The sequence below is a fragment of the Parasteatoda tepidariorum genome, chromosome X2 (genome assembly GCF_043381705.1).
Source record: "Parasteatoda tepidariorum isolate YZ-2023 chromosome X2, CAS_Ptep_4.0, whole genome shotgun sequence".
NCBI classification, from domain to species: Eukaryota; Metazoa; Arthropoda; class Arachnida; order Araneae; family Theridiidae; genus Parasteatoda; species Parasteatoda tepidariorum.
In genome coordinates, this window is record NC_092215.1 from 54,605,568 (window position 1) to 54,670,470 (window position 64,903).

The following is a 64,903-nucleotide window of genomic DNA, read 5'->3' on the forward strand; positions in this document are numbered from 1 at the left end:
AAAATTGAGTTTTTTTTTTAACGCTAAAAAACCGAAATAACTTTCTTGCCAACGCAATACCAATAACTACACTGTGATTCTTGAAGTAATACACATATTTAAATTGAGCGTTATTTCTCTATTTATAAAGATATAAGAATAAAGGGATTTTTTATGCTATTACCATATGGATGTGTATTATTATGAAAGGATTTTGTTTTAATAATCTGGCTGAATTTCACTTATCAAAATGAGGCGATGAAATGACAAGTTAAGAATCTTTCGTATGACACCAGTTAAACAGATATTGTTGACTCTGTGTGAAGACTTTACAGGAATTCCCACTGTAGTCCAAACATTTCAATTGACAAGGGAATATCAATCATTTTAGACGAGGTCTTTTCTTCTGATTCATGGGATGAAGTCTCAGTTTTTGATTGGAGTCACGTTTTGTACTCAAAACCGTCCCATTCGACAAACAAAATTATTCTATTCAACTAACTTCTTCAATGAACGAAAATTCCCTTTGGCATAAAATAATGATGATATTGAATGGACTGCACTTTATGGGAACGTTTTGAACGCAATTTTAGAGCTTTAGTCTATGACAGAAAACATATTCTACTTGAATTCAAGTCATATTTTTATCTGAAGTTTAAATGTTCCAGGGTATATACCGTATTTCACCAAAAAATAATGTTAAGTAAATAAAACAAAAAATCATATTTATATTATATACCAAACTATTGTTTTTTCTTTTGCAATGAATCTTGGAAATTAGTAATAAAAAAGGAGATTTTGAGCAAAAGAACAACATAACATTTTTGCATATGGTGGCCACTAATTAATATGAGTGCTCCTATTCAAAAATTTCCGAAGGGAATATCCATATTTTATATTAATCTTTTTAGCGCTTCTTGCTCTTTTTTTATAGCAAGTATAAAATTAAAAAAGGACACTAATTAATAGATAGACAGTGTAGTAAGAAGTGTATTGAATCGGAAAAATAATGNTTTATATTATATACCAAACTATTGTTTTTTCTTTTGCAATGAATCATGGAAATTAGTAATAAAAAAGGAGATTTTGAGCAAAAGAACAACATAACATTTTTGCATATGGTGGCCACTAATTAATTTGAGTGCTCCTATTCAAAAATTTCCGAAGGGAATATCCATTTTATATTAATCTTTTTAGCGCTTCTTGCTCTTTTTTTATAGCAAGTATAAAATCAAAAAAGGACACTAATTAATAGATAGACAGTGTAGTAAAAAGTGTATTGAATCGGAAAAATAATGTTAAATAAGGAAAATTAAAAAAAATTAAAAAATCATATTTATATTATTTGCAAAACAATTCTTTTTTCGCTTTTTCAATGAATCATAGAAATTAGTAATAAAAAAGGGGTTTTAGGGCAAAAGATCTACATAATATTTTTGCATAATATTTTCAAGAAATAAAAAGCTTTCTAACAGGCATTAAAACTTTAATATAATTAAAAAAAATTGTAACAATCAGAATATAATATAATACTCAATTTTTATTGAAAATCAGAAGAAAATCATATTTATACTATTTACCAAATTATTTATTTATTTCTTTATTTTGCTTTTTCAATGAATCATAGAAATTAGTAATAAGAAAGAGGATTTGGGGCGAAAGAACTACATAACATTTTTGCATAAAATTTTCGAGAAAAAAAAAGTTTCCTAGCAGGCATGAAAATCTTAAAATAATTAAAAAATTGCAAACTATCAGAATATATTATAATACCTAATTTTTATTGAAAAAAACTCCAAAACTAAAATCAAGATGTAATATACAAAAGAAAAAGCTGTCTTATGTTTCTGAAAATATTCTCTACAATACTTTTTTCATACTACTTATAGAAATGCAAGAAATATTATATTTTAGTAATTACTTTCCATTTAATCTTCAATTTTAGTTCCAAAAATTGCTTTTTCATAAATGAATTCATGATTCTTTGATATTTATAATGTTGTGCATAGGTTTTTAAGACTTAAAGAAATTCGAAGTCAACAAGTACAGCAAGTCACCGAAGAACAATCAAAATAAACGGAAGGAATACACGGTTCCTGGTAGTAGTAGCTTTTTAAAGGTTAGAAAGAATACTTGAAAAATTAGTACGTTGGGACACGCCAATAATTTGCAGAAAGGCACCTTCACCATTAAAAATAAAATTATTAAAAATGTAGAAATTCATTATGTTTTGCCAACAATTTCGATATCAAAAATATTGGTGAAATCATATAAGTATGAGAAAAGAACATTTTTAAGTTTGTCAAAGGGTATACTGGTAAAAAGATGATTAAATTCATAAGACTCAATGTGTATGCATTAACAATAAAATTTTAACTGGTGTCTTGTTTTTAATAATCCAAGTAAAACCCGAATCATACATATGATTAAATAAAAGGTATAAGCATTTAGCAAACAAAATTTTTTATTTAATGCTATTTATCATTCGGATTTTACTTGGATTATTAAAAATATTAAACCTGTTACTAATGTTATAAAAGATCATTAACCTGTTATTAATGTTATAAAAGATTATTAACTTGTTATTAATGTTTTCTGTGATATTTAGCCACCAATTTGAAGAAATTGCTTCTGCACTGACTGCATACCCCCCTGAAGAAGTTGTCATGTTGCCTGTACATTCCATTTATTATTCTTTTCTGTTGTTTCTTGCGGTTTTTTTCCTTAGATCAGGAAATTTGTATGTCTGTACAATGCTCCAAAAAAAGAGAAAGAACAATGGACCAACCTAAATAACTTTTTATCTAAGAATCGGATTTTCACGTTCTAGGACTCAGTCTTAATGGTTCGAGAGGGTTACGAAATAGGCTAATTATTTAGCACAGACGATATTTTATGTTACGAAATTGGACACAAAAATGTACTTCATCTGGTTAGACTTGCCTTTTTTTTCTATGGAATCGGATTTCTGACTCCCAAAATATACGGGGTAGCCACAGTCTAGAAAATATGGTCCCCTTAGCTGTCAGAAGAATGATCTAAAGTTTTGACTCTTTAATGCTTATTTTACTTTTTGCGTATTTCGATATATCTCGATATATCTCGAGAACTTTTTAAGCTAATTGAAAAATTTTTCTATATTGTTTTATCAAATTTTGAAAGAGTTAAAAATTTGATACAAAGAAACAATGATACCCAACTAAATAAATTAAATTCTGTATGAAATCATTATGTTAATTGTATGCTATTATTAATGATTTTGCTGAACACTTCCTTGTTAATTTATATTTTCACCATGTGCAAATCCAATTCGGGCAAATCCATGGCTAAAAATCCGTGCAAAACGGTCAAATCATGTTTCTTTCTCTCTCTATCTTTTTTTAAAATAAATTTTAATTTTTTTAAATCATTAAAATTGTATAGTTAAATATCAATCATATTAATTATAAACTTCTTTAAATTATCGAGTATAATAGTATTACCTCGCGCACATCCATTTTCGGGTCAATCTTTGGTAATGGTCAATCCTTGAAAAATTAAGCGTGCTTCAGCACAGCAGTAAGAAGACGTCATAAAGCAAAATCCCTGTATTTACACTTTTAACTCCATTTGCGCTTCTGTTTTCATATTTTGTAATCTGGCAATCTTATAACGAAAATATTTTGAATTATTTTTGAAAGATTCTGGTACATGTTCATTTGAATTCGTTACTCTCTTTATAGATTTCGTCCTGCCTTTAGTTCTGTTTTTTCTCTACATTTCATTTTCTGTTTTTTGAGGTGATATATTTTTTACTTAATGTGTTCTATTTTGTTTCAGTTTTTTTGAGTCCTCCTCAAACTATTGTACTGATATACTTTGTTTTGGCTTTATTGATTGCCGACCGGCTTGTAAAGGGAACTGGCCTTGCACCACAAAAGTTCTGGGTAAGAATCCTGGGCTAGGCATGGATGTTCTTTCATTCTCTGTCCTTACTGTAGGAGCAACGTTTATCCACCTAATATGGTGCCCTGAAAGAGAGGTCAACAAATCTGCCCTTCAAATGTCTGTATGACGAAAAGGTCATTCTCCAAGTAGGCAATGGAAAAAAGAAATATTGATACAATATTAGAAATCACTCCTTTTTGCAGATATAATCGCGTGAGCTGATGAAAAGATTACATCTTTTCTTTTTTCGTTTTCCTGCTTCTTAATATAATTTTTTTGAAAATATTTTTTGAAAATATTTTATTTTAATAATTTTTCTCCTTTTGCTTTTCCATGTTTTCTCTATATTTTTAACTGTTTCCCTATATATTTTCCACGTTTTCTATATATTATTCGATATTTTTTGCCTGAAGCTTTCTTACTGTAATTGCTGAAATATTCAATAAGATTTTAAACAAACTTTTTAAAGTATTTTTTAATTATAAACAAAAATATCATTTTAAAATTTGAAACAAATTCGTTAAAAATTTCGCAAGATATGGGCATTAAAAGTCATCCGTTCATATTACGCATTCTTGGGAAACATTTAAAAAAAGTTTGTAATGTTTTTTTATTGAAAACTCTAAATGATAAGGGATTTTCCACAAATTTCATTATCATAAAACGAAACTTCATAACAAATGATAATATCCTAAAATGATGGTTCGGACAATAAAATGTCATGTTATTAGGATATAATTCATAATGTAAAGGGGTGCGGTCAGATATAATGCAGAGGTCATTTTTAATAAATCTTGCTTAATAGTACAAAATTAAATTTGTGGAAAAACTTTACCATTCAAAGTTTTATTTCAAAATTAACAAAAAATAGTTAGAAAATTCCTAGAAACTTTTGAAACTTTTAAAATATTCTAATAAGATTTTCTTCATTAGTTATCAGATACGATTCATAACAAATTTATGAAATTTTTTTAAAAATGTTTCTGAAAATGAAAATATTTCTTTAAATACTCATATCTTACGTAATTTTTAACGAATTTGTTTCAAATTTTAAAATGATATTTTTATTATTAATTAAAAATGACTCTAAAAAATTTGTTTAATTTTATTGAATATTTCTGCAGTTATAGTTAAAAATTAGTTTTTTTTTTAAAAATGACCTTATTTCCATGAACATATAAGCTAGGTTTACGAAATTATGTGCAGTTATTTCGTATGATAATAGACGTAATTGACATGTGTTACAAACTTATCGCTGTATTTTTTGGAATAGAGTATTCCGAAACATTCTTTTTCATTCATAATTTATTTCAGGTCCCTCAAACTTCTAAAAGTTTGAAATTTTATTGATATGCATGAGAAATATCATAATTTAAACACTTTCTTAAATAAATTCTCTTCGTATTTCTGGAGAAATATGAAAAAAATAGTTAGTATAGAAGCGTTTCCATTATTTTATTTTTTTCCTTCTGTACAAAAGCATATAATTTAGTTTTCTTTTCAACCATAAATTTTAGTTTTCAGATTTAAAAAAATGTGAAACAACCCTTACGTTACCCGGATTCTACCTGAAAACCTTTGTCTAAACCAGTCATGTACATGATAACCAACAGATTGGGATTTAAAATTTGCGTTCATGACAATTTAAATTAAGATTTTCATATCGATTTTGGGAGATCTAAATGTTATATTTCATATACTTTATATTTGTATAGAAAATATAATATTTTGGATATGATGTATACGAAATATACTTTTCAATATACTTTTTTGAACATGTAAAACTATAATTCACTATCTATCTATGCTTATAAAATCTAAAATGTCCTCTTTCAAAGAAAAAAAATGAGCCTGTAAATCTTTTTTAGATCTAAACATTATATTTCATATACTTTACATTTGTATATTAAACATAAGATTTTGTATATGATGTATACGAAATATACTTTTCAATATACTTTCATTTCTTGAAAGTGAAAAACTATTATTAACTATCTATTTATACTTTTAAAAACTAAAATGTCTGTATTCAAAAAAAGGAAGAGAAAAAAAGAGTCTCTTAATCTTATTTTAGGAGATCTAAATATTGCATTTTAATTTAACTTGAATGTTTTTGATTATATATATATATATATATATATATATATATAACAANATATATATATATATATATATATATATATATATATATATATATATATATATATATATATATTTGAAGAGAATATTATAAAATTTTAAAAAAAAAAAGTTATTACCTAGTTATTTACCTAGTTTATAAGGGAAGGAAAAGTATCAGAGCAGCAGAAGAAAGCCAAAAGCATTAACACGAAATAACAAACTAAATGACATAGCACTGCTGAAAAAGCGACCTTACAATCAAAAGGGAAATATAATTAAAAGAAATTAACGTAGAAGCACTGACATGCATTGTAGCATCGTCAGAAGGTAATTACCCTGCAGCCATTTTGCGGGAGTAGTTTCATCAATTGGCGGTATATTACCGCAAATTTTTGAAACACAATAAAACAAATCACGCAATAAATATCACGTAAAAAATCAGAAAATAAAATGAAAAAGAGAATGTAAAGAATATATATATGTTACTTCAGTGCAAAAAAATAGTTTTCATAATGGTGACTAAAAATGAAGCGGCATTTTGGTGGGCAACCCCTTTCTACAAGTAGTATTTTGTGTTGCCCCAGTGATGAAGAGGAGAGTCCGCAATTCCGCATCTTTTCAGGAAAAGGCGAGTGAACAATTACTGATAACACGTGCAGAGACGTTAAATACATGTGGGAAAAGCACGGCAGGAATTCCGGCGTGTCAAGAAGCAACTTAAACTTCCTGACGTGATCTCCAGATTTTCACTATCGGTTGTCACCTACCAAACATTCCTGGACTAACATTTTATTCTCGTTGTTCTTTCTTTATACCTTTTTCCCTCTTCATCATTGATTTTTTGTAAGTGAAAAAGCATTTTCACTTGTTTCGAGTGCATTTAGAAGGACTGTCTTTAGAAAGAAAAGGTTTATTGAAAATTTACTAAATTCTTGTCTGTCACAACGTATCGCCTCTTTCGGAATTGAATAAAAATAGAAAGATTTATTTGTAGTTTTTGAGAACTCTTTTATATCTGTGTTTTGAAACGAGAATATTTTTCTGATTTGGGAAAGGTTTCGTACGCTTTAAATTTATTACTTCGTGTGCCTTAGGGTGCGAGATATATTAGGGGACATCGTGAAAAACCTTTTTTTTTTCAAATTTGATAATAAATTTTCACTACATGTCCAAAAAATTACTTTTTTCAGTTGGAAAATATTTAGGTCTCTTTGAATGGGACTAAAGTTTCATTTTTTGGGAGACAAAAATGGAAATTTTAGAATCATGGAAAGAAACTACCCTGAAAAAAATTGGTAAAAAGCACCAAGGATAAAGCACTGGAAAGAAACACCTGGAAGAAAATGTCCCTGAAAAAACACCCGGAAAAAAGCACCAAGAAAGAGAAAACAGCTGAAAAAAGCACCTCAAAAAGGCCTCAGAAAAAAGCTCTCGTAGTACCACAAAATCGCACACGAAAAAAAATCATTACGACTTGATGTGAAGAATTTAAAAATTTACGACTGTTTAATAACATATGAATTTAACAACTGATTAATGGTCATGACATGACCTTACGATCGATACACGTGTTCTTTTCTTCTTTTTTTTTAAGATTTTTTATTTAAAGTAGGTAAAGAGGTAAGCGTGAACAAGTAATAAAATTAATAATTTAATACGCAAAATAATTTCTTTCGTCAAAAACATCTATTTGAACGTTAGATTAGTCTAATGTGATGAATAAATAAATAAAATCTGAATTTAAATATGATTGATTAGTTTTAACCAGAGTTAAATCTTCCGCATAAATTATGCTTGCAATATTTATAAAATCTATAAAATTAAAAATGATGAAGTCATCAATAAATCGGAAGCCATTTCTGACGGAAATTGCAGCTATATATATTTATATTATATAATTAAAGATCCAATGATCTGTTAGTAGGATTTAAAATTGAAGGACTTGGTTCAATATTAAGTCCAGATTCGTAGTTCGTTGGTGAGAACCAGAGGACACTCTCTGTGATTATTTATCACCTTTATCAGGAAAAAAAATTCCCACTTTATTAGTTTCAGATCAAAATATAGATAGAGTATATTATAGTGACATTAGTTTATGCCAAGTAATTAAGTTACTTTTAAAGAGATTTGTTCTCAAAATGAGTGTCTATATGTACGTATATTATTACCATTACATTAAATAGGCCATTAATGGATTAAGCGCTCTTATAAATGTCACAATGAAGGATCTTGACATGGCAATATAAATATTTTTAATTTTACACCTGGACAACTCCCTTTAGGAATCCTTAAAGAAAAGATTGAATGAATGCTAAGTTACACTTGAATGGTATTTTTGAAGCTTACATTTCGTGTCAAATCTTTATTTGTCTCAAGGGGAGAAGCAAATTCAGAAAATGGCAGAAGATAAATATGGCCATTGAAGTTGAATAGATTCACTTCACTTCCAACAAAAAAGGCGTCAAATTTATGAATCATTTTTATATTCTATTGAAGCTTAATAGCGATTTACTTAAAAGACGAATCCACCTTCAAACTCTTAAGGAACAATTTCTTGTCCTCAGATATATTTTTTCGTTTCTCCTCTTGTTCCATCTTGAAGTTTCCCATCCCCTTGTTGCACGAAGAAAAAGAATTTGTCGGCCACTACACATTTTAAAAGAAACTGTTTCCGCCTCTATGTTCGCGTCTATTGTAGTCCTCCTCCATTACCTTTCTTATTTCCAATTTATTTATAGATGTATCTAAATCACTTAAACTGAACCCAAAGAGCGAAGCATCTCCTGACAGGGAAAAAAATTTTATGTCGTCAATACATATTCGCGGTTATATTCCGGAATGGGTCATTTTTTAAGATCGAAAATATTATTCTAATTTTTTTAAGTATAAATAAACTAAAAAAATTATTAGAATGTAAATTAACAATTAAAGAATCATTGAATTTTTTTCTGTTATTTGACATTCTTAACTTCACGTTTTTGAACTTGAAACTTAAAGTCCTTTTCATTATGCTTTTAAAAAAATTTAAAATTTACGTTTTTGATTAAAAGAAAAAGAACTTGAGGGCTCATTTTGGAGAACTTAAATATTTTTTTTAATCAGACTAATACTGTTTAGACAGGCATGTAAAGTATGACTACAGTGAGAATTTTTTATCGACTTGAAGTTTTGAACATTGGTAAAAGGCTTCTCATAGTACATCATAATCACCTCTTGTATTTGTAAATTAGTAAACCTAGTTATAAATACGTACCCTCCAACTACTACGAAATTTCCATAGTATCAGAAAATATTTTTCCTACAAATGTAATAATTTAGTAAATTTGAAATCCACCACTACATTCAAATTACATATATGTGTGTGTGGTGTATATATATATATATACACATAAAGGGTAAGATAGATAAACGGTTATGTTATCAAGTCCTAGTTAAGTTCATAAAAATTGTTAAACATTTTTCACTGCGTCTGTAAAGTATTTCGTTCGAACCTCAAATGTTGGAGGAATGGTATGTAAATATTTTTTTCTTATGATATACTGAAAACTAAACTAAATAGGTAAATTCTGAGTAACAAATAAATAAACTGTAAAAGTAGATCAAACTGGCCAATTGATTTGTTTGCATTTTTCTGCAAGATAAGATTAAAACTGTCTACAAGGAAAATTTCAAATATGTAGCACAAGATTTCTCAAAGAAAGTAATCTGTTATCCTATTTGAAGCAATAAAGGAAAAAGAAAACAATGGAAATAAAAGATACGGCTACCAAAGCTAACATCTTCAGGGGGTACCAGCTACGTAAGCCTTAAAAACTAGAACCTTTTCTATTGAGAGAGCCAGACAAATGTAAAAAAAATTGCTCTCTCAGTACCCCGAAGGTATTGCAAAAGTCCAGGAAGAAATACAAAAATACATGAAATCAAATCAGAAGAAAAAGTTAAACAAAATCATGAGAATATAATACAAAAATAAGAGCACAAAAACTCATAGTAAACTAGTCAAACACCAAATTCATGAAGCAATCTCAATGCAACTCTAGCAAAAGAAAAATTTGAAATAAAAGAAAACAACGCCCCCTATTAAAATGCGCAGTAAGAAGAAAAAAAAAAGGATAGGAAAGGTAAAGATTGCGTAACAGATTAATATAATGCTTATCTGGGGCTGCTCTGCCAAGGCTTTAATTTCGCCCTTTTAAAAAAAAGAAATAATAAACTAAAATATCTCAATCATTTTCCTAATGAAAAATTTAACATTACTGAAATTGAAAGAAAATCATGATTTCTCAAATTTCTCAAAAAATTATTTGTTGCCTCCTGAAAACACTCAAAGCTACTACAAATTTTTTTAATTCAAAACAATTGAGAGAAAACTAAATTTTTGAAAATTATATTGCGCAAATTAATATTGAAATTACAGAAAAAATATCCTTAAATTTAAAAGCCTTTCGTTTATCGAAAACACCAAATTTAATTTTTTTATCAACAATATCAATTTTAAAATCTAAATATTCAACTTTTAAGCAACTCTCATTAGTTTTTTTCAAAACCAAATCTTTAGGATAAATACTAAAAATAGAATCATACTTATCACAACTAAATAAAATTAAATCATCAATATATCTAAAAGCTATAAAATCATTCAACTCAAGAAATTTAGCTTAAAAAAATGTAAAAAAGTATTAGCAAAAGCACCAAAAAAGGAATTACCTTGTGGAATATCAATAATTTGTCTGTAAAAATCCAGACCATTAAAAAGTACTTTCTCAAAAAGATTAAACCTACAAATATCCAACCAATAAGATTTATCAATATTTTCATTAAATATTTATCAAAAATGCCACTACAAATTTCTATAATCTGTGCATGTGGAATACTAATGAACAGATTTTCAAAATAAGAAGTATTAATACTAGAAATTGCACTATTTTTGATAAAATCCAAAACATCAACATTACTTTCAATAACAATATTTTTCTCTCTTTTAATTTTAAGTAAAATAATTTTAAGAAAATTAAAAAGCTTTTTACTAATATCAAAATTGTAACAATTAGTACCACACGCAATAAACCTAAATGTAACCAGACATTTATGAAATATAACAATAGAAATAAATATAGAAAAGTAATCCTATTTAATTTAAATTTTAATTTTTTACTAAATACAATAATCCTTTTTTCAATAACCAAATTTTTCTTTATTGCTTCAATTATTCTTTCATATGAAAATTCTGCTGCTTCGCGTGTTTCTTTCAAAGGAAGTTCTGTTATTATAAATGTAAATATTTTGTATTCTTCTTCTTATCCTATTTGAAATGTATTTTCGTAATTCTTTAGAACCTGAATTTATAGTTTTGGTGGCAGTGAAATGTTTTTAGAGGCCTCTGAGTTATTGTGGGCATAGGCATGTGTACAAAGGCGCCTGAAAGCCCCCAAGAATTCAAATAGAAAATTTATTGAAAAACATTAAAAACTAATTTAGAGAAAAATTTATAAAAGTTTCACTTCCTTTTTGTACCGGAAACTAGAAGCAATTTTTAAAACCATTTATTTTTAATTAAGGCTTCTTAATTAAGGGTTTAATTAAGGGATAAAACATTTAAAAATTTATAAAAAATTTGATAGAAAAAAATTTTTTTTTGAGTCTTTGTAATGTAAATTATACAAAAAAATTGTTAGGAAAATATGCTGTTTCCATAATTTAGACAATGATCTTACCTTTGATGACGATGGGACTATATTTTCCAGATTACGCCAGAGACGGAGTTATGGGAGTGATTCAAGGTATTTAAACATCCCATTGTAATTTTATGTTTTATTATTTAATATTGATGATTTTTCGTTTCTATTTAAAAAAAAATTTTAAATATTTTATAGGATGCAAAATTAAATTTCTATTGCATTTTTACTTTTTTTTTTCTTTAGAAAAAGAAAAATTATTGGCCTTTGTTACCATTCCCCCAAACAAAGTAATAACACGCATCAATTTTCTCCTTGATTTTATTGTTTTTACGACCCATTAGAGCACCCCTAACAACTTCATTTTACTCCTGGGAAAATGTTCTTTTAATTGCTTATATTTATTGCGCTTTTGTGTTCCTCTTTAACATTTTAGATATCCATAAAACCAATTATTTTTTCCGATTTACATTCATAAATTGCCTCAAACAAGGAATTTTTTCAAATTGACTGGATATATATTAACTTTATAGTGTTCATGAAACTCTGTTAAAAAAATTTTCGCTCACTCCAGAATTTTTCTCTGAGTCAATGATTATAAAGTCACATTCTTCTTTTAAAATTACTAGTTTATTATTACCTTCTTTTTTCTTAATTTTTCAATGCAACATTAATACATCGAATTCGAAATTTTAATTTAGTATAAAAGCTGTAATAAAAAAACTTATTTTCGTTTATTTGATTATTTGTAGTTTTAACTGAAATTATTAATTTTTTATTAACCGTTTTGCAATTTAGTTGGAATAGTTTTTATTTTAATTTTAAAATTTTATTAATTTATCTTTCCTTGATTAAAACACTTCAAACAAATTCATTTCTTTAAAGGTAACCGAATATTTGTATTAAATGAATCTATTTGAGTTTTAACTGAAGCTAATCTGATTCTTGTTGTATGCTTACGCAATATGTTACAACAACAAATTAATTAATTAAGTAAATCAGATTTGATTTTTAGTGCCCAATCTTTGTTCTAAGTTCATATTTACAAAGTTAGAATTTAAATTTTCTACATTCTATATCAAAAATTGAAACAATTTTATTATAATTCAAGAATATAAAGTTTATATCTCATTTAATCAAAAAATAAAACTTAACCAACTCTTCGTTAATAAATATCTGAGAATGCTTCATCATAAGAATTATTGTAATATATATAAGCAATTCAAACTACTTTTTTGACAGTGAAAAGTAATTTTATAATAGAAATATTTGTTTTAAACGCATTTGTATGGGCCATTCTGAGAGACATTCTTTTCTTTAAATCTGTTCTTTTGGATCTTAATTATATTTACCTTGTAATGAAATTTACTTATGATAATTATAAATTTTGAAGGTGATTCTTCATTGCATGCCCAAAAATTTTATTGATAAAGTCATTTACTTTAAATTATCAAAACAATGCATAAAAATACTTAAAAAAACTTTTAAAACCTTAAAAAACTTTTAAAAATGAATCGAATTATCTCAAAGTATTTTCTTTATTTTATTTCAGAGGAATTTATAGTAAGCTAAAATTCTTAATAAATTTATTCTCTTTCATGCGTAATAATGCTATACAAAAAAATATTTTTGACAAATATATGCCGTCAGCAATTTACATAAATAACGATTATTTATATTTGCAATATTATTCAATATGAGAAATTTACATAAACGTGTACTTTAAACAATTGAAAAAAGGATAAACGAATGAAAGTTTCCCTAATGGGAAATTTCCTTAAATAATATCAAATTAAGAAGAATTTTAAATCTGCAATAAAAATATACATTAGCAAAACAAATTTATTAGTCACATATTTCTAATATTGCAACAATTTGCTTTATATATATATATATATGTGTGTGTGGCTCAAAATTATAGTAACAAAAATAATAAAATACAGAATAGTAAAGTCTGTTGTCCTCCAATATGTAATTAACAAAAAATAGTCGTATCGTGGTTTTTGGAACTAAAGAGGCGTTAATTCCATTATTCTTTTGAATGATACTTACTACAAAATATTTATATTTAATTACTACTATTTTTAGACATTTGTCACATTGATGAGCAGCTAATCTCAACGGAGCATCTAAATTTAATAAACGGTTGTAATATTTTTTTCTAAGTGATAACACACTCCCGGTCCACATAAAAATGTCCGGCAGACCACACATAGAGATGAACGCAGAAAGAAAAAAAAACTACGGGATAAAAAAAACACCAGAAGAAAAAGCTCCCAAAAAAAGCACCAGAAGAAGAAACCAGAAAAAAAGAGTCCGTAAAAAACGCACCGGAAAAAAGCACCGCATTAGTTATTATACAAATTTAACGTCGAGTTAGCAAAATTAACGATTCGATTCGGGTCATTGAACCCGAATTTAATTTAATTAAATAATTATTCAAGAGCAATTCGATACACTTTTTTTAAAAAAATAACTAATTTTCAAAGTTCAATATGAAATTGAATGAATGGATCTTCATGCTATAATATAATACATAATAGTATTACTATAGATAACCTATAAATTAACAATAACAATTAACTTAGTCTTTCTGGGGCTTAATCTTTTGATAAGGTAAAAATATTAACAAAAATGATAAATTATTTCCATTTAATATAATTTTTTTTTAAAAATGTCTTGTTGAAAAAATATTATTTGTATATTATTATTACATCACAATTCAATAAGTGTAATGATTGAAATTTAGTACAATTTCAGAGCTCTTAAAGAGTCTTAATCATTTCGTTAAATAGCATGAAGTGGATTCTTTTCCATAAACTTTAAGCCAATCCATAGATGATATTAACTTATCAAAAATCATCTAATACTAAATTTTAGCTCAATGGTCTGCATTAAATAGGTAGTTAACTTCATATAATTAATTACAAGGTACTTTTTCATGGCGCTTTTTTTTCGTTCTCTTTTTTCCGGTGCTTTTTATTCCATAAACGGAAAAGAATTGCCAGGGTGGAACATAATTCATACGCTAATTTTATAGTAGAAAATAATAAGTAATATAATTAAGTCTATACTCTTTTTTCGAAGCCACGCAATTGCTTGCCAAAACTTTTCACTTTATTTACTATTTATTTAACTTCTGAAACAGGAATTTATTATTTCTTTTTAATGAATAGTTATTGTTCACACAATTAATCAACTGTATGAAGGGGTCAAAAGGGACTGAAACTGATGATTAAAATTAAGTTTTATGAAAAAGAGTTTTTAAAAGCCTTTTAATTAAGGAGAATTGAATTCTGTAAGGATAGCACCTGGAGGAATATGATTTATGTACAAACTTCAGAGTAGAAATTAAATGCAATAGAACTGATTTTATACCCTTTGTTCGAAGCTATGCAATTGCCAAAAGCTTTTCCCTCTATTTAACATATTAGCTTCTGAAATTTTTTATTTCTTTTCAATGAGTAGAAATTTCCCACACATTTAATCGACTCTATGAAGAGGTCAAAAGTGAAAGGGCTCGAAAATGATGCTTACTGCACATTGACTGTAATGCATCGTTTGATGCTTACGACAGAGGGGCCTTCTGGGGACACACCCCAACCCCCAGGTAAGATGCTTCTCACAAAGTTTGTGATTAAAAAATTGAGGAACTTGACATTTCTCCGAGGTGTTTTTCTCCTGTAAATTGTTTAGGTTGAAGTTCAAATTGTAAATCTTTAGACAATAGATTAAAAAAAAAAGAAGAAGAAAAAGTGTTCTGCAAAGATTTGACTATCAATCTGATAATCACGCTTATCTAGATTGATAACCACCAATTAGAGGGAAATAATTTTCGTCTATAATCATGAAATCATTAGTTGAGGGCTGCAATTTTCATATTTAACAAATGGAGATTGAAGAGATGAGGCTCATCTAGAAAAGTGATACATTTATAGTTAATTCTATGATGCGACATCCAAAATTAATTCGATTCTTTTCATTTCATAAAATTGCTAAACTATTAGTTGAAACCCTTCGACGCAGAATTTACATTAAATATATTGTTCATACTTTTTTTCCTTATTTGTATTAGTTTAGGTCAAAATAAGTGAAAAATATTTTAATAATTTATAGTTATAGAATACAGTGTGAAACACCGGTGTCTTCTTCTCCGTTAAAAGAAAAATCTGCCAAACACGTCTCTCTTCGAACAATAATTTTTCAGATTTACACTTACTTGCAGTTATTTAGATCTAAGAGAAACAGTTATTCATCATTAAAATGTCTTCAATTTAAAAAATGAGTTATTGATAAATTTTTGAATATGAAAGAAGACATTTTTTTGGAACTACTTTTTTTGGATATTACATTTTCGAAAAAAATATAATTCCGATAATCTAACTGATTTTTATAGTACTATAGCCGTTCCTGCCATCGAGCTAATCGTGGGAGATTTACGTGGTTTTCCTCTCCATGGAACGCAAATCCGGGTTAGTTCCATCAAAAAGTCTTCCGCGAAGGCGAGTTTGCACCAATGCTTGATTTAGGAGTTCCTTCGTCTTCTGGATTGGGTTCAGAATTACATGGCTACGGAGGTGAACATTTATTGTCGTAAACTCATAATCGTGTCGGCTGTTCAACGACGGTTATAAAATAAAATAGAATATTTCCACTGGTCCAAGGTACTGTGCACGAAACAAAGAAAGGAACCCCTTGCATAACTTTTAATTTAAAATTTTCTTAACTTTATTTAAATAACTTTTAATTTAAAATCGAATTTTCACGTACCAGGATTCAATCTTAATGATTCGAGGACCTGACCTCACATTAGAAAATTAATTGGCACAAACACAAAAATTACAAAATCAGACACAAAACACACTTTCTGTGAATAAACGTTTGTTCCAACAGATTCAGATTCTTAATCTTTTAAAATGTGAATCAATCTAGCAGTCACAATCTGGAAAATATGGTCTCAATAGTTTGGTCAGGAGAGTTGTTGAAGTTTGGAACCTTTATTGTTAATTTTTCCATTTGCGTATTTCGCCATATCTCGAGAACTTGTTAAACTGATAAAAAAAAATTTGCAAACAACTATGTGATTCGTTAATTCATAGTTAATTCTAGGCAAAAACTGATTTTAAATGATTATTTATTGCTTTTTATTACTTTATTTAATAATGGGAGAGACAATTTTAAACTGTAAGGTATACAATTTTTCACATCTTCTGAAAGAATGTAATTCTGTATAACAAAATAATTTGAACGAAATCGGTATATAGTTCTTGATAAACCCAATTGCAAAAAAGTGCATTGAATCTTTCAGGTTAGGATTTCGAACCATCAAGATTGAGCATGGTAAGTGAAAATCCTATCCATAAATCTAAAGTTATTATAGGTCTTTTTTATTTTGCGCTCTGTGCACTCTTTCCTAGATGTAATTTCGCATTACTTTAAATTAAAATTAAAAATTGAAGCACTTTTTTTTTTACCTAGAAATCATTAAATACTTTTATTATTCCCTTAGAATTATTTTTTCCTGTGGGTATTTTTTACCTAGTAGCCAACAGTTTCTAACTTTTCTCTTAAGCAAAAAGAATGATATTTAACTGAAATGAAATATTGCTCAAATAAGAGCAATTCAAAGCCACATATTTTTTTATAAAATCTAAAATGCAAATTTAGCTCCCCTTAAAAGTAAATATCATTACAAGTTTACCGCACACTTCAGTAGACAACTTTATCCTCCCCACTTTTCACACCCTTTTTATGATAAAGAGTAGCTTTTTAAATAAAATTGAGTAGGATGCAAGTATTCATGTATACCCTTTTTGTTAACTATACCATCTATCATGATTTATCTACATTCCTTTTTAAAAAGGGAATCCATCAGAGTCACGCATTGTAGAAATCCATCAATTAAAGCATAATTTAAGTAAAAAATTTATTCAATGCATTAAAAGAATATTTATAGTGCACCCAGAGAGTGAAAAAGGCTTTAAACAAGAAGTGACATATACAATATTGTCAAAAAGGGTGGGTTGAAGCCTATACGGGCGGAACTTTACAATAGCTGACAAAATAGGCCAGAGAACCCTTTCTTTCCAATTTGATGACCTGCATGAGGTTTGAATAGTTTCATGCTTAGTCTTATTGATAGACTTGATTCAGGTCAACCAGGGAAGGGGATTGCTGGTTTTATGGTCCTCTTATTAAAATTGTGGGCAAGTCTTGTAATGAAAGTATGAAAAGAATAAGGGGTCAAACTTTTGGAAGCAAAATATTGTTTTCTTGAAGTTGGGATTGGTTCCCTCTTGATCGTAAACTACAGAGCTTTTCAAATCAGGATTGGAGTTACCATAAATTTTTTACTGCGTATTTACTTTACGTATTATTTCCCCCCTTCGTACTAAGCCCTAGTAGTCTCAATCTTGCTTCATTTCTAAGACTTGAAATGATTTTTTTTAAGGTTTCGGACTACTTATTCAGTCTCTTTCTAATAAGTCTGTCAAGCTTTCTTTTAAATGTTAATACGCGATTAAGGTTTACGAGATACTGTTGAACTTGCTTATAACTAATCTTGATTTAATAAGATTCCAGGTATAACAGAGAAATATTTAATAAATATTTGATTTAATATTAAAAATTACGATAGTTTGTGATAGCTATACACTTTGACATCTTGCTCCGAAGTTTTATATTGGCTTTAACTATAAACCCTTTAGGAAGGAATTATTATGATTTATTTTAAATTTTATAAATCTCATTGGGATGCTGAACTTATCTGTTCTTGCATGGGCACATTTTGCGTTCATTTTTCACTTCGTATTTTTTCCTTTCCTACATGGTTTGAAATACTTAATTTATTGTTTTAAATTTACACGTCATCGATATTGCGATATTTTCTAATGTGTATCAATCTTTATTAGTTTTAATTTCACTTAACTGTAATTTTGTAGTGTTTGGTTCTCACGTGGCAACCGATGGAACCCTTTTCGGAAAACTCCTCCGGGGTTAGATCTGTCACTATTAATTTTAATATTATAATTATAATCGTCGTTGAACAGCGGACTGAATTTTATAGGTTTACGACTGCTAATGTTCAACTCCGTAGCCTTGTAATTTTGAATCCAATCCAGAAGACAAAGGAACTTCTGGATCTAGTATTGGGAGAAATTTGCATTCGTAGAGGACTTTTTGATGGAGCTAATCCGCATTTGCGTTACATGGAGAGGAAGACCACGAGAACCTCCCACCATTAGCCTGATGGAAAGGATACCACTGAGGATATTTCACCACTGAGGATATTTCACGTCAGTACTGTGGTCGGCTCAAGCCGGATGCGGAATTCGTATTGATTGGAATTCGAACCCGGTTCTCCGCATTGGATGGCGAACCCTCTATCCCCTGAACATTCGCGGCTCTAATCTTTATATTTGACTTGACTTGACTTGGTCTGGTTTTTGCTGAAGTACCTGCCCGCGGCAGCGGGCACCCGACTTCTTCATATTAATTTGGCTAAACGGCAACTGGGACTAATTAGCATACAGGGAATAAAAAGTTTGATTTTATATTAGGGTCTCTCGGCCAGTATCCTGGTACGAACCTTTGCCTCCTCTCTAGAGAGAGAGAGGGGGGGGGGCTTTCAAATTTTCGAATGCCGTTTTTTAGGGCTGGACGGCCATGTTAGTACTTAATATTAAAAAGCCTTTATACAAAAAACTATTATTACGAGCATAGCTGGGATTTAACAAAGAATAGCTCCTGATATTTCCCGGAATTTATTAAAACTGGTAGAAAAAGTATTCGACTGTTCGTAAAATTCCATTTATTTCCTTCGAAATTGTTTTTAAAACATTTTCTTCCAAAATTATATGTCGATAAACAATGTGAAGTTCCCTGTATGTCCGGCTATAAATTACAAAAAGGCAATCACCGATGGTATAAGTTGCTATACAAACGATTGACTTAATTTGATTGTAGCTTACATGTTCTTGTTCCAATGTATGAAAAAACATAGAATCTGACAATTCAAATCGAAAGGCATAAAGTTAGCCGATATAAGACAAACTTTTATGAAATTAGTAATAATGTATTTCATATCATGCGTGTTGTACAGTGCGCAAAAGAATGAAACACTCTAAATAATTTTTGATGTCGTTTTAAAAAAATGCTAATTAATTAATGCGGGAGACATTTTAAGTTAGGACATCAGATGCAAAAACGTACCTTTTCTGAATAAACATGTCTTACATTTAAAAAGTCGTGTATTTAAAATTTAATTTCTCAAGAACTATTCTACCGATTTCGTTCACATTTTGTATTTTACCCAATAAAATTACGTTCTTTAAAAAGGACATAAAAGTTTGTATAAATTAATTCAAAATTATTTCGCTTATTAATAAATTAAATAATAAAAAATAATGAATAATTATAAAAAAATATTACATGCGTTGAATTATTTTTTCATAAACGAATTTTAAAATTGTGTGCAAAATTTTTTCAATTTGCTTGAAAAGTTAATGAGATATGGCAAATTGCACAAAAAGTAAAATTAACAATAACATTTAAGGGGTTCAAACATTCGACAGCTTTCCTGAGCCAACTATTAGGGCCATATTTATCTGATTGCGGCTACCTCCTCATATTTTGAGGGTCACCAAACATAATGCGTAGAGAAAAAATGTTTTTCCTGAGAAAGTACGTTTTTGTGTCGAATTTTGTCTAATTATCGTCTGCACTAGCTAATTTTATTTTATAACCGTCGTTGAGCAGCTGGCCCAATGTTTTGGGTTTCAACTCCGTAGCCTTATAATTTTGAACCCAATCCAGAAGACAAGAGAACTCCTGGATCAAGTATTGGGAGAAATTGTTTTGATGGAATTAACCCACATTTGCGCTACTTTGAGAGGGAAACCATGAAAACCTCCCACGGTTAGTCTGACGGCAAGGGGCCATGATCCGACTACCACTAAGGATGTTTCACGTTAGCACTGTGGTCGGTGCAAGCCGAATGCAGAATTCATATCGACCAGCCACCTCTGGGATTTGAACCCCGTTCACCTCATTGGAAGACGAACGCTTCATCCCCTGAGAAATGAATTGAACCACGTAGTAGATGTAGTTAACGCCTGTAGCAACGGGTGCTTTTGCTGTGTTGGTAAGCATTACAGTTTTTTCCAGGCATGTACTAAAGATTTTTTTAAATTTTATTTTCTAGTTGCTTCGTAGGCTTTTCAATTAATTTGACTGGAAAATAGAATCCTAAAGTACTTACATTTGAAAACAGAACTAAGGAAGATTGAGGCCAAATTTTCATTCCTTTTAAGTTAATTGCTAACTTTTTAAGAAAATAATTTTTTTTTGTCAAGCCTACCGAATTAAAAAAAGAAAAAAATTAAAAAGCCGTTCCTCCGAAACGCAGATGTAGCTCCCAGGAATTCGGCCATAACCCTCGGTCTCTGGACGCTAATTGTCGAAAATATATTTCTCTGCTAATTTCGCCCTTAACAACATGAACAAACTTTTATGTTCTTAGTAAATAATGTACAAATGTGTGAAAGGTTCCAAAAATATAAGGTTTATAATTAGATTTATTTTAGCTAACGCCGTAGCTAACACAATCATGTCTTTCTAGCTTTAAATTAGACTTGAAGCTGAAATAATGCAAACTTTTGAAAAAATTCCTGTTTTATTTTTTAATTAATTTAAGATGAGACTTTTTTTTATAATGCAAAAAAAAAATGAAAAATATTAATTTTGAAAAAATAAGTGTATTTTCTTAGCTAAAATAAAATAAGATATCTGAAATACGATGCAAATTTTATTGCAAGTATTCCTGCAAAAAGTAAGAAGCATTTTAATAGTTATATAAACGAACAGTGAACTTCGAGTGGAATGATTGCAATCAAAATCAATCTAAATAATAAACTCGTTTCAACAATATATGACAGACACCTAAAAGGAAGGCTGTTGTAGAATACTCAAAGCTAGTAAAATAATGATGTCTTAAACTGGAGTTTGTTTGATAGTCTAATATATTTTTAATTACATAAATTTTGTACCCATTTGACCTTAATTGGTATTCCAATCTCTTTTATTTTCATAGTTCAAACTTTCTTATCTTGAATTTAAAGTTAAAAATTCATTTTCAGTAACAATAAAAACTTCAAAACTTACATCAAAATTTAAACTATTATAAATTTACATTATAAAAGCAATCTGGAATACCGAAGACATAACGACATTAATTATAAACGCATTAAGATCTTAAGATGTCGCCAGCATAATCTTTTTTTACCGACTATTATCTACATTGATTTTTATAAATCTGACTTACTATTAATAATCAGTTACCCTCTAAACTCTTGAGAATTGCATAATTTACATTATAATTACATTTACGTTATTAACATTATAATGTTTCGATTTTTTTTTCAATAGGCTGGATAAAAGGGGTAGTCACAAGCTTTATAACCGAGAGCCTATTGTTGATGAATTGTACCATTTCAACATACAGGTATCTGGAATCGATGAGAAAGCCTTTTCATTAATAAGCAGACATAATTTTAACCCTTACCTTCAGTTTAGGCTGTAAGGGCGGGCTTTTGTATAGATTCCAAGAGACCAAAATGTTGCATTTCATAATTTACATTATTTACATTTACGTTATTAATATTATAATGTTTCGATTTTTTTTTCAATTGGCTGGATAGAAGGGGTAGTCACAAGCTTTATAACCGAGAGCCTATTGTTGATGAATTGTACCATTTCAACATACAGGTATCTGGAATCGATAAGAAAGCCTTTTCATTAATAAGCAGACATAATTTTAACCCTTACCTTCAGTTTAGGCTGTAAGGGCGGGCTTTTGTATAGATTCCAAGAGACCAAATTGTTGCATTTCATATATATATATCTATATATATATATATAAGAACTTTACATTTTTGAACGTAATTAAAATTAGCTTTGCTGAGTTGTGTTTTTAAAAAAGTATTTGTGCCAAAACAATGAAATTTTTGCCTCATTCCTGAAAACGTTAATATTTTTCCATTTGACAGAAAAAAATTTTTTTTTTGTTTAATATGTGATCATTATGACAACTTTATATAGACAACAAATTTTGATTTTTGAAAATTGTTTTTGTGCTACTTCTCTTGGATGCTGTTCTTTGGATAAAAATATTTCTTCTATGTTGTCAGAATGCACTGAATAAGGAAAGCTCCCTATGAAGCCTGTGTTTTAAATTTCAATAGCCCTTTCACTTGAAACCTTAGCAAAATACAGTTCAGGGTCTTTTGTATAAGATTTTCCTTGACCGCATAACTCATTCCCTTTCCTTTGGAAAGTTTTGATCCTTCTCTTTCATCAAGTGTTAAATGACATTTGTAGATGAAATTGTGAGGGAACCATGAGAAAGGGTTGGCAGTACCTTGCAGGGAAGCCTCCTATAGAGGCGTGGCCTAGACTTGCGCATAACAGCTTTGTCCGTCGGATAGTTGTGTACTAGTGGGGCAGTGAGGGGTAACATCTTTATGGATTGACCTATGAAAGCGGTGATTCGTAGAGACCAACGAAAGCAACCCTGTCTTTCTTTGAGAGGGCAGGTCAAGGATAGGGTAGAGGGGTGGGAAAATTTGACCTTCCAGTGAAGAATGGCTCAAGATTTACTTATGATAGGTGTAAATTTTTTTCTCACCCTTTCAATGTTTTTCTTTCTTTGGTACGGGAAGTAATCAAACTATTAGTGATTTTAATAAGATCACATGATTCAAGTATGACCAAACACAATGGCTTCAGAGGCAAATCATCTTTATTTAATTTTCGCTTATTAAGTCTACTCTTCAGTAACTTTTGAAGCATATAAGATACAAGATTCAGTTAGAATGAGAAAATTATAGTTGGATTTATATTAAAATTACAATAGATTTTTTATGACTAAATACGATACAAATCAGTCGTTTTTCTTTCTAAAAAAGATGTTTAATATTAAACATTTTATCTATATCTTTTGTTAAAATTCGAGTGATTTTCCTCAATTTGAATTGTGCATAAGTGTTTACATACTTTTTAAATATTCTTCCTTATCAAAAATTTATTTTTCTCCACACTAACCCCATATCTCGGTCTAGTGTGAACAAGTCATAATACTAGTTAGTTAATCAATTGTTACATATTAAAAAAACTTGTTAAACCTATTTTCAGTTTAAAAATATTGTCTCGGAATAACAAGGATTAATAAATTTAATGATAAAGCTACATAAATACCATCAGATGATTTTTCTTGTATACATAAGGTGATAATAAACGATTAAATTAAATTAATTTAGAATGATTTTAACCACTGCAAGAAATTTAACTAATATATAAGACCTCATAATAGTTCGGTGAGGATTTTAAGCGAAGTTAAGCAAAATTTATTTACCTCAACCCCTTTAAACATTGTAGGAATATTAGTTTATATTTGATAACTGATGCAAAATGAAAATGTTGCTGACATTGACTTTTTATATTTATTTAGAAGGAAAAATTCATTTAATGAAGTGGAATTTGCTAAAAAAAAATTTAAAATTTGTTAAAAAATTAGAATTGTCGCTAAGTGATAGTATTTATCACAGAAACACATTATTATTTTTTATCATAGAAAGCTTAATCAGAATGTAACAGAAATTTACTTTTACTATTGCGTTTTTTCAAGAATCGGGAAAAATCTTGACACGTATTAAATTATTCTTTCAATTTCATTATATGTTAATTATAGAGAGGGATATCAAAAAATGATAGTTGAAATATGCTTATTAAGTCATAATATAATGCCTCCTATTGTCAAAAACGTTGAACAAAAAGAATCTAAAGATGTAAGTAAAATCCTTTTTTCCACCATAAAAACTTTGTTTTTTTAATTTGCTACACTTCTTATGTTTTGCCTACATTTGAAACACAATTATCCGCAAAATTTACAAAGAATTTCTCTCTTTGTTTTTATTAACCAGGGAGAAGGATTTCATCAGGGTTGATAAAAATTACGTTTTATTTAAAGAATTGTATATTAAACATTGGATTTTTAAAAAAAAATTCTTTTCGATCAAAGCTCTGATTAAATATATAAATAATACCTATTATTATTTAACAATAGTACTGCAACAAAAAATCTTGATTTCTTAATACCACTAATAATAAAAAGCTTAATATTACTATTTAATTATTGTAAACTAATAACTGAATAAATGAAGCAAGTTATTTTTTTTAATCAAACTCAAAGGTTAATGAATTATGGAGAATGAATTGTCAAGTGAAAAGTAAATTTATTTAGATCAGAAAACAGTTTCAAAAATAAATTATTCTTGGCAAAACAAGTCGTTATTTTTAATTTATAAGGAGATACACTTACAAAATATCTAACAAGTTTTTAAATTACTTGTATTTAAATAAATACGAATAAAACTAAATGGGTATAGTTTATTGATAGTAAAGGAGCGAGTTATTTTACATGCTACAATGAGGATTTTAAAATATTAAAATATAATGAAAATATGATGAATATAAAATGTGAAAAGAATAATTAAAAATTATAATTTAAAAGTTACATTAGTATCTACAATGAAGTTCNTAGAATTTTTTTCATATTATTCGCGGCAGCTTTTAGAGATTACCCTCCATGCACTTACTCACAAATGGGGAATAATTAAACTTATATTTATATGACCTAACAAAATAATTGTCATTAAATAAATAATTTAGTGACTTAACATAGTTAAAGTTAATTTATATGACTTAAAACTTGAATTTAAGTTTTTTTTTTTTTTTTTAAAAATTGCACTCCTGTTATAAAGGAACATTAACTGAAAGGAAATTAAACATATTTGGAAAAATTAATTAAAAAAAACTCACATGAAATAAAAAAACTACTAAAAAATATGCAAGGAATAAGAAAAATAAATCAAAAATGTAGCAAATGTGAAGAAAGAAATTATAATATTAATTATAGAAATTAATATGTTAATTTAAATACAATTTTTCCAGCTCCTTGAGATTCGAAATCGTCTATTAAAACAAAGAGATCCAAAAGACGATGGATCATTCTCAATAGAATGCCAAAGATGAAAGGCAGGCAAAAGTGATTGTTGATCTCAGATATGTTTTTATCAGTTTCAGTATTTAAAATGAACAGTAGCATTGATTACATGAACAGTAAGAAGAATTCTTTAAGCATTCAAAAAAATAAGAATAGCAAAGGTAAGGTTGCTTTTGTACAGTAAGGTTGTTTTACTTTAGCATTCCTTCTTAAAACTAGAAACCTTGATTCATTGACAGTCATTAAACAGCAGGAAAATTACCATGGCAATGTCTTCTTCACAATCAAAAGTGGAAAGGTCAATTATTACGCTTACACATGTCACAATGATTATCTATTAGAAAAATAAACTTTTCTTCTGGGAAAGAGATAGAACTAGGAGTGTAGTTTATAAAGATTTTTATTTTATAACCGTCGTTAAACAACTGGCACAATTTTTGGGTTCACGACTACTAATATCCAACTACGTAGCCTTGTAATTTAGAAACCAATCCAGAAAACAAGGGAGCTCTTGGATCAAATATTGGGAGAAATTTGCCTTCGTGGAGGACTATTGATGGATTTTACCCGCATTTGCATTACATGGAGAGGAAGACCATGGAGAGAAGACCTCCCACGGTTTACCTGACGGCAAGGGGACTCTAACCCAGGATCCATCTACCACTGAAGATGTTTCACGTTAGCACTGTGATTCGTGGAAGCCGGAGGCGGAATTCGTATCGACCAGCCATTGCTGGGATACGAACCCGGTTCATTGGAACCATTGGAAGGCAAACGCTCTATCCACTGAGTCATCGCGACTCCTTATAAAGATTTAAAGAAATTTACTGAATTTGGTAAGAAGTGAAAAGGGGAAAAATCGTAATACAACTATTAACCAGACCAGGAATTTGGCAGTCCTAAATTTTTAAGGCTCCCCCACCCCTAATCACGCCCATGCCCACACATGCCCCCTCTTTCCTATTAATATTAAGAGACTATTATTATTTAAACCGGAAAGGAAATTCTGAATTAAATTTTAAAAGCAAATATACATTATTTCTCATCATTCATTATCATCATACTCAAATAGTTATAAAATTTACTTTCCTCACCATAATTCTATTCTATTTGTATAAATTCTCATAAGATGGTTCTTTCTATCTAAGATAGTCTTTTCTTCATAATCAAAGAAATCTCTGAAAATTCTTGTTAACCTTTGGCTAGAAGCATACGAAAAAAAGCTTTGGTATAGAATTTATTTTCATCTTTAAATAAATTGGCCTGGATAAGAATTAAATTGTTATAAGAGAAAAATTCTATCATGTGTCATTATCTGCAACAATTATTAATTCTGCTTATTCTTAATGTATTTTTATTTTTTTATTTTATTATTGCACTATCTGAAATTATTCTGATTAACAATGTATTTTTTTATTTTTAAGTTAATTTAATATTTTTAAATAGTTTTCTGATTAAAATTAAGAACATTAATATTGCATACAAAATTAATTATTAAAATGGTTGGTTTATCCGACTGTTCCTTAAATAAGTAAATTGCATGCAGCCGTGATTTGCGGAATTGGATTTAGGTATGATGGGGCTGAAGAGTAACTCTGAGCCAAAAGCTTACCAAATTTATCTATATTTATTAGTATTAAACCGTTTTATGATATTGAATTCATATTAAATTTGTTTGACGGAAATATTGAACGAAAAAAAGCTTTTTGAAATTTTAAATTTTTTGAAAAATAATTCAATTAAACATTTAAGTCCAATGAAGTGTTTATGTCGGTAAAAACAACATGTTTGAAATAATAAACACTGAGTAGTCTAGTAAAAGCATCTAACATACAAATTTTAAAAATCAAAGGACGTAAATTAGAACTTTCAATCTTTGCTTAACTTGTTATATTTTTGTCAGCCAAACATAGCCAGTAAATGTTTTGTAGATGGTAACAGAAAATTAATTTGAAAAAAATCATGGCTTGAAGCAAAAGAAGATAAAGTTAAGATGTTAGATGAGGGGTATTGAAGGAAAGATATCATATTTTTTCCCGATCTTCCGAATTTTGCACTCAAAATACATTTTTAATGATCCTAAAGGAATATTGTAAAACATAATGCTGTAAAATATCTAATAATCTTTTTGAAAATTGCACAAACCAATTTTATCTTCATGAAATTTATATGTCCTTTGTGGGGCCTTAAAAAAATATGGGGGTATGGGGCAATTGCTTCAGTAGCCTCAAATTGTTCCTAATCCTGTCCTGAGAATAAGTGTTATAATCTATTACTCTACTTGCTACACTTGTAAAATCTACGCTACAATATACCGCAGCAAAACAAGTATTGCGATGGCTACTACAACCTACTTGCACTTTTTTCTAATATTTCTAATTTCTCCTTGTTTAAAATTTAATCAATTCCTGTTAATTAACAGAACAATTAGAACATAAGATTTTGATTGAGCAACAGTAAAGTATAAATTTTTAAGAAGCTTCAGAACCTGATCTACAATTGCAAATATTATTCGTAGTAAAATAAATAATAAAAATGTAGCAATGCGAATTAGTAATTCGTAGTTCCAAAAAGTACTATAACTGAAATTCGAAAAAAAAAAATTTTTTTTTATGACATTGTACAATATGAAATGATAAGCTAGCCATAAATATAATAAAAATAGCAAAATTATATATACGCAACTCCTTCATTTAATTTGATGCAATGCCCTAATAATTTTACTTCAAAAAAACCTTTTGTGGCAACTTACATAAAATATAAACTTAATGTCACATAAAAAAATTTAAAAAAATGATTCCTTTATTTTTTATGTATTAAGTTTTGACATTTTGTGTGAGCCAAATAGTGGAAGAAGTGAAGCATTGGCCATAATAGATCGTAAGGTATTGTAGTTTGTATAGTGCGTTATGATCCAAAACTCACTTAAAGCTTACAGTTTCTTGATATATAGGGTACTTTGATACAACACAGTACAAAATCTTAAATAACCGAGATACATAGCATAAACGGTGGCATATCGAATTTCACAATTCCCACTGACGAGACGAAGCTATAAAATTCTTGTCTCCACTCCCTACAGTTACTTTTTCTTCGTTCTCGATGAAATCCAACTAAATACGAAACTTATTTTCATTACGATGCCAAGTTATTTTTCGAACTTTTCTATGGTTATGAAAAGAATAGAATTATGGCAGTTAGCTCGACGTAAAAAAGATAAAAAAGACTGTATTGTAACAATTGCTTTTATCGCTTTCGAGTAGCAAAAGCCGTTAGTGGTTGCAGGTTTATTCGGAAAACCCCTGATCTTTAGCAGTTTTTCTTTGTGCCAAAAAGCGTGGAATATTGGCGACTAAGCAAATGTGGGGAAAAGAAGGTAAGGGAAGGATGTCCCCACCCTTAAATTCCCTTCCTCACAATGTCACGTGTTGCACAAAGACAGCACTTTTTAATGCGATGATGGAAATGAGATAAGGTATAAATGTACAAAATCTTTTCATTTGTAAGCAACGCACAGGAAGCAATAAACCAAGGGTCACCGTAGAAGAAGATGCGATGCGTTTTCTTTATTTTTTATACATAAATCCTTCCAAGGCTTAGAAATGTGGGCCCGTGCTGTGGTTATGCAATGGTACTAGAAGGAGGTGCACTATCTAGTAGTATGCAAAGAATAATGGAACCAAAAAAAAACAGCAAGTAAAAAAGTGCACCCAAAAAAGAATGGGTAACTTACAATGTTTGATGACAGGGGGTGGTATCATAGAGAACATCTTTCAAGAGATGACTAATTTGCATAACTAAAATAAGTACGTAAATAGAATCATTTTAGTTTCATGAGTACGGATAGAAGATCTTCACAATGCATGGATTGCATCGCTTAGGTGTGGTTTGAAAGCTTTTACAGGAGGTCTTAGTGTCCATTTTTGTTTGGTCATGAGAATTTCTACGCACATTTTTTCGAAAGGGTGCTTTTTCGAATTAGGTTACAATAACATGAAGAAGATAATTTAAATGCTTTTGATAAGAAAATAGGTTACACCAAAGGGAGGGCCATTTATTCATAACCTTTTGATATGAAGGAAGTTTACAAAAAAAGAATTGCGTCCGCGTCGATAATAAATTTAAAATGACTGTCTAAATTTATAGTGCATACACTTACTCTCCTATTTATGCACCTAAGATAAATAGAAAAAAATAGATTAAAGATAAATATTTCTAAATAGTAGTAAGTGGAGGTGATACATATTTAAGTATATCATGAAAAACTCTTTAGTGACATGAAAAATTTCAAGTCAATAAAAACATAGTTATTAATTTTTCCTAAACAAATTGAAAAATATTTAGGCCTCTCGCAATGGGTTTTATTGCTTTCCTTCGTTTCATTTTTTTTCTTCTTCTTTTTGATCAAAGGTTTTTTTTCCCCTTAGATCATGAATATAATAATTTTAATTTTCAAGTAAAAAATAAATTGATGTTATGAGAAAAATATGCATTAAAAGTAAAATTTAAGTCTTTCGAAATCTACATAAAAACATCTATCTAACTCGGTATCTGAATAATAATTTTACCTAAATAGATGGCAGAAAATCAAAAATGTGCGAACTTGTAATGAAAATTAAAGATTTCATGTAGATGCAGGATATCTACGTGAATTTTTTCCTTCCGATTGTTTCTTCAAATGTGTTTCTTTCTTTCTTTCTTTTTCTTTTTTAAGTGCACATTTACTTATTCCTTTTCCACTTTATTCAGCTTTACATTACGCTTTCAAATTACTGATAATCACTTAAATTACTGACTTTTTTTACTGAGTCGAATTAATTGTTTCACCTCAACTTGTTAAGAGTGTTGCACTGATAGTTAAAGAAGCTTGCTTTGTTNTGAAAAATGTTTTTGTATTTATCGAACATAAACAAAGAACGATAAAATAATTGTTCTACCTTGATGTTCTAAGGATCTCCATCTAGTGAAGCATGGCTCAGATGTCAGTATTTGTAAAATGTCAGGATAACTATCTGCTCCTGCACCCCAGAGCCCAAGGTCAAGAAAACTGAGATGGCCACAGTAGACCTTGGCCCTCTATGGGCTGTCACGCCACTGAGTTCAGTTTAGTGTGAATGAAATTGAAAGAAGATCATCCAAAGCTTGAAAGGGTATATAAATCAATAAAATAGCTAACGATTCAGAATTGGCTGATACTTTGAAAAAAAAATTAGCTTTTTCTTTTAAAAAGTGTTTCATATGGTTTTATTAGGAATTCAATTCAGAAAATTTGACAGCTCACTGCATCACAAAGGAGCAGAAAAATAACAAAGAAACAATTCAAAAATTTAGGTAAAGTGAACAAAAAAGAACAATAAACATTTGAATCAATAAACATTTCAACGATATAAAATTTTAAACATTAACATCTTTTAAAAAGTGTGGTGAAGGAATCTGAGAGTACTGCAAAAATGAGTTTAACAAAAACAAATATTTTTTATGTATATAAAAAAACAAATATTTTTTATGTATATTTAAAAAAAAATTCTTTCAGAAAACCTTCTTTTAATAAGTTTGAGTGGTATATATTTCTATCATTAAAAAATTCAATTCAAGATCTCGAATTTACTGATGAAATTTTATTAAGAATGATGCTAACTATAAAAAATAATCAGATTAACCGAGAAAGTTCCGACTTAAATTACTTCGGAAAATCAAGGACCAGTGTTATTTTATATTTCTTTTTTATTTCTTTGCACTACAGATTTCTATAATTTGCATTCAGAGAAATCCACACTTTTCAAAAAATATTCTGTTAAAATCTATTTTATGTTTCAATAATTTTTTAATTATCACTTTTAATTTTTTTAACAAAGTATGTATATACAGGACATATCGTTGACAAACGTAAAGTGCTGGTTTGTCATATCATCGAAGAACGAGATTTACTTACGAACTTATGTTGGAAAATGCAAAGTGGTCAACGTTTAAAAAATGTGTGATCATTGCAGGATAAAAAATAGTTACGTAGAACTGGCCAGTATGATTGACGTGCTGCGGAGGGAAATAGACGATCCGCGATCTACTTTGAACATTTACCAAACAGAGGTCAATCAAGTCGAGCTTTGTTAAGGCAATTGTTTCGCAGATTGCGTGAGGCAGGAGCTTTTCAGTCATATCATCAGTCGAGAACTCACTACATAATGTTTCAGAAGAAGCCGAGCTATGGGAATTTGAGAAGAAATCGGACACAAGCCTCCGAGTATTCGAACACGTTCTGGGTTTACATCGTTCCAGATGTATGCGCATTCTGCCCGAATACATGATACATCCTTACCACGTCCAAATAGAAAAGGCACTGTGCGATAACGATTATTCCAAACGCATAGTATTCCCACGCTGGTATTTTCAAAAACGGGTCACACAGCTGGATTTTCGATCGTGGATTTTGTTAACCAATGATACATATATCTCCTACACGGGACGGTGTTTTGGACCAACACAATAAACACGTGTGAGTGCATGAAAATCTAAGGCGTACACGTGCCCATGCAAGTTAGCAACGTTTCACCATAGACGCTTCCACCGGTATTATCGGTGACATGTTGATTAGCCCTTACCTACTACCTCAACGCAGCGACGTAAAGACCTACCATATTTTTTTTAGAATGAGATCCGGAGTCGACGTTCCTGCCGCAACACTTCGAAACTTGTTTTATTGGAATGAAAAGTCAGCTACACATTTTAGCAGCACTGTGATGGAATATCTCGATAGGACATATCCTGATCGTTGGGTAAGCAGAGGCGGATCACCTGTCCTGTGGTGACACATGAAGTCCATAGTGTACGAGACGTCTCTAACATTAGACATTGATCTCGTCGCCAGGATCGTGGAAGCGGCAGCATGTGTCCGTCACACACCTGACCATTTATAACGACTCCGTGAATCCATGCTTAAACGTTGTTCGTGTTAAAAAAATTATTTACTCTAATTTGGTTCAATTTTCTTCATAACCGGTCCATCCAAATGTTTAGGCCGATAAGCTTACTTAAACGCATTTAGAGTAGTGCCCATTTACTTAGTCCTTGAAATTATTTAGGACTCCAGATTTCCCCCAATATTATTAAAATAAATATGATTTTTCTTTCTAACTTTTTTGATTTTCATTCCTAAAATTCCTTTTTTTCAATCTTCTGTTGTTTTATTTGTATTATCGTTTCCAAGAGTGTCGCTATAATCTAAAAATGTTTAAATAAGTATTATTTTCGTATTCTTTAATTTCGACTTTCATGAAGATTTTTTGTCAAAGGCCTCAAGAAATATTGAGACCACTACCTTCTTCTCTAATTCATCTGCATGAGCAAATAAAATAAAAGATTTGTCAATTTCAATACTAAAAACAAATTTTGAAAAATGAAATTTTTATATATATTACGAAGTAAAAAAAAAAGAAAAAGGAATCGAATATTACGGGCTACTGTTGAATGCCCCTCCTGCTTCAACGCTAAGACAGCTGATGCAAGACATATAACAAATGGTTTTTCTTTTTTATATAAAAAAATAATACACTCCTTGTCTTTCGGAAGAGTTATTTTGTAAGTCTGAAACTCATGTTCTTTTAAATAAAGGACGTCTTTAGATTTCTTTAATATGTCGTCGATTCATGAGAAGTAGCTTTGCATACATTCTTCTAAGTTTATACATATATATATATGTATATATATATATATATATATATATGANAAGCCAAGTAGTGGTGGAAAAACTAAGAAACATTATTTTTGACAACAGAGTATTCGGAAAAGAGCCTTAAAAGAAAGACAAATGGACATGTGCTTCTTACAATTCTCATTCTGATCAATGAAGAAAATGATAGAAAGGTCTCTAACAAGACATACCGACTGAAAATAATAAAAGCGGAAACCAATTACAAAATCTTCTTTCCGTATAATAAATTAGTTAAGACTTCTATTGGTAAATTCATTTAGTGACATATTCTCGTGCGTTTTCGTATGAATTAAATTAATCATCTCTCATTGTATCTCGTTTGTACTCGAAAAAAAACAGTTTTGGCGATCTTTCCAACTAATTGTGGTTTCACCAAGTAGATCATCGATCAAGTCTGTTTAGTTCAACTCCCACCGGAACCTGATCACCTTTGATCTTAATGTTAAGTGGTTATGAAGCACCCCTCACACCTGTTACTGCCTAAGTACTGTGTGTTCTCACGGGACATTACAAGTGTTACGTCATTGTGGAGATTACTTTTGCAGATTGGTTCAACAGGTAAAAAGAAAAAAAATTCACTGATGCTCTTTTGCACTTTCGCAGGAATTTTTAATTGATGTTTTCACAGGGGAAAAAATCCTATCTGGAATTATAAGTCAGTATTTAAATGAGAGCATTTGTTCTAACTAATGATAATAATCGATGAAATTTTGGGCCTTTTTGATGTAAGATAATTTTTTCTGTTTATTTATTCATTATTGTTTTTATTTTGAAGGAAAGGTTTTCAGAAAACTTTATAGGTTTTGGCTTGTTGACATAATTGAGATAAAAGGTTGTATCTCGAAAAACCTTTTTTTAGTAATCAAATTTTCAAGTCTATAAGAAATTATCACTGTGCTTACATGCTTACCAAAAATTTTTTAGTAAAATTAAAAATAATTATTACTCCCTGATTTAACCAAAAATTTCATACTTTAGGTCAAAAATGTAAATTAAAATGTTTTTTTGATACATAAATATAAAATAAATTATAGTTTTTAATGAGAAGTTTGGAATTCAGAGTAACAGTGAAACAAATGATTTATGAATTATAACAAATAAAAGCCAAGCATTCCTGTAACCATCTAATGTGGGTTAGGGGAATATTGAAAATTAAGGCTTCATAATTTTGCGCTTATCGGCTCGATTGGAACAATAAGGGCAGCAATGTGCATATATTATTTTACTTTCGAGATTATCGGGTACCCATCGATCTGAAGCAGGGTGCCCTCCAAGCCTTCACTGGGGATCAAATTCCTTATTCTTCACAACAACAGTTCGTTGTCTCAACCACTGAGCCATCGCGACTCAGTATAAAATTTAGGTTTTTCGAAATCTTAAGGAATGCTTTAATTTGCATATTTTTAATATTCGGCCAAAACTATAGATTGGGTTATGTAGATTCTGGGGGATCAAAAATGTAATATTTTGTGCGTAGATTTTTTATCACTACATTTTATTTTTGAATTAAAATTTGAAAACTAAACATTTTTGAAAAACAATTCTGAAAACTAAAATTAGTATTATATTTATGCTTGTAAAATATAATTTAAATTTACGCCTTTGACTCAAATAATTTGAATTTTGGGAAATCCACATATAATTTAATTTCACTAAAAAAAAAATCACTTCATATGCCCCCTTCCCTTTTCTCAATTATCGAATCTAAATATCAACTATTAAAATATCCATAAAAGCATTCCTGGATGTTAAGAATCGTTTCCGCCCCTTCTATAAGAACTTAGTTCAAAAAAAAAAATAATTGAATAACGTATCTTTATAACAAAAAACAAAAAAATTTAAATGGAAAGAATAGAATAGAATATTTATCAAAAGAAGGGGAAAAAAATACGTACCACGCAAAAGTCCCTCTCCTTACCCTAATTAGCGAATCTAAGCATCGGCTGGTAAACTAGCCGGAAAAACTTTCCCGATGCAGAAAATTATTTCATCCCTTTCTGCAAAGTAAATAAATAAATAATATATCTTTCATTAGAAAAAAATAAATACCTCTTAAAAGTCCTTTACCCTTTTTATCTCAATTAGCAATTTTTAAAATAGTAAAAACATTCAAAATGTAGGATATCGTTTCAGTCCCTTCTGCAAAAAAAAATAAATAAATAAATAAATAAAATAAATAAATNAAAAAAAAATAAATAAATAAATAAATAAAATAAATAAATAAATAAATAAAAAAAAATTTAAAAAAAAATTCATATTAAATTAAAAAATATATCTTTTATAAAAAAATTTTTTTTTTAAATAATTATGTAGTAAATATTAAACTAAGAAAAGAAGAGGCACACGTCCCACTCAAAAGTCCCTCTCCCTTCACTTAAATTAACTAACCATTATAACTGTTAAAATAGTGAGCAAAAACTTCACCTTCTTCCGTAAAAAAATTATGTTAAAAAACTAAAACTAAAAATCTTTTACAGAAAAAAATAAGCAAATAAATAAAAAATTTAAATGAGCCACCTCTTGTAATACGTTCTCTAAAATCCCCTTACCTCAGTATGTTAATCTAAATACCAACACGTCTTGCAAGAAAATTATTTAAAATGAAGAATAACATATCTTCCAATCAAAAATAAATAAATAAAATAAAATAAAGTAAAATAAAATAAAACAAAATAATTTTATCCTCTTAAAAAATTCAACGAAAATTATTTAAAATAAAAAATAACATATCTTTCTTTCAAAAAAAATAAAAAATTTAAATAATTCTCTCCCTTTAAAAGAAGTAAAAAAATTAATACGCTTCACTACAAAGACTTACTACCTCAATCAGCGAATTTGAATCATAATTGTTAAAGCGGCTAGAAAAACATTCATGATGCAGGGAATATCTCACATGAAATTTCCCTACAGATTTTCCCTGTTGAGGAACATTTTTTATCGAAATCCCTTTTACCGGAACTTTTTTTATTCGGACATTTTTCCTGGACCATTTTTAACACCTACCAGTTTAAATGGATTTGAAATTCGAAAAAAATTTTTTTTTCGTATCGCCTCCTAGGCTAAGCAACATTGGATTTTTTCATTCCATAATTAAGATCTTAAATGTTTGTGTCCACATTTTGAAGAGGTTCATACTTAGATAGGTTTTTTAAGCACGCATTTCGAGCTAAAAAATTCTGTTTTAGAAGACCTCGGAAAGGTTATTTCAGAAAAGAAAAATTCTATTAGTATTAACGCAAATTTACTATAAAAATCTTCTTAGACTCACAACAACCCTCGAATATCGGCAATTTTTAGAGAGTTGTAGTGTCACAAAATTAAAGTGTCACATTTGAAAGGAAATATATCTTAGTGGTGCATTTTTTAAATTCTACAACTGAAGTGTGGGAATTTCTAAACTAATCATAAATTATTCAACGCTTTTGACTCGACCTCTGAAATTTGTCATCAAACATTTGTAATTTGTATCATCAACATTTGTAATCAAACTCTGAAATTTGTAACAAAGGAAAAATATTTCTAAAAAATAATAAAACACGTTACAACTCCAATTCAAAATATTAGAATAATGATAAATAAAGCACATAGTGGTTTGAGATATGCATTTATTTTGGTAAAAATGAATACCTGAGAATTTTGAAGTGTGTTATCACATTCTACATGTTTTGTAGATGAACATAACATAAATAAATTATTATGATATTGCAAAAGTTTTTACAATGAATTTTTTCTAAAAATTCAAAAAATTAGAATAATTTTCACAGTGGTTCAAAAAATTAGAATAACATGAACAAAAATAGCATAATTCATTTAAATGAAATCTGCATGAATAGTTAATACTTAGTGGCATCTCCCTTAGCTTTAATAACGTCACGCAAACGATTTTGCATACGATGCACTACTTTTTTGCAGTCATCTTTGCTGATAGTTGCCCAAACGGATTTCACGCTTTCTATGAGTTCATTTTTGTCCTTTGGAGCTAAATCCTGAAGGCGTTTCTTCATTAAACCCCATATATTCTCGATGGGGTTCAAATCGGGTGAATTGGCCGGCCAAGGAAGTAATTTGACTTTATTGTTAGTAAGCCAAGTAGTGGTGGCGTTTGACGTGTGGCAAGATGCAGAGTCTTGTTGGAAGATAAAGTCATCCTCAAATAGATCTTCCGATGACGGAATCATAAAATGTTCAAGTACCTCCTTGTATACTTCAGAATTTACCCTTCCTTTCAAAATGCACAGCTTTCCTAAGCCCTCAGCACCCATACACCCCCAAATCATTACAGAAGTGCTAAACTTCACTGAGCGTTTCAAGCAATCTGTGGTAAAAGCTTCTTGCTTGCAACGCCAAACACGGACACCCTGATGACCGTGGGAAACGCAAAACATCGATTCATCGCTAAAAAGTACGTTATTCCAGTCCTGAATACCCCATTGCAATCTGTCTTTGCACCACCTCACTCTGGCTCGTTTTTGCTTGCGTGTAAGTAGCGGCTTTTTCTTGGGCACACGTGATTGAAAATCAAGTTCATGGAGTCGTCGTAGTGTGGTAGATGTTGAGGCATCCACTCCTTGTTCTCTCCACTTTCTACTTATGAATCTCAAGCTCTTGAAGCGATTTTTAGTGACGACACGTTTCAGCATTCTGTCTTGTCTCAGTGTGGTTATTCGTTTACGACCACTATTTGAGCGATTATTTTTAAAACTTTGATTTGTAGAATAATCTTTTAAAATTTTACTTACAGTTCCTTGAGAGCAATTCACTTTTTTGGCAATCATTTGTTGACTAATTCCCTCATTGCGTAGAGTCACAATCGCTGTCTTGGTAGTGTCCGGTATGTCTTTCGTTCGACCCATTTTAACTCCCAACTAACTAAATCTGATTTTCAAACGAGCCTTTATACGCGTACTAGCTCTACAGTGGCGCAACTTATGCAAATTTTATGATTAACGTTGACCAATCACACAATTTTACAGATATTCTAATATTTTGTATCGCCTCTGGAAATATTTTAATATTTTGAAAAATTTAAATATCTTTTTATAAAATCTCTAATACTTCTTTAGGCGCGTGTGAACAATAATATCATACGTCAACTAATTGTGGACGGTTAATAATTTTTCCGTTCGCCACCGTTGTTTATTTTTAAAGATATCTCGCATTTTATAAGGTAATACTTTTTTGGTTATTCTAATATTTTGAATTGGAGTTGTTTCTAAAATATTACCTAGTTTACAAAAATGTGCAAGTAAAATTTTGCGTTCAAGCATATATTTATTAAAGCATTCCTTGTGGGCATTTACGCTTAAAGAAAATAGATATTTTGTATCATTAATAGATTTCCTATAATTTAAAGCAATCAAAGATCTGGATATTTATATTAATTATATATCATTGTGGATTTAATTTTGCAAGATAAAAGCTAAAAATTAAATAATTATTGTTATTATTATTATTTTTGAAAAAGTACGTGTTCCTAAAGTGAAAATACTGACACCAAATTGGTTTAGATAAAATGATCTTATTGCGTACCTTTCATCAAAAATATGATTTACTTCTTTGAATTTTTAAATTTAAAAAAAAAAACTTCTAGGAATAGTTTACTTTTCTCAACTGGCATGTGCAAAGCAATAAGAAAACCAGCATCTAGGCATTGTTTAGTTTTTTAATGCAGCACTCTAATTTTTTAAAAATATAAACATTAAGGTACAGTATTTTTGATAACCCATTTTATATTATTTTACTTTAATGCTTAAAATGAGCTTTTTTTAAAGAAAAATGTGAGTTTCACAGCTAAATAGCAACATATTTAATATCAGTGGAATCCATTCACCTGAAAAAGATAGTTGGAAAAACATTGTAGAAAAGCAGGTGGTTATTTTTATAGAACTTTTTTCCTACATACTTAATTATGAAAAGATAGGTAATATTCGGTAATAAGTAGTGGTGCTTCCGGGAGGTGTGAAATAAGCTTTTATATCACCATTTTAGTCATAGATATTACAAGCTTTAATGAAATTGTTTTCTTCCCAGCTTTTGTTCCTTTCTGTCTTATAAGGTGCTTACAGACAATCATTCCGAGTTAAAGATTTAAAAGAAATATTCTTCCTACTAGTTTTTTTGTCTTTTTTGTCTTTTCCGAATAAGTAAGCATGTTCCCAACTTTTCTGTTATACAAATATCTATTGTAGAAATTAAATTTGCAATTAAAAATAAAATTATAATGCTTCTTTCTGTGAAAAAATTTCGCAAATTTTAACTCTTTTTAAAATATTACGTGTTATCTAACTTAGTATTCAAATGAATATTCTAAAATAGATATATTGAATATCAAATATGCAAAGTGCATCATAAAAGACAAATTTTTTAGAAACATTTATAAAATACCCTATTTGAATTATTTTTCAATAAAACAAAATATTTATACTCTAAATAAGTTGGATGAAGTTCATCAACTCTTAAATAATTCCAGGTAAGTTCAACTCTACACTTTTCCAGAAGAAAGGACTAAATAAATTTTTATTAGATTTTTTTTAAAAAAATATTAAGATAATGGAATTATTTTGAAATTTAAGCCTATTTAACTAGACAGTATAGTTTCTTTGAATTATTTCAATGGTCCAGGCTCATTTTATTGTGGTGCAAGGTACCCAGTTGTCAGGATTTCCCAATAGATCATAACATTTACCCTTCATATCATATAAACTTAAATAGCTGTAAGTAATTATTCACGTGCTAATTGTAATTATTTCCTTATTCTCATATAAACATATTTTAATAATTGACGTGGCAGATTTTAAAGAATTACTTATGAGTACCAAAATACAGCTTATCAAAACTTTGACTGCGCCAAATGATTCTTTCATAGAATTTGTAGGATTAGTAGTATAATATATTAATAAAGAAAAGAGACAAAAATATTTAATGATATTAAAATAATTTGGCCTGGCCCAAATTTGAAATTTAATTAACCCGTAATCAGTTTTTGACGTAATATTACACAAAGTTATATTTTATACACCCTGTGTTTTATATATTATGTTCCGGTTTCATCTTTCCATTTCCTTACGTTTTTAACGTATAATTTTGGCCTCAACATTTTGCTTGCGTACTAGCATAGACAGATAGAAAAGCAAATAGCATCAAAGCAGGTAAGGGGTTAAACTAAAGTTCCGGAAGAGGAAAAAATGTAAAACAAAACGAAATGTATTTAAGTTATGTTTTTAAGATGAATATTTTTCAGAAAATGTATTTATTTTCGGGTGCTATTTAAAAATAGCTGAAAAAACATTACTTAATTGGCTAAAGACAAATTAACTTATGATGTTATACATGCTATATTTTGATTTTGCTAATACAATACAAAGAAAAAAAAAGCTAATACAATTTGTTTGCAATATATATATAATTAGCTGAGATTTCTTTTTTTTATATATATAATTAAGAACTGGATGAATACATCAACTACATCAGAGTTGAAATTGAATTAGGGTGAACGAATATTCATTTATCAACCAAAATACTGTCCCCTAGATAACACCATTACCAGACTGCAAACAATATTGCGACAGTCACGGAGGCTCAATTGTAAAATCACATGTGTCTTCGGTGACGATGATGCGTGGGTCTAAAAAAGTTACTATGCCTGCCTTTGGTGACGTCACATTTTGACACCCCCCAGACATCAATACGAGACCATAATAGAACATTTAATTGTTGATGAGACGTTACCGTGTGATGAAAATATGATATATTTACATTTCAACAGGGCCACGATCAGACGAAACTGTGACGTATATTTATATCTCAAAAGGGTCACCGTTTGACAAAACTGAGATATATTTGCGTCTCAACAGGGCCACCTTATGATGAAGATGTGATATATTAACTTCTTAACTAGATCACCATGTCACGAAGATATGACATATTCACGTCACAACCGGGTCACAGTGTGACAAAATTGTGACATTTACGTCTTAACAGGGTCTAAGTGACAGTTATATGCCTCTTTGTAGTCTCTTGTTGAAGTCTGAATGACGTCAAAATGTAACGTCACCAAAGGTAGACATAGAAGCCTTTTAAGACCCACGCTTTAAAGTCATAAAGGTCACATGTGACATGGAAGGAAGTTGTGATGTAGCTTCAGTGATTTGCTTCTCAAACGTCAACGTTATCATTTGTTGAAGCGTATCATTACTGGGGACGAGAATTGTCTACAACAATGTTGAGGTCTCTCCAATTTTTTTCTTTTAGGCTGTTCAAATTTTTTCTTCAAATAAGGGGATTAAAAATCACCTTGATCAGTTTTTTGCCAGTAAAGAACAAAAATTTTATCCGTGTGGAATTATGTTACTAGATGGAAAAACGTATTGGACTAGAAAGTACTATATATGATTCATTAAAATATTTATTCATTATGAAAAAATTGTGTTTCGCTTTCAATAAAAATTGATTAAAAGAAATAGAATTATTTTTCGAACAACCCAATATTTTATTTTAATAAGAGTGCTAGTCTATCCGCTTCAGCAAGAAAGTGGCAAAATAGTGAATCAGACAAATATTCTAATTTTATTTAATTTGAAAGGTGTGCACTGATCATTGAATGAAAAATATCCTACAGAGGAAAAAAATAAATGTCATGAACTTCGCGCAGAAGAAAGTGTCTTGAAAGGCATGCCACATCTATCATCAAAATGGGTCACGTGCTTGTTACTGATATAAAAGAACCATACATTGAACAATTTTCAGCATGGCTTGAAACATGTTTGTTTGCAACATGGAAAGTTTTCTTGTGCATTGTTTTGTTTGCGAAACAAACCAATGTGTTTCCCTCTGTCACTCAGAGATGCCAACTGCTCCGGACACGCCAAAATAATTAACAAAACGGTAAATAACTACAAAGTAAATTTTGCAAATATTTGACTATTTTTGCTTGCTTTTTAAATGATATAGTATGACATAAGTAATATTAAGTGGTGAATTATATAAGCCTACGAATTATTTAGAAATAGTGGTGGATAAAAATCTACTAAATTGAATTTATTAAACCAAGAATCACAATTGATAAACTACCACTTTAAAATTAATATTTACTGTCCGGAGCAAGTTGGCACCTCTGCTGTCACTGGAAAACATGAACTGCATAAATATATATGGAAGCTGAAATGCTCATAAAATGTAGAGAATACAATTGGTTTTATACTAACTAGTCTTGTTCAAATACATTTAAATGCTAGTCATTCCTTTAAAGTACATTCATTAGACCTTTACAGTTCAGTTTTGGTCTAATCCTCGTAATATTTACTTTATAAAATTATATTAATGGGCCAAGTGAACTAGTAGATGCTGACATGCTATTACAGATCCAATAAAAAAAAATTTAAAAACTTATGCGATGTTAAAATGCATACTTTATGAATGATATCTAATTTGCTGGACGATAATTAAGAACCAAAAAAATTCACAGGTTCTTTTCTTTTGTAACTATCTTATAGTTAAAAAATCCTTTATTTGGGTTAAAAGTAATTTTTTTGGATAATGTGAAAAAAATTGGCACAGAAGAACTTTGCTACTGAAAAATTCTTGACATTAAATTTTGTCACGCAGATGAGATAAATGTGGGATTACTAAAGGTGAAAGAGAGAATGCAAAGAATGTTAATCTCAACTTAAAATTTTATTCAACTGAACTGAATGCTACATGAACTTATATACAATAGTCGAACTTTCTCGGATATTTTTGTCATTCCAGAATCCAAAAATTCTAGAAATTGAATAGTTAACAGTATAAACAATTACGAAATAATGAGAGAGAATGACAATGTATTTTCCAACAAAAAAACACTTTTAGGCAATTTACGCCGGATGGAATTCGAACTCCCTACCTTTGGCTTCGTAGCCTGATGCTTTGCCACAGAGGGAAGCAGCAAGTTTTGTTGCAATATTTTGGCCAATAACTACTTCCTGTTACTTCAATTACCAAAAACTAAAAAGACCTTTTAGATAATTCTATATTCAAGAATATGATGTGAAAAAAAAATTTATCTGTCAAAACTTTGCAGTAAACATTTCGGAAAATTTATGAATAAATTTCCCCCCAAAAATTATTTCAAAACAAATTTTTAAACTTATATATATATATATATATATATGTCTAGCATTTAATGAGTTTTTTATTATTTAGTCCTCTTTTTTTTTCGAATGACATTAGAATTAACAAAATTGGCTTATACATGAGAGGGAAAAAACGTATAGACGTTAATAACATATGATTACTTTTTCTAGTTACCCACTTTTGTTAAATTGGTTCGAATTTCAGAATGGTCTCTTAAGTGTTTGTTGTGGTTTAAAAATTCAATCTCTGTCTATATCTATCTATCTATATATGTACGCACACGTCGTCAACCCCGCTTAAAGGAATACCATCGATTCCAGCCAAATTTATGCAATTAAGCGGGTTATTCGATATTAAAAGGGAAGTGCAATAATCAATCTTAAATTCTAAATTTTTGCGCAATTTTACTTTTTAATGGTATTTAATGCATTGTTTGACGTTTTGATAAAATAAGCTCAGTTTTATGATCAATGAGCAATTATAATTAAAACTGTCTGTGTTGGTATTATAAAATATAAATGTCATTTAAAGTTACATAAAAATAAATCAATGTTAGTTATAAGTATAATATTAGTACTAAAATATTATGTGATCCCTTCTGAAAAATCTATAATTGAAGACTGTTTTTATACCAGTTTAATTCGTCAATTTATCGAAATTAGATTTTCCCTTTCAGTTTCTACTAAAACTTTCATGACTTACGTATTCCTTTCAAATACATTCAGATTTTTTTTTATTTTTACTTATTTATTTTTTTCTAGTCTTTGAAACTTCAGAAATTCGAAATTAATGTGCTATTTTAGTTTGAGATTTTCGAAATTTATTGTTTCCAAGGTTCATTATTCTTTCTTTTTTCCGATTATATTCAAATCATTCTTTTTCGCTCTCAGCTTACAACTAAATCAGAGTTATTTTGTGGATTCAGTGGACTAATAGCGCACCTGGAGGGGACCACAAGTCTTGACCACAAAACAAATCATTCTTTACCTTTTTTATATTCGAAATGATGCTTGAGTGAAGTCAAAAGAGGGGTAAAACCCCCTTTGTTTACTTCAATGTATAGGTAGCAGCAAGATTTGATAAATTTTTCAACTTTACCCCCAACACCTGTTTAGAACTAATGAATAGGGAGTATCTATTAAAGTGACTTCCTATTATATCTTTATCGTAACTGAAAAATGGAAATTTCATTTTAGCTTGTGTAACATTTCTCAAAAATAAATTTTTTTTTTTCGTATCAGCACCTCTTCTTTACGCAATTAGGCTAGGACAAAAAATGTCCGTTTAAACGGGAAAGTTTAATGTTAATTTCATATAAAATGATTTGCTTCCATTAAATTTTATTCGCATAAGCGGTTTATTCGATTATTCAATATGTAATTAAGTGGGGACGACTGTAATAGTTTTTCTTCATTGTGTACTTTTTCCCTAAAAAGTTCACAAAAATATTTTTACTTGGTGTGTTACAAATGAAATCAGCGGTTTTCAAAATAGAATAAAATTTGCCTATCTACTAAAATGTAGGAGGAATTGTTACATCCTTGAACCAAAGCAGACAAACAATATTTTAGTTGCAACAAACTTTAAAATCAGCCACCAAAGGATGAAATTTATGACAATGTTCTAGTTTTCAAACTCACAATCAGAATCAATGAAACCACGCATTTAACCTTTTTAGAAAGACCTTGAAGAGTGATGAGATTTATTACTTGAGTTATTGAAAACAGTTGGGCCAACCGAGCAGTTTTTAACTCTCTGGGCGATACATCTTCATTTTAAAGTGATACCAGTTGCAGCAGTTTTTCAACTAAGCTGACAACACTGTTCGTCATGCAGAGACACTGAATCACTTCTATTTGGGTGTGTGGGCTCTCAAAGCAAGGTGCCAACTAAGGCTACAACAGGTGCTTTATGCTTTTTGTTTTTTTTATTTCCAGGAAAAAATCAATTTATACACCTTCCAATGAATCTAATTAAACAGGAAATCTAATACTGATTAAGAACACTCTTCCTCCAAAATGAAAAGAAATGGGATAATGAAGGTTATTCACGTTTTTTTTTTCTCTCTAACCGACAAATCCCCTTTTGAAAATAATATGCTATTTCTAAAAAAAATTATGTTAATTTTAAATGGTTAAAGGATCTCACGGTTGTTAAGGTTTATGAAAAATATTTGATCAATCTTCGACACGATACAGTTAATTTAAAAATAGCATTAATGCTAAGATTTTTTTTTTTTTTTTAACTTTTTGCAATATGTAATAATATCTATAAATAGGGTTCACAATTACGATTTTAGAATATCTTAAAATTAGTTATTTTTAAGAATTTGAAAGTTGATATCAATTTAAAGTAACACCAAAAATTTGAAAAATATCTTCTTTTTTCAAGAGTGAACACCAGCTCGCAGTCAGTTGAAAGCAAAGAAATTATGAAGAAATATATTTTTTTNTTTTAGATTTATTTCATTTTCATTGAAATCAATTACTGTCTATCTTGGCTGGAAGAATAAAGAAGATATATTTCTTTTTTTTTCTTGAACAACTTATGAAATTAATATTTTAGTACTTCAGAAAAAAATTAATAACTTCGGAAGTTTTTGAGATATGATCAAAATTTTAGCATCCAAAAACTGAAAATAAGTTTAGTAAAACTGTACTTTTTTGTTTCTTCAAAAAATTTAAAATTTTGATCCGAAATACCCCTCAGAATGGAGGAAAGAGACATAACATAGGAAAAATAAAATGAGTTGAAATGAAATTTAAAAATGATTGAATGGAGTTAAATGAATTTTCAAAAATAAAATGAATAAATAAATAAAATTATATCAGGAAAACTAACTATTTAAACATGTGTATACAGGGAATTCCGTATAACCGCTTTCAATTTATATTCTAAGATAATTTTTCAAAAATAAAGTAATTAAAGGATACAACCTAATAGTCTTAAATCAATATTCAATCAAGGAGAAAAACGCAATCAAAATCTAGCGAATTATTGAGGAAAGTGGAACTGAAAGCATCAAAACATGTTTGATTGCCGGAGGAAGCAGAGAGAAGTTGTCAGTTACTAGAAATACTTTAATTTTATCAATCAAACTGGTTATAATTTTTTCATTCAGTCTTCTTCATTTCAGAATCGTCGTTAAACAGCTGACTCAATTTTAGAGTTTATGACTACCATTGTTCAATTCTGCGGCCTTGCAATTCTGAACCCAACCCAGAAGACAAAGGAACTCCTGGATCAAATAATGGAAGAAATTTGCATTCGCGAAAGACTTTTTGGTGAAACTAACCCGCATTAGTTACACATGAATTACAGGGAGAGGAAAACCACGAAAGCCTCCCATGGTTTGCCTGACCGCAAGGGCACTCTAATCCATAATTCGCCTATCTTATTTACTCCTCTGCTCTACAGTTCATGAAGGATTTTGGCCTCCTTTATCACACAACTCCACTTTTGTACGGTTCTTGACCTTTATCCTCTAATTTTTGATTTTCATCAAGCCATCTTTTTCTAAGACGTCCGACCTTTCTTTTTCACTTTAGTTTTCCTTTATAGATTTTCTTTGTTTCTTTTTCCTCTCGCATTCGCTACAGATGTCCGAGCCATTGTATTATTTTAGTTTTTATTGAATTTACCATATCTTTATATAATTTATTTTACTATAAATTACTCCTGATTCTCCAAAAGTTTCCATGATCCATATATTTTCTTGAGAATCTTTCTCTCAAAAGCAATAAGTATTTTTTCTTAAGTTTCGGCTGCATATGTGGCAATGGGTCTAATTATTGTTTTATATAATTGTAGTTTCAATTTTCTTGAAAACAGAGAAGATTTAAGCAACTTAAGCATTGAAAAGTAACATCTGTTTCCCGCTGCCAGTCTAGCTTTTATCACTGGGTTTAATTAATTTTTTTCAGTGATAATTGAGCCAAGATATTTGAATTTTGTCACCTTTTCAAAACCAAGTTCAGTATTTTCTGCACTCGCTCTTGGTCTGTTTTTTCTGTCCATAACAACGCATTTAGTTTTTTCCCTGTTAACCAATAGTCCCATAGTTTTTGCCTCCTTTTCTAAATCTTTATTTCTACTAGACATTTTTCTGTTCTAGACATTAAGTCCATATCATCTGCGAATGCAAAAATTTGCCACAATCGGTTTATAATTATTTCCCGTCGACTGGAATAAATCTTTCTAAAAATATGTTCTGAACAAAAGTTAAGGAGTTTAAGACAGTATATCTCCCTGTCTTAAACGTGTATTGATTCCAAAGTTTCTTGAAATTTTTCCCTGTACTTTAATTTAAGCTTCTGTGGTTAACAAAGTCATTTTAACAACTCTAATTTATAGTTAACTTATATATTTTAGTTAAATTGTAATATTTTAGTTAAATTATTGTGACGCAAATAAATAAACAAGTTTTATATACACGACCCTCCTCAAAAGAAATGCGGTTCATACTCCATCGTCGCGATAAAACACCGCGAGAGGTCGCAAGTTCACCTGACTCATGAAGGTGACACATTTGTGCAGTTATTGGTCACAATTTGATGAACTTTAATTACCAGCAACATTAAAATACAATTTTGAACAAATCATTAAATAAAACAAGTTTTCAAATACATCAAAAGGAAATATATAAAATTTTGAAGTTGTTGGTTGCTTTGCTAGATTCTTACACTTCTTATAATGAAAAGAAACCGAGAGTGAACCTCGGTATCAATTAATCACTATCATATCTATCAGAAAACGTAAGTGATAGTGATTATTGCGTATAAATTCTTTTATTATTAAAAGTAATAAATAATATATTATATAAGATAAAATTATAAAGATAATATTATAAGATAAAGTGAATTCAATGAAAAGCCGAGATTTACCATTCAAAATGCACACCCAAGTCAAAATTTTTGATGGTCCCATCAAAAACTTTTGGTAGCTTATGTTGGTTTCAGTGCTGTTCATAATGTTCCATCATAATTTGATGGTTACCATCATCCAACATTTTTCAGTACCTGTTTATGGTTTTTGATATGCTAACAAACTTCCATCATTCCATGATGGAAAATGCTTCTTTAATACTATGATGGTTAACCTTCAAGAGAAGTTTAACTCTCATGGACCAACAATACATGATAATCCGCGATGGTTCATGATGGTTCCAACTATGCATTTCCAAGATGGTTTAATGGGAATTCTTGTCGGTTCTCAGGAATATACCATCAAAACAACTAGGGACTTTTAATGTTGGACAATCATAAATCAGTCTGAATTCTTACATTGAGGTGATGGTTACTTATGCTGATTACCTTAAAAAGTATAATGGTTCATGATGGAATTATTGATGGTTACCATCAAGATTATATTGGTCCATCAATGGAAAACCATGAAAACTTTTGACTTGGGCATTGTAAATAAATAAAGCTCTCCCGCAATATCCAGATGAGTCATGGAGGCTACAAAATTTCGAGACTAACTGATCACCAGTTGCCATCCATCGATCTGAAACTGAGAACAAATGACAGCTATTTTGTCATTTTACTACCACTTCACAACTACGTGAATGTTACAATTTATTTTTAGATAAGCACCGGGCTATTTCCTTGGAGACCTGATTTGATTGATTAAAGTTTGTTCGCGAACAGAATTTTTTAAAACAGAAAATATCGGCTATTTGAAATTGTGTGATTAATTTTTTTCGTTTCTTTTTCTTAGAAAAATGTTGTAACACTAGTGACAAAAGTTGTTATTATTCAACTTCGTTATTAGCAATTAAATAGTATTCTCTGTTACGAAAGTTTTCGACAATTTGCTAAAAATATTTGTCATTGCTTTTATTATTATTTCTGGAGTTACACTAATAATTTATGATAAAAAATTGAAATACCATATGAGCTTTGAGTAAACACTAAGTGTCAGGAGAAAAGCTTTTCAAATGCGTTCGTGAATGTAAATCATCTGAGTGAAGAATTTTTATGATAGCAATGTGTCACGGTGAATGAAGTGTAGACGATCTTATGTGGTAATTACCCTGGTAACTTTCCATATTTTTAGATTTATTTCATTTTCATTGAAATCAATTACTGTCTATCTTGGCTGGAAGAATAAAGAAGAGGATGACAATCCCTCTGAATTTATTCATTAGGTGCCGATATTTTGGGAATCTTTTTTCGAAAAGAATGGTAACTATATTGATGCATTTATTTAAAAAATTACGTGTTTTATGTCCACCTTTTTATATAATTATTATAAATATTTTTATACCTTTCTAAAATCATTCTATCAATTTGCCTTAGAGCTGCTCCATTCTTTTTAAAAATCCAAAACAGGCTGTTCAGCAGTGAATGGGTTAAATTAAAATTGTTATAGGTTAAATTAAGCCCAGAATAGTGAAGCTTATTATAAATAACCTCACTAAGGTTTTTATAGCAATAACCCTTTAAGCAAATTCAGTCTGATTGAGTAATTCTTCGCACATTTCATAATTAGCCTAAAGATATAACGATTTCTCAACTAGCCTAATGATAGTGCCTGATTGTAATTAGCCAAAAAATATCTGGCAGATTATAAAATACTGTAGACTTCTCCAATTAGCCTAGTGCATTGCAAAATGCCATTTACAAAGAGCCGGATTTTTTATTCGGCATAAATATATGTATAATTTAAAATATAGCTTTCATTTGTTTTATTTTAATTGAAAAATATTTTTTCTTAAAAATTTTATCAATATATTTATTAAAAAAAAACACATTTTTTTTATTTTTGCTATTTTTCTCGTCATTGAGGTGCTTTTCTTTACTAAAGTTTGTTAAAAGCGACATTTTTCTATAAATCTTTCTTCGCTCAACACATGCACTTGTCGAAAGAGTTTTTATTTTTATATGAATTATTCAGCTTGAAAACCTCAAAAATACATGTGAACTATTTAAATCTTTAATATCTAAGGGAGTTGCTTCCTTTGCTTTCAAATCTGGTTGAAGTATACCTGAAGAAGGCGGCGACACAGAAGCTGCTTTTGTGTCCTTTTTTCAACATCCCCCTCATAACGGAAGAAAGAAACCAGGTGCATCAACATATAACAGGTTTGTATATGCTCGTCAAGTGCATGAATTCTCGTCATAAGTGTTATACAAATCTATGGTTGGTTACCGATGGACACGACTATTTGTTAGGGGGACAAAATGGTGAAATAAGATGAGTTGAGTATAAATTATTTTCATCAATTTTGAACTAAAAATCGTCAAAATTTATGTATAGCAAATCAAGTATTTATTAAACTCTAAAATACATTTGACTGAGCTTTCAGCTATAAAAAAAAAAAATTGGCACCGATACTAATTGTTACATTTGTATGATACAATGTTGTATGATACTATTGATTTTGGTTAAGTTCTTACTAAATACCAATTATTTTACTAACGCAATAGGAAGATGTTTTGAAGTAGTTAAAATCTTTTCAACCATTTAATCCCACGTTCAATCAGTTTAATTTGCTAGATTTAGAAGGTGAGAAATAAAAAGAAGGATTGCGAAGAAGTGAAAATGACGCACTCCTATCTTTCTTCCTTACGCAGTTATTAGCCAAGGTCTTATATGTCAAGTAGGTTTAGTCACTAAATAGTTTCAGAAAAGATTTTCTTCGAAAACAGTGACTAATTCTGAATAAAATAAAGCTTTTACTTAAAGGTTTCATCGCGTGTATCATAAAAAGTGTTTTCGATAAAAAAAAAATCACATAATTACCAAAAACATATTTGCCAAAACTATTTAGATCTTTTGATTTTTCTAAATCATAAATAAAAATAAATTCTTGTTTTCAAATGCAAAAAGGCTAAGTTCAGAATGAAAAAAGTTGTATGAAATGTATTTTAATCAAAAGAAATCTGTATGAATTTTCACCCCAATTTTTGGTTAGATTATTATGTAGATTTCAAACGACTTCATTTTTGAAATAAAACGTAAGAATTTTTTCGGGAAATTTAAATACTTTTCAATTCGATTAAAATTACTTATTTTTAAAGTATGGGACCATTAAAACAACTTTTTATCACCGGGAAATTTTTATCTTTCTCGTCATCGAATTTTCGTGATATACTCTATAAAATAAGGTTCTCTGTTGACAAGTACCCTTATGTGTGCATACTTAACTTTTAAATGTTGTTTCCGAAACAAATTATTGCATAATTTTTTTTCATACCTTAGACGTTTTTGTAAGGCAATTAGAAGCTAAAAAAAATCGCAGTAGAAAAATAAATAGTTGCAAGTTAACGATAATTTTTAATGAATTGTTTCTGCTTTTAGTTAACTTTTTCAATCTCAAGTAATGATATCAAAGCCAAGTGATACATTTTTTGTTACAATTTTTCTTTTTTTTTTCGCCTGAAGCTTTATTTAAAGTAAAGAAATTTTGTTTAATTTTTTCGTTTGTAAAATGAATACACATTAATGCTTTATTTAAATAGATGAGATAATTTCTGTTTTGAGGATGAACAAAAGTTTGCTTGTAATTTAATACTTGGGTGAAAACTTTTGTTTCTTGCAAAAAAATTTTATATAGTCCTATTTTTATTTGATTTTCATTATCCCATTTTAATTTTTTTTCTGCTTCTAACATCAGTAGTTGTAAGCTAAATACGTATATTAGCAGTAAAACTAGTAATTTTACAGTAGTAGGGTAAATCGTTTGCTATGAAACACTAACATATTTGTTGCGGAATCTCAAAAATAACTTTATATCTTTATCAGTTAAGGTGAATTTCTATTGAAAATAAATGTAGATTCAGTCAATATAATGACTTCCATCGCAGAAGTAAAAAACAGACGCAAGGTCTATTCAGTGTAAAAATTGAACAAAAATACAACCAGGGCTTGTTAATACGCATCTAGACGCTTATTTCAAGCATCACATTTTATCCAATTTTTTTTTTCTGGGAGTGAAAAAACTCATTTTCTTTCAAATGTTCCTTGAATACAAATTCAGTCAATGAGTGATTCCTATAACACTGCAAATAACTGAAAGCTATTTTTATATTTTCAGATTGTTTCGTAACATGGCTGTTAATTTTGCTCGCTTGATTGGTCCGATAATGCTTAAATATTCAAGCCGTAATACATATCGTGTTATTAAATAGATCTATGTTTTAACATTCACTCCTCCAAAATTACTCTCTTTTATTTCGATTGTAATTTATTATTAAATAATGGACATTGCCTTCCTTTAATTTTCATCAAATAAATTTTGATAATAAACGGAAGTAAATTCTTAATCGGCCCACAACTATTCTCGGAATTTCTCAACAATTCCTTTAACAAAGAAAGATAAAAAAACGACTCTAAACTTACCTATTGCAAGTGGATATGTTACTGGCAACCTGTAGCAAGTTAGCTATTATATCAGCTATTTTGTGTACTTTTATATACCAATCTCCTTTCTACAAAGACTGCACCAAGAAAAGTGCGGGGAGGATAAATGGCGTAAAGTACATTGTATTTTTATTTAAACATTTGACTATCTTTTAGAAATGTCACTCTTCAACAATAATAAAAATACCTTCCTTTGTTGTTGGTAATTGATTACAATGCAAAAAATACAATAACGTTATTTTAATAAAAAAAATAATTCTGTTTAGATTTTAGCTAAGTTAAAGTTATTTATTTTATTCTTGGAATTAATAGCTGTAACCACGAAAGGTTTTTTATTACTTGTATTTTATTCTTTTCACATATAATTGCAAATATAATGTTTGTATCACGAAAAACGTATTTTTTCTTCGAAATTCAAAAATTTCAAATTGATAAACTGTGCTCAAATGTTACCAAAAAACATTTCAGTCAAGTAGAAAAATATTTATATCGCAAGAAATGAGTCTAATATTTCATTTTTTTTTCTATTCAAAAAGGAAAATTAATTTAAAAAAATAGCATAAATGGAAGAAAAAAATTAGTCTTTAAGCTCAAAAATGCAAATTTTATAATGTTAAATAACCCTAAAAATAAATTATTTTCGAATTGGAAATGTAGGATCTTCTGAAACCTGCATGAAAACTTTTTTTTTCATTAACAAATACGCATTATTTGAATTTCCCCTTTAAGTTTAGGTTAGGTTACCAATTAAATTCAGGTCCGGGTTAGGTAAAGGATTTTTTGTTGATATCAGGAGACCTAAGTAATGCAACTCATAAATAATTTTTGACAGTTACTTTTCATTTTTGAATTTTAAACTTAAAATGTTTATTATATTTAAGTTAATATTCTGTTTCCCTCCAAAATACATAAAATTTTAGGTCCATTTCATTAGAAATAGAAAAAATTTCGGTAAATATGTAAGCAGATATTGATTTGAAATTTAAAAATAAAATTATATTTTCATGATTTTACTCTCTTCGGAAACAGTCAGATTTTAAAACAAGTAAAATATCCTTAGATACTCCTTTATTTTTAGAATCCTTATCAAAAAGTAATACAAAAGATATACATGTTTTGATAACGTTTTAGTTTTTTTAATGCTTAAATATTATTTTACATCCCAGCATGCTTTTCCTTTTTGTGAAGGATTCTTAAAATGCACGTTATGGATGGTAAATGCGGAATACCCAGAATTTCTCATTACAGTTAAAACTATATACATAATATCTTGAATGAAATTTAAAATATCATTTATGCCCACCAAAGAAGATTCACAGTTTTACAAACCATTTACAAAAAACACTAACTTTAAAACTTTGTTTCTGCTACCGGGTATTGCGAAGAAGATTGTATGAAAATTATTTTCTGAACTTAAATATTTCTCGAGAACTTGTTTTTTTTTCTTTTTTTGTGCAATGATTAAAGATCCTAAGGGATATAAGTGACATTTTAAGGGATTAATCAGGGAAATTAAGATAAAGTTGTTGCATAACTATGGATGTGTTTAATTTAACAGAATTTAACTACATTTATTATAATTTAACTACATCGCATTCTTATTAATTTTGAGTATGCTTGCATGATTTTCATTTTGAATTTGGTAAATAAAATAAGGCAAAGAATTAACTCATCTAAATTTATAATGAAATTATTTGGATACCACTTTATTTTTCTTAACCTGATTATAGCTACTCATCCAATAAGCTCTTCAACTTTTTAAATTAAATAATCCTCAAGTCATAAAGCCTTATAGGACCGGTAAAAAATAGGATTTTTAGAGAATCCAAATTTTAGTTGTAACATAAAATAGAGGAGCTTTAAAGTGCAGGAATTCATTCTAAGAAAAAACTGAATAAAACTGAAGCAATCTATGCATTATTATATCATACTGATCAAACTATAAATCGTCGATTTGGACATGAATTTAACAGACTGGACACTATGCGTATCCAAGAAAATGACCTTTACTATGTTCAACCTACCCAAAATAAACGAGAAAGCAATATCACTACTGACTTCGGGCTCATTATAAGCGTAACTTTTCAGCCATCTTTTCAGTTTCTAAGCGATTTTAAAATTCTAAATTCGTCAATGTATTATAAACGTATTGTAAAAAGGACTTAAATCTTTTCAGTTCTTTTACGAGGCTTTTATTATCTTTAAAAACAATGAAAATTTTAATTTAAAAATTTAAATTTTGGAAAACTGTAGGTACTAAGTAGAGTAGGCATCACATTGCGATTTTATTTAGATCAGTTAGTTTATTTTTTTAGAAAAGGGAAAGATTTCAATTCAAAAATGTGAAAAACAAAATTAAGTGCATTATCTTAAACACACATTTTGAATTGTGTCCATTTCCCTAAACACGCATTTTGAGCTATGTCCTGAATAAAAAGCTCGCTGACGACAGCTTTGACATCCTTTGAATTGTGTCACAAGACACTTTTTGATCAAAAGTTGACAAAAATCGCAGTAGAAGTAGTGTGATGTTGCACAGTTGGCTTCGAAAAATACAAAAGAAAGAATGATTCATTGTTCCATCGTTGATATAACTTTTCAATGCCGGATTATTCCAATATTTTTAGATTTGCGTCACAGTTATTTGGTTGGACTTCTTCAAAGAATTTGACGACCAATAACTTTTCTTCAATCTGAATGCTGGTTTTCGACTTTTCTTTGCCGCTAAAAAAAATAAGGAAGAATAAAAAAAAAAGAAAAATCTACATCTTTTATCAAAGCCCCTTATCTTTTTCTTGCGATGGTTTTTTTTTAACCTGTGCAAGCATTCTTTTGGCCCTCCCCCTCAATAGTACAATACTCAGGTGCCCCTTATTTTCAAAAACCTCCCTTATTCCTTACGGTGTCTTTTGAAAACGCCTCGACTATCAAGCAATCTGTTTGAAGGGGAAATCTTATGGGATCTTTCTTGTTATATTTTTTAAATATATCATCCCACTCCTTTCCACGCTTGGAAACACTTCACATAAAAGACTTTTTTTACACATTTCTGACATCAATTTAACAAAAAGAAAAAAAAATACTTGGAGGCACATACCTAGAGTAACACTCAGAGGTATTTAACCCTTCAATTTTCTTTTTGGTTCCATGGGACACTTTATCGTTACTCAAAATAAGATTTACGTTCAAAATTTCATTAATCGCAATTCCATCAACAAAAAATGAACTAAATACGGAAATTCAAATAAATGAATGGGATTCTTACTAAGTCACCCATAGCGTGATTCATATCGATCTACATTTCCTCAGATTTGCAAAAAATCGATCTAAAAACAGTTGAAAGAAAGAAATCCAATCTGTTTCTGAAGTTCCTCCCAATTCATTTAATAATTTCAATGATGTTCTAAAATACATTTAAAATTATGTTGAAGTATAATAGTTAACTTTCATGCTTTTACAATAAAATTTTAATGGTTATAAAAATTAATAGCCTTTAATTTACCACTGGCAAAACCTTTGAAGCCTAATGATTCTGCTATTAAAACTTCTGATTGCACATTTAACTGCAAATGATTTCTGAGAGAAGTTAATCTGTTTTTGAAATGCAATTATGTGCAATTAAAACGTCTGAATGTACTTTTAACTGCAAATGATTTCTAAGAGAAGTTTACCTGTCTTGGTAACACAATGATCTGCAAATGGTTTCGAATGGAAGTTAACCTATTTTTGAAACATAATGAACAGAAAAAATTTGAACATTTTTATTGCATTTTTACTGCAAATGGTTACATTATAAAAAAGATGTTAAATTACAGTAAAAATGAAATCAGTTTATCCAATAGAGTTTGAAGGCTATCCTGGAAAATGCAAAGTATTGCTCCAGTTTTATTTAAAATAATTGTTTATAATAAGTCTGAAATCAGGCTCAGTTTATCAAAGCTATCATAATTACACAATAGCTGAAAAATTAGTACATATAGTATTTAGCAATTAGAAGTAAAATAGAAAGAGAAATAATTTTAAAATCAATAGAAATGTAACAAAAAAGCAATATTAATTATTCTATGAGAATTTAACTTTTACGAAAACATGGAATGTACAGAAAACGCCTCTCTTTAGTTTCAACTAAAGAACGCACTTTCATTTGTAATTTTCTCATATTACTTTTAAAGTGATTGATTTTTAATCTAAATTTATATTCATGATGAAGAATTGTGGTCCAGAATGAAGGTTTTTTTCAAAATTTTAAGTGGTTGATTTAAACTTCCTTACACAAAAACAATATTTGCGGTTCGTCGAAAAGAATTATGCAATCGACCGCTCCTATTAAAATGTGTTTCGAATTTTTTCCCACTTTATATTAATTGTAGAGTTAGTTCGTGTAAAAAAATATCTCTTATAGTGTTAAAATTAAAAATAATTTAAAAGAAGTAATGACAAAAAATCACGTGCCTTTTCAAATAAATTATGAGGGAAAAAACGAAAGTTATAATTTGTTTTTGTTCGATAACCCGAAAAAACACTATTCTGATTATTTTTTTCAGATTCATTAATTAAATGTAATGATGCGTGCCTAAATATTAAATGAATTTTAGAAAACAAAATAGAAAAGAATTTTTTTTAAAATTGTTTAAATAAATTTGAAATGCCCAAAAATGACTCAAAGAACTTTTTCTAAATATTATAAAAGTAGAAATAATCTAGTAAAACCAAACTGTCTAGAACAGTTCTGCTGTTATTTATTTGATGTTGTTATTTGTTTATAGTCTACAGTCTTTTGAAAGTGGAAAGAAAAGTCATATATTTGTATCATTTTTATAGGTCTCTTTATTATTGTATTAAAGGCAATAATAAAATATGTATTTTCACAGCACTGAAGGATTTTTTGCAGCTTCACTTCTTGGTGTAATTTCCAATATTTAGTTTAATCTAAGCCGGCCAGGTGGCCGAGCGGTAGGCACGCCTGACTGCGAAGCCAATGGCCGCGGGTTCGAATCCCGCTCTGGGCATGGATGTTTCTCTCTCTTGTGTTGTCCTCTGTTGTGTGTGATGAGTGAATGTGGCCCACCCTATCAACGAGTTTGTGGCAGTGTGGCGTGGGCAATGTTACTCGCCTCCGTGACTTTGGTTCACAGGTGCCCACTGGGTAAACGCGAATTGAGTAACAACTCTAGCATCTTCTAAGGCGAAACGAATAAAGTTCAGTGCCTGCCATTCGAAAAAAAAGAAGTTTTATCTACAATAGTAATTGACAGAAAAGTGATTAAACCTAGAGTAAGCATTAAGTTTCAAATGCTGAAAATATCAAAATGTAAACAAATCCTCATAACTTGTTTGGAGTTTGAAAACAGCCTGCCAAAGATTCCCGTGTAGTAAATGGTGACTGGTGCACGCTAAATCTGTCGGGTCACAAAGTCCTCCATGTTCGCCTAACAAATTATACCTCTGGTGGTACTGAATTGAAGATTGATCGTTCTCTGGTTCAGGTCAAAATTACTATCTGTGGATGAATGAATGGATATATAAATGGGTCCACCACGGGTGAGACATATAGGTATGGCAGAAGTTGACTTTTTGGACATAGATGACGCCACTGGAAAACAGGAACAATCCCACCCCTTACCCTAATGGCCTAGGACAAGGGCAGCGTAACTTGTTTGGATATTCAGCATTTGAAACTTAATGAATTCACTTTTCCTTGCTGTTTTTTTCATAGTGGGGGGGGGGACATATATTAGCCGCATCATTACCTGCATTTGAATGGTTTTTTGCATTAGGCTAATTTAAATATTTTCTTTATTTCAAAGAGACAAGTCATTTGAAGCATATTTTAGTCTAAAAGTATCCCATTTTAATTAATTTTAATTTTTCTTGATAATGAGCCAAGCAAAATTTCTGTACTAGGAGTTTTGGATACATTAATAGTATTTTAATTGATACCAAATTTTTCGAGTTGTACAGAGTGCAAAATAAAAAGCCTTGGATAACTTTTGATCTCATGATCGGACATACTCAATTTTAATAGTTCAAGGGTTAAATATTAACGTGTGCAGACGCAATAAATTTTCCAGGACACGAAATAAAAATTTTGAACGAAATCGGTCAAATAGTTTCTCAATTATCAAATGTTAAATAAATCGTAAATTTAAAATTTGATTTCTTAAGATTTCTTAAGATTCGATCGATTTCGTTCGAAGTTCGTGCATTTTGTCATTAATATTTATAATAAAGTACATTATCCATATATATTTCATACGGCTTATTTAAAAATATATTAGGAGCAATTTGATCAAAATCTAATTTATTCTTATTAGATGTACAAACATTATAAACTGTTTTAATGCATATAGTTTCTAATCAGCACTTCCTATTAACGAATTAAAACAGATTTAAATTATTTTTTCTGATGTTTGTAAACGTGCTAATTTTAGCCTTCACAGAATGAATGTCATTGAGACACCTATTTTTTGAACGTTTACTTAAAATTCTATGCTCGTGTAGTTTCAAAGAGAATAATTGCAAGTGGAGATCACCTGCTTGTATGGAAGCAATGCGGCATTTCGCCTTCTGGCACACATCAAACTGCTATGGAAATACTTTACGTAAAATAATGCTTAGAAACCAATACTCAACTAAATGAAAAATGGCTTTTAATATATCAGTTCTGTAGTTTAAAAGAGTTTGACAATAAGTTAAAGCTAAGCAACCTGATCATGTCCTTTAAATATAGTCATCCTAATAAAAATAATAATAAATAAAAGTAATTACGCCAAAAATAAGTAACTCTATTCAGCGCTTTTGAAAGCCTAGTAAAATAACAAACACAAAACAATGCAAGCAACAATTTTACCTTGGCCCCAGTTGTGTTCAAAATTGACTCGATATGGGTCTTATAAGAGCATGCACCGAGGCACCAATATAGGGATGCTTAGATATTTTAATATTGGTCCGAGAATGGCTTTCAATATTGGAACAAGTTTCACTTCTATCTAAGACTAATATTATGAAATATAGACATTCCAATATTGTAGATCTACAAGGGACATTTGAAGCCATTTTAGGATTCATATTAAAAAATCCAGGCATCCCAATATTCGCCCAACATTTTAAACCTATAAGAGACCTGGATAGAAATGAAATGAATCGTGAGGTCCATTATTGAAGCCAATATAGAACCAATATGAAAAAAAGCTAGACATTCCAATATTTACCCAACATTATAAGTCTATAACGGTCTTACATAGAAAATAATATTGGTCCATTATTGAAAGCCGTGCTCGGAGAAATATTGCAAAAAATTAGGAAATTGCTTAAATATAAAGCATATAATTAATTCATAAATATATATATTATATATATTATATATAATAGATTACATTAGTGTTAAATGGTTCTAAAAGCATAATTTACTTACTTACTACTAATACTTAGTAAAAATTGCATGATAGATTTTCTCATTATTTCCATCCAACTAGATCTGCAGTTTGGCGGGAGTAGTTCTTAGAATTCAGCCTTTGGGAGAAATGAGGTACCAAAACTATTTCATATTAGTAATATAATAAACTTTGTTATAAGTAAAATATTTGATTACATTGTATACTATAAAAACACATCAAGATTATGATAGAAAATTAAAAGTTCAGTTGAAATGTTCGACAATGTTTTTCTAAAGCTTCTACTTGGCGTGATAATTCACGTAAAGAAACAAAGACACACGTATTTTGTGAGAAGTTGTTCAATGCAAAGTTTTAGTTGAAGATAAAAGATTGATGATTGGAGCGTGGCGACTCGTAATAAAATTAAAATTAAAATAGAAACAAACAATGAAGTAATCACAATTTACCCCACAGTTTCACAATTTAATTTAAAAGTAATGATGTGAATCTCCCCAGGTCATCCTGAGCATGACATTCATTGAGTGTTTCTGAAATATCCTGAAATCAAAGGTTTTTTAAAATAGATATTTTTATATATTTGAAGATATGACACTGTCTAAACTCCAATATATCTCTCTGAAAAAAAATTTATTTTTTTTCAGATTGTACAATTTCTGTAATTATGAATAACAATGTCGTAATAACAGGTTTTAAATTGTCTGAAAATATATCATATCGTTTAATATTGATAAATATTATTTAATACCAATATTTTAACTAAAATATTTATATTTTTTAACTACAAAATACTACAAATTAATCATTTTGCCATTTAAAAATTAGCTGAAAAATAAATTTAGAACAAAAATTATTAAAAGAAAATATGTTAAATTTTTCATGACAGAATATATTTTTCATCTCATTATTTATATATAATTAAAATACATTTAAATACATTTTCAGAGAACTTGTATTTAAGTAAACATAAAATTAAATACATCAATAATATCTTCATTAAAAATAGGTAAATGTTACAAATATATCAATAACACATTCATTTTAGTAATATATATCAATAGTAATACATCACGACAAAGTTTTAATAACTGACTTCAAATATTTAAAAATGAGTTAAAATTCTAAAAGATTTTTAAAAAAAATTTCATAGGAATTATCTTCATATTTTAGTATATTTAATGTTACGTATCGTAACTTATTAATGAATTCACAGTATATGAAAAGCAAATTTCGATTTAAAAAAAAATGTAGGACAGTAATGTAAATATTTATAGAGTAATATTTTGTAATGGTTCAAATAAAAGGCAGGACAACACTTTAAAAAAAATCAAGTTAATATTAATTTTTTTGGTACAATACATACAAACAGTTCATTTTTTTTCGGTACAATACACACATGAACTCTCTGGCCAAAAGTATCTGGACACCCGGTTGTTACAGTGGTGGAAGTATAATGGTGTGGGGATGTTTCTTGCGGTTTGGCTTGGATCCGTTAGTTCTTGTGGTTGGAACCATGAACTCTGAGATGTGGACATTCTGGACAATGCTGCACTCCTAACTGTATGGTAATATTTCTGCCTATTTCTCTTCCAGCAGGATAACTACTCTATTCATACATCGAGGCTCGCACAGACGTGGTTTGACGAAATGGGTGTTTAAAAACTGGACTGACCTTCTCAGAGCCCAGGTCTAAATCCCATAGAACATCTTAGGATGAATTAGAGCCCTGATTTCGCAGTCAGCTAAGTTGACCCTCCTCACTGCAAGCAATCATTTCTGCTGTGATGAAAGCCTGCAAGTCAATTCCTATGACCACCCATCAAAAACTGATGAAAACTCTTCCCAGACGTAAAGCAAGCTGTCATTGAGGCAAAGGGTGTCCAATATCATATTAATAAATGCATTAGGACGCTTTAAGTCCATACCACTGGGTGTCCGGACACTTTTGGCCAGGTAGGGTACTGGACTATATTTAAGAAGAAGAAGAAGCGAAGAGGTGAAAAAATATTGTAATCATGTGGCATATTTTTTAACTGACCGCAACCTTGAAAATAAAAAACATTGGTAACACTCTACATTTCAAAATTAAAATTAATGATAGGAACAAGTTGATCAAAAATGAATTTAAGAAATGGTGCGATTTCGGGCATGAGATAGAATGAAAAATTTCAGAGCCTGAATTTTCTTGATATCAGAAATAGATTCCTCAATATAGAAATAAAGCTAAATAAATTTGAAAGAATATTAATAACTATAAATATTTTCACGCAACAATATAATTTGCTTTAAAACTAAACCGTACATAATCTAAAATAAAGGATTACGAAAATAAACAAATAACAAAGAAATGTAATACACGAGAATCTGTGCGCAAATATCTCGAAATAAAAAAATAAATTAAAAATAAATAAGTAAATAAATAAATAAATAAAAATTTAAAAAAATTAAATAAATAAATATTATTTACAATAAATGGACATTTAAAAGTACGTTTGATTTTGCAATAAAGAAAATGAAAAGTTTAAATAACGAAAAACAATATTTTCATTGCAATTCGACAGACGAAAAATCCCAATCTTTCAATTCTTAAAATCTTTAATTTCAAAACTCGCTCTTGTATTCGTAAACGCTGGATTATTCTGAACATACACAAAAATCAGGACGAAAAACTAAAAATTAGGGCAAATAAGGGCAAAAAATTTCGTATCAGGAATACAACGAACCCGGCTGTTTACTAAAATGATATACTTAAGAAGGGACAGAAAAGTTATAAAAAGATTTCAAATTCGTCAAAAAGAAAACAGATTGTTAATCCTAGTTAGAATGTATTTATCAAACGGACGTTTAATTTAAAGAGGAACGCGTAAGAGTATTTTAACTCAAATAAACTTAAAATAATTCTGATAAAATACGTTTAATTATAACTAATAACAAATAGCACTAAAAACTTACTTACTTTCTTTAGAGTCGTTGCAAATTTCAAGACCTTCAAAATTAACTTTAGTCACCACCACGTCACACCAGTTGTGATGGTTGAAAAAGTTCAGTGATGATTCACTTTTCTAAAGGAGTTGCGAAACGTTCATTCTGTATATTCTCAAAAAACGTCGCGTTCGAGTTGAATTAGTTTTGTTTAAATGCACATGCTTAAAATTGTATAATTTATAATGGTATTTTGAAATTAAATAACAAGTACTGTTGTTTTTCTTTGTATGATTTAAAATTTGTATTTAAATCATATAAAGAAAAGGCAGACTGTTGTACGTTTCCCAAACCATGTTTTAGAATGTACAATGCTAAAAAAAGAAAAAAAAAATAATTATAATAAACGAACTACACGTTCTAGGATTCAATCTTAATGGTTCGAGGGGGGGGATCTCAAATATCCTAACTAATTAGTGCAGATAATATTTTAAGTTACGAAATCATACACGCAAATGTACTTTCTCTGAGTTATTGTACCTTTTTTTCACCCACAAAATGTAGGAAATAGCTACAATCTGGAAAATATGGTTCCAATAGTTTGGTCAGGAGAACGCTTCAATGTTTGAACACTTTAATGTTAATTTTACTTTTTGCGTATTTTGCCATATCACAAGAAATTTAAAAGAGAATTGAAAACTTTTTAAACACAAATATCAAATTCGTTTATCTAAAGATAATTCTATGCAAAAAAATTAACTTTTAATAAATATTTATTTTTTTTTTATTTTTATTATTGCATTATTTTTTATTAGTCGAAAAAATTTTGAATTGTAAGGTAAGCATTTTTTACATCATTTTAAAGAATATAAATTTTCATGGCAAAATGAAAGAATTGTTGAATAGTTCCTGAAAAATGGAAGTTTAAAAAAAATCAGATATCAAAAATTCGATTTCTCAGGAAATATTCGACCAATTTTTCTTTAATTTTGTATTTTGCCATGTAAAGTTATATTCTTAAAAATGATGTAAAAAATTTTATATCTTACAATTCAAAATTTTCACGATCATTAATAAATGTGTAAGAGCAAAAATTAAATAACAAAAACAAAAAACTATTTAACAAAGATTGATTTATCATGGAGTTAACTTTGGACAAAAGAATTTTATAATTGACTGCAAAATTTTTGCAATTCGCTTAAAAAGTTTTCGAGATATAGCGAAATACGCAAAAAGTAAAATTTACATTAAGGGGTCCAAACTTTGGGCGGCTCTCCTGACCAAATTATTGGGACCATATTTCTCATATTGCAACTACCCCCTATATTTTTGGGGTCAGAAATCCGAATCCGTTGAAAAAAAGGTATGTTTATTCAGAGAAAGTACGTTTTTGTGTATAATTTCGAAAGTTAAAATATCATCTTCGCTAATTAATTAGTATAGTTGAGGCCATTATGGCTAATTAATTAATATAGTTGAGGCCATTATGGCTAATTAATTAGCATTATATATCCCCTCGAACCAATAAGAATGAGTCTTAGAGCATAAAGTTCCGATAATTAGATCAAAAGTTATTCTGGGTGTTCCGTTTTTTATTTTGCGCCCTGTAAAATATGCAATATATATATATATATATAGCATA

At 29.3% G+C, this 64,903-nt stretch overlaps 1 long non-coding RNA gene across 1 annotated transcript; it reads right to left on the bottom strand.

Moving 5' to 3' along the window:
* Nucleotides 1-53,996: 53,996 nt before the first annotated feature.
* LOC122270041 (uncharacterized) lies at nt 53,997-60,612 on the bottom strand. Its single transcript, XR_006225571.2, has 2 exons — nt 60,360-60,612; nt 53,997-55,669 (listed from the first exon to the last, which is right to left on the bottom strand). It is a non-coding gene; the product is annotated as an uncharacterized lncRNA (long non-coding RNA).
* Nucleotides 60,613-64,903: the final 4,291 nt, after the last annotated feature.